The sequence below is a fragment of the Myxocyprinus asiaticus genome, chromosome 16, assembly GCF_019703515.2.
Source record: "Myxocyprinus asiaticus isolate MX2 ecotype Aquarium Trade chromosome 16, UBuf_Myxa_2, whole genome shotgun sequence".
Classification (NCBI taxonomy): domain Eukaryota; kingdom Metazoa; phylum Chordata; class Actinopteri; order Cypriniformes; family Catostomidae; genus Myxocyprinus; species Myxocyprinus asiaticus.
Window position 1 is genome coordinate 23,806,092 of NC_059359.1, and position 61,212 is coordinate 23,867,303.

At 38.5% G+C, this 61,212-nt stretch overlaps 3 protein-coding genes across 8 annotated transcripts; 1 reads left to right on the forward strand and 2 right to left on the reverse strand.

The window, feature by feature from the left end:
* The first annotated feature begins 6,542 nt into the window (after positions 1-6,542).
* On the forward strand, positions 6,543-31,935 carry tmem145 (transmembrane protein 145). Its single transcript, XM_051720007.1, has 15 exons — positions 6,543-6,755; positions 11,749-11,823; positions 18,903-18,980; positions 19,384-19,470; positions 19,573-19,674; positions 21,119-21,203; positions 22,065-22,136; positions 22,357-22,425; positions 22,681-22,761; positions 24,345-24,423; positions 24,636-24,729; positions 26,447-26,619; positions 26,892-27,012; positions 29,107-29,295; positions 29,902-31,935. Exons 1-15 carry the CDS (start codon positions 6,660-6,662, stop codon positions 30,133-30,135), a joined length of 1,635 nt encoding a protein of 544 aa, XP_051575967.1. The 5' UTR covers positions 6,543-6,659; the 3' UTR covers positions 30,136-31,935.
* A 972-nt stretch (positions 31,936-32,907) lies between these two features.
* Positions 32,908-34,396, reverse strand: mrpl17 (mitochondrial ribosomal protein L17). 3 transcript variants are annotated; one of them, XM_051720024.1, is made up of 4 exons: positions 34,318-34,390; positions 34,002-34,203; positions 33,840-33,908; positions 32,908-33,217 (listed from the first exon to the last, which is right to left on the reverse strand). In XM_051720024.1, the coding sequence occupies exons 2-4, from the start codon at positions 34,173-34,175 to the stop codon at positions 32,957-32,959; spliced, it is 504 nt and encodes a 167-aa protein (XP_051575984.1). In that variant the 5' UTR covers positions 34,176-34,203; positions 34,318-34,390; the 3' UTR covers positions 32,908-32,956. The 3 variants fall into 3 exon arrangements, with proteins under 3 accessions (XP_051575984.1, XP_051575986.1, XP_051575983.1); XM_051720026.1 differs by having other exon boundaries at positions 34,002-34,199; positions 34,318-34,377; XM_051720023.1 differs by having other exon boundaries at positions 34,002-34,396.
* Positions 34,397-35,391: 995 nt separating this feature from the next.
* LOC127453567 (trypsin-2-like) lies at positions 35,392-44,983 on the reverse strand. Of its 4 annotated transcripts, none has more exons than XM_051720020.1 (6): positions 44,820-44,983; positions 44,582-44,732; positions 36,188-36,438; positions 35,913-36,049; positions 35,715-35,816; positions 35,392-35,494 (listed from the first exon to the last, which is right to left on the reverse strand). In XM_051720020.1, the coding sequence occupies exons 1-6, from the start codon at positions 44,857-44,859 to the stop codon at positions 35,447-35,449; spliced, it is 729 nt and encodes a 242-aa protein (XP_051575980.1). In that variant the 5' UTR covers positions 44,860-44,983; the 3' UTR covers positions 35,392-35,446. The 4 variants fall into 4 exon arrangements, with proteins under 4 accessions (XP_051575980.1, XP_051575981.1, XP_051575979.1 ...); XM_051720021.1 differs by lacking the exon at positions 44,582-44,732 and adding an exon at positions 36,527-36,677 and having other exon boundaries at positions 44,820-44,982; XM_051720019.1 differs by lacking the exons at positions 44,582-44,732; positions 44,820-44,983 and adding exons at positions 36,527-36,677; positions 36,765-36,926.
* Positions 44,984-61,212: the final 16,229 nt, after the last annotated feature.

Below are 61,212 nucleotides of genomic sequence, written 5' to 3' on the forward strand. Positions count from 1 at the left end.
GTACAAAGAAAAACAAACAAGTTTGCGTTTTATTTTATTTAGTCACAATAAATGTGTATATCTGCAGTGTGCAAATGTGCATTGCTTTTCAACATGTTTTCCCATTTATTTCCATAGTTCTGTACACTACATTTGTTCCTGTGTAGTTCAGAACCCATTTCTTGTTTCTCCTGTCTTATAATTGTGTCCGCACTGCATGGAAATGCTTTTCAGTGCCTTTGTGCCTCTAGCTGTTAAGGTTACAGCCAATGTGTATAGTCCATTCACAAAACCAAAACAACCAGAACTGTGATAGGAAAGATAAGACACACTATGACACCCAGGATTATCATTTCCAATGGATTGATCTCTCAAAGCCATTTTTGTTTTCTTTTTTTGTGGCTGGAGGATGTAAACTTGAAAGCACTGTTGAAAATTTCCATCTCGCAGGTACCATGGACACGGCGATGGATGGATGGATGGAACGAATATTGCTGTCATTGACACTGCAAGTTCACCTTGTTTTCCAGTTCGCTTTCTCCATTCTTTCGTTTTCCATGACTCTAAGAGATAGATTACTCATAAATTCATCTCAAGAGTTTTGTGAAAAACTATGTAAATTTAGCCCTCTGTTTAAAACTGTGAAACCAGACCTGACCTTATTACTGCACTGTGGCGTAAACACCCAAAACTTGCAATGTGCTGCATCATCTCCCTCAGAGGCACATGGCCACTGAGTCATGACATTGCATTTTACATCTGTTCTTAAGACAAAAAAATCAGTCTTTCACTGCCTTGGATTTATAAGCAGTGGAAGGTTGTTATTTCACTGTCTCAAAATGGGTTTTCTGCAACTCTTAATTGAAGTGGTTTTTGAACTTCTATCCTCTTGAAGTCCACTGACAGTGATGTGGCACGATTTAAGTGCGGACTTTAATGACCATTGCAGAGTCATTACAAGGTGTTGATGTCTATTCTTCTGTCCCAGTTTTCACTGCAATTTTCACTGCCTTGAGTGATAAAAATCTTGACGGATTCTGCACTGTTTTGCTTCCAATCCATAAGATTGTACTGTATCTCCCATTCTAACTCTCTCATCTTCAGTCAGATACTAATTATTTGGGGTTCTCAGAAAATAAGCACTTTATAGTTCAGTGTGTGGTGGAGCTTTCAGGTGCCCTCACAGCCATTCAGGGATTGAGTTTGTTTGTTTGTTTGTTTTTACTATGATTTTCTCCTTCCTTATGTGAAGAAACCATATGTGCAAACATCTTGGTTTACGTATGTAACCTCGGTTTCCTGAGACAAAGGGAACAATGCATGCTAACGCATATGGGGAGTTGTCCTTCCACACGACCTAGTTGAAACCTCTCTACAATAACAACAATATTCTAATATTGGCTATGGTGTTTGAGCCCCGCCCTTTTAAGTGCAAAGCTGTCCACTATAAAAGCAGGTGCACAAACACCATTCCTCAGAATTTTCTGACTGAGGGACAAGGAGCGCATTGCTCGCAGCTCAGAAGAACTCTGAGTCTTGTAGTGTGGCCAGCGTTCGCAATGTCTCGTTCCATTTGTCTCACGACTCAGTAAACTTGACATTGCGTGTTAACACATGAGGAACAGAATCCCATCACACCGCACTACACGACATAACCTTCCAGAGAGGAAACATGATGGTGCAGTCCTGCGGGAAGTGAGTGACCCTCATGTTGGGCCAGGAGGGGAGCACTCAGAATGAATATATGAACTATAGTCATAGAGTATGAATTAACCCCTTCACGAACCCAGTCGGGAAGGGAGTTTATTTATAATCAAAGTGCTTGTGACTTTATGGTAAATTACAATGGCCTGATGCAGGCGGTTGTGTAAAATCATGGGGAGCCTGTACTTAAGGGGAGGGGCATAAGTAAATGTTTGGCAAACAAAATAGCAAGTGCTTTAAACAGAGAGGACTTGTGAAGAGAGAGACAGTATGTCTAGGTTGTAAAACCTTGCGAATGTGATTTGAGAAGACCATACTGCTGCAAAACATGTCTTGTAAAGACACACCATTCGTCCATGCCCATGAGAAGGCCATGCCTCTAGTTGAGTGTGCTTTAACACCAATTGGGCTGATCTTACCCTGCGACTCATAAGCCAGGGCAATCGCATCAACGATCCAGTGAGAAAGTCTTTTGTTGGAGATGGACATTCCTTTCATGCGTCCTCCATAGCACACAAAGAGCTGATCAGACAGCCTGAACTGGCGGCATAGGGCATAACAAATCCAAGGATTGTTCCTCATCCGAATTAAATGGAGAATGGAAGAAAGCTTGAAGGTGAACCAACTGTGCTCTGAAGGGTGTGGTTAGAACCTTAGGCACATAGCCTTTTCTGGGTTTGACAGTGGATTTTGAAAGACTGGGGCCAAACTCGGTCACGCGAATAGGGTGCGCACCAGGATTTTGACAGTTCGTTATGAACTTCAGGGAAGGACTGGTAGATCTACAAGATGTGGTTGCTTGACGGCGTCCGGACTGCAGGAACCATTCATCAAGGCGAGATTGTGTAGGTTCCTCTGGAGGAGACCACTCGATATAGAGCTCTTCGACCACCCTTAAATAGACGCAAATCATCTCCTTGTCAGTGGAAGCATCATCCACTGATCACTCGCCTGATGCAGCGAGAGACATGACATAGTCATCATCCCCAGCATCAGAAACACCGAACGAGACAAGGCCGTGCACATCACGCACATGATGTATTGGCATAGATGCGTTGCATGGAGATTGAGGGGCTCGCGGGGCATATGCCAGCATGAGGACCACCTTAAAGTCATCCTGCTCAACCTCGCGCCCCGCTGTGCCTCTTCGTGTGACCCCTCGGTTATCATTGAAGAGGTGGGTGGGAGGGAGCGAGAGGCTGAATCGTCCATCAGAAAGAGGGCGATTCGCGAGCGCAGCATCTTGAGACTCATGCCCTCGCAGTGAGGGTAGTCTGTTTCCATGAGAGCTGACTCTGCATGGGCGCGGCCCAGACAGAGAGTGCAGCTCTCATGCTGGTCTGATGGCAGAATGTGTCTCTCTCACAAGGAACACTTACGGAAGGACATCTTTAAAAAGACGTGAACACGTAAGCGACTCTTTTTATATCAGAATCAGAATTGACTTTATTGCCAAGTAAGTTTTCACATACAAGGAATTTGCCTTGGTGTTTGATACATACAATAACAATAAACATAGTAAGAAAAAATAATAAACTATATTTAAGATACAATATATAGAGGAAAAGTTAACTCTCTGGTTTTAATAAAGGAGCTGTACAGTAGTGCAAAATATGTGCAGTTGTGCAGGGATGTGCACAAATGTGCAGAATATGAACCATAGAATGTGCAGATGTTCACAGTTGTTCACAGTTCACAGTTGTTCAGTTCACAGAAAAGTTCACAGATTGAGTATAATGAAAAGTGCAATAGACCAGATAAATGTTCTTTAAGTTGATGCAAGACAGATGGAAAATATGTTAATGTAACGTGTAGTGTCTATGGAGGTGGGATGAGAGACAGTGCCAGGGGGGTCCTAGGCCTTGTTTATGAGGCCAGCTGCAGACGGGAAGAAACTGTTCCTGTGGTGTGAGGTTTTGGTCCTAATGGACCGTAGCCTCCTTCTGGAGGGGAATGTCTCAAAGAGATTGTGTCCTGGGTGGGAGGGGTCAGCCACAATCTTTTCTGCCCACCTCAGGGTCCTGTAGGCATACAGGTCCTGGAGAGATGGCAGATTGCAGCCAATCACCTTCTCAGCAGAACAAATGACATGCTGCAGTCTGCTTTTGTCCTTGGCAGTGGCAGCAGCGTATCAGATGGTGATGGAGGAGGTGAGGATGGACTCAATTATGGAGGTGTAGAAGTGCACCATCATTGTCTTCGGCAGGTTGAACTTCTTCAGTTGCTGCAGGAAGTACATCCTCTGCTGTGCTTTTTTAATTAGAGAGCTGATGTTCAGCTCCCACTTGAGGTCCTGGGAGATGATGGTTCCCAGGAAGCAGAAGGACTCCACAGAGTCATCTGGAGAGTCACACAGAATGATGGGGTGGGTGGGTCTGGGTTCTTCCTGAAATCTACGACCATCTCCACTGTCTTCACAGCATTGAGCTCCAAGTTGTTCTGACTGCATCAGGTAACCAGATGATCAATTTCCCGCCTGTAGGCGGACTCATCCCCACCAGAGATGAGCCTAATGAGTGTGGTGTCATCCGCAAAGTTCAGGAGCTTGACAGACTGGTGACTGGAGGTGCAGCTATATATATATATATATATATATATATATATATATATATATATATATATATATATATATATATATATATATACACACACACACAGTTGTGCTAAAAGTTTGCATACCCTGGCAGAAATTGTGAAATTTTGGCATTGATTTTTAAAATATAACTGATCTTGCAAAAAAAGGATAGTGGTCTTTTATGTAAGGATAGTGATCATATGAAGCCATTTATTATCACATAGTTGTTTGGCTCCTTTTTAAATCATAATGGTAACAGAAATCACCCAAATGGCCCTGATCAAAAGTTTACATACCCTTGAATGTTTGGCCTTGTTACAGATACACAAGGTGACACATACAGGTTTAAATGGCAATTAAAGGTTAATTTCCCACACCATTGGCTTTTTAAATTGCAATTAGTGTCTGTGTATAAATAGTCAATGAGTTTGTTAGCTCTCACGTGGATGCACTGTGCAGGCTAGATACTGAGCCATGGGGAGCAGAAAAGAACTGTCAAAAGATCTGCGTAACAAGGTAATGGAACTTTATAAAGATGGAAAAGGATATAAAAAGATATCCAAAGCCTTGAAAATGCCAGTCAGTACTGTTCAATCACTTATTAAGAAGTGGAAAATTCAGGGATCTCTTGATACCAAGCCAAGGTCAGGTAGCCCAAGAAAGGTTTCAGCCACAACTGCCAGAAGAATTGTTCAGGATACAAGGAAAAACCCACAGGTAACCTCAGGAGAAATACAGGTTGCTCTAGAAAAAGACGGTGTGGTTGTTTCAAGGAGCACAATACGACGATACTTGAACAAAAATGAGCTGCATTGTCGAGTTGCCAGAAAGAAGCCAATGTCACAAAAAAGCCCGGTTACAGTATGCCCGACAACACCTTGACATGCTTCACAGTTTCTGGCACACAGTACTGACTGGCTTTTTCAAGGCTTTGGATATTTTTTATATCCTTTTCCATTTTATAAAGTTACATTACCTTGTTACGCAGGTCCTTTTTTCTGCTCCCCATGGCTCAGTATCTAGCCTGCTCAGTGCATCCACGTGAGAGCCAACAAACTCATTGACTATATATACACAGACACTAATTGCAATTTAAAAAGCCACAGGTGTGGGAAATTAACCTTTAATTGCCATTTAAACCTGTGTGTGTCACCTTGTGTGTCTGTTACAAGGCCAAACATTCAAGGGTATATAAACTTTTGATCAGGGCCCTTTGGGTGATTTCTGTTACCATAATGATTTAAAAAGGAGCCAAACAACTATGTGATAACAAATGGCTTCATATGATCACTATCCTTACATAAAAGACAGTTTTTTTGCATGATCAGTCATATTTTCAAAATCAATGCCAAAATTTCACAATTTCTGCCAGGGTATGGAAACTTTTGAGCACAACTGTATTTCACACAATATACAATTACATTGTAAGGATACACAACACCTGCCGAGGCGCTGCAGGGAATCAGGATGCTGAAGCGGCCTGTTCACCAGCAAAGCGTCAAGTGGCAAGGTGGAGTGATGTTCATCGGAGCACTGCAGGAGAGCGGAGAGTCTTCTCGTTGCTGTGAAGATTCAACCCGCTGACTAGTGTAGTCGACGGTGAAGCAGGGCTTCTAGACGAGAGATGAATCACTGTCTTGAAGGAAGAAAATTCTCAGGAATGGTGTTTGTGCACCTGCTTTTATAGCAGACAGCATTGTGCCTAAAAGGATGGGGCTCAAAGACCATAGCCAATATTAGAATATTGGCCTTATTGTAGAGAGGTTTCAACTAGGTCATGTGGAAGGACAACTCCCCATATGCGTTAGCACGCAAAGTCAAGTGTACTGAGTCGTAAGGGAATCTGTGTATTTGGAATGTACTGTATATGCATAGATGACATTTATTGTACAGAAACCATACTTAAAGTTCTTTTTCTCAGCATATTTTTGAGACATATGAAGACTGTATGCAGGAATATTACGATGGACAAATGAGAGTATTTGTCTGCAGTATGTGTTGATTTATATTTGAATAAACACTTTCTCTGATCTCTATGTCTACCTTGGTCTTTTGTAGGCTAATGGAATGGAACAAACACAAAACATACACCAAGTTAAATTGGGCGTAGATATAAAATAAATAAAAACATTGTCCATGAAAGTGACAGCTATTTGTGTAATGCTATGTCGCAATAAAATGTCGGCAGCGCGCATTTCACGCTTTCCTGGCTAAGAGCGAGTGATACCAAGCGCGCTCCCGGCGAAAATTCTGGGGATACATGCATTTGAGAGAAGAACGAGGACGCGCATCTGGCAGCCACACTTGGCAGATCTCTGTATAGTCCGCCAGCCTTCCTGCTCACAGAATATTGGAAGGAGAGTCCAGAGACGGTACGGAGAGAGCCGGTAAACCGGTAAAAATGGAGAAAGTATTAGGACTCGCAGTGGTATCCAGTATTTTGTGTGTCGGATCGGTTGTGGGAAAATACGTCAGAGGTATCGTCAATACAAAAGAGGTGAGTCTGATGTTTACATTTTTTATTATGATGTTTACATTACATTATTATTGCTCGAAGACATGACTATATTGCAGTTTTTTCTGTTGAAGCATAATTTTCTGTAAAGCTGCTTTGAAATGTGTGTTGTGAAAAGCGCTATAGGCTACAAATAAAAATGACTTGACACTTTAACACCAATATGCTGTTTATTCTTTGGAGTTATCCTGTATCCTTCAGCCTGTGTTTGCCGCGCATCTTTTGATGAATGTTATAAATAGGCTTTAATGAGTGTGTTATGTGCATGTGTTTTCACGCGCCTCTGCATTCGCGCGCATCTGTAAGCCTGATGCTTTAATATGATTTTGCCGAGATCATTACCTTCTCTCCATCTCTTGAGTTGATCAAAGCTTATTTCATCCTCAAATACATATTTCTATTCAGAAACAAGAAACCACATTTTAAACAGTGTATCGCCAATAGTCTACCAACTTAAACCGTCAGAACATCCTCCCATCCGTTATTATGTCGTTACAGGTGTGCTTCGTCCATGAGTATTATTATAGTGTCATTACTGGTTTGAGGTCCTCCAGCGTTCTTTATTCATATTGGTTTGCAGTTATCAGACAGATGCTGGTGTCCTAACAGATTTTTGGTTGATTAGTTGTGCGCTTGTGTTTTGTGTTAGTAAAGGTGTGAGGGAGCGCGTGATGTGCATTAATATTTGTTGGACATGATTCAAATAACTCCCTGCTCCCCAGCTCCACATCAAAGAAGCCAGAAATCTAGCAGACAATAATGTTAACGATTAAATTCACAAATGCTTTTAACGTTGAAGTGTGTCCCAGTTTGAGTCTTTTTCTTAATTGTTGATTGAAAATGTGCATGGTGGAGAGTGAATTATTTTATTGCAATGTTTAGAATTAAAACTAGTGGAAACATTCATGAGTTTTATTAAAAAAAAAAAAATGAAAAATAAACCCACTGGGTTGTTATTTAATAGAGTCATGGTGCAAAAAGTAAATATTGGCCTGAAGCAAACAGTGAAACTGATGCATTGCAGAAAGCTGGTACTTACAGTATATATCACATTGATTTAATAAACAAAATGATACAAGACAATTAAAATTTAAGAAGGAATAACATGTTTAAAGGGGAGTAGGCCTATTTCTTGTCAAATACATGCAGCTTATCCATAGCTGTTAGGAATATTTTTTTTTTTTTTTTTTTTTTTAAATGACTGTTAATACTTTGTAAAAAGATTCTATTTATTAACATTAGTTAATGCATTAGCTATCATGAAATAACAATGAACAATATATATATATTTTTTACAGCTTTTATTGGTCTTGGATATGTTAATTTATGAAAACGCAATTGTTCATTGTTAGTTCATGTTCCTTCATAATGCATTAACTGATGTCAATATATACAACTTTAAATTTAAAAATGTATTAGCATATGTTGACATTAACCAAGAATAACCAAGAAGTGCCGTAAAAGTAGGCTTTGTTTCATTGTTTGTTCATTTTAACAAATATAGTTGCTGAATAACTATTCAATCATTTTGAAAGTTTCAGTGCAACATGTGTTACATGGCCAGTTTCACTGATTAAATTATTTGTACGTTTCTGTGTCTTGAAATGAAATTTAGCAGTTGCAGTCTTGTCCTCTATTTGCCATGGGCAATGTAGTGAGAAACAGTTTCTGCCTCAGACAGCAGCGTCCAAGTGTTGATCCTGTTCTGTTTAAGGGCTCTGTATGAGATGGTTAAACAGTCCATTAATCTCAAGTCTGTTTATTTCCTTACAAGGTCGTTCTTTCACACTGCCATGCACACACTCGCATATACACACTTTTAATGCGGTACAGGGAAGTTTTATCAAGTGAATGTGTTTGTGTGAGACCCCATATATCAAAGATTATTAGTTATGCATGTTATGATCACAAAACATACAGTATTTCGAATATAGAGCTGATACACATAAGCACATCAACAGAAAGCTTTAAATGAGATTCAAAATCTTATAGCCTACTAGTGTAGCGAATTGTGCTATTCTCTAATATTTTTGTAATAATTTACTTGTGTATTTGTATAGACTCCTTCCAGCAAAGCTCCTTCTTTTAATAGAGCCTGAGATGTAAAATGCAGCCACATCTGCTGATGTCTTGACCAGAGGCTTGTGCAGGTAATGCCTGTGGGTAACTATCACTGCCACAGGCATATAAGACTCTTTCCAGGGCACTCAGGTTGACATAGCTGCGTGTGTGTGTGTGTGTCTGTGTCTGTGTGTGTATGAATGCACGTGAGTGTATTTCTGTCTTGCCCCGTTGTGTAACTTAAGTAATGAATCATTTAAAAGCCCAATGGACCTGGGGTGACATGACTAGTTGATTGGTAATTAATTGTTAATGAAGCTTAGCGAGCGGACAGAGATCCGGGAAGACAAAGAGAGAGAGGTGAGGCCACCAGTGATTCTGTGAAGTGACCGGATACTACATCTGCTATAGTGCTTGATTAATGTAGTGTCTGTGGGCTCTGTCTCTTTCCTTCTGGCTGGTTCAATGACTTTGTATTACAATGCAGTATCTGTGTGGGGGGGAATAGATGGATGGCAGGGATTAACTGTGACAGTCTTTATGGCCCATCCTGCATCACAACACACAGGTTTTATTCTGCAACCAATCAGTATTCAGCCACTGATAAGCAACTATACGAGTTGACACTCATAAACAAAAATACAGTCTTTTCTTAAAGTCGTCAAGTCATTTTTATTTGTATAACACTTTTCACAATACACATTGTTTCAAAGCAGCTTTAAAGAAAGTCATGCTGTAATGTCTTAAATCCCTTAAAGTCCCCATTAAGCAGTGTCATTAAAAAACTTCATTGAAAATCATGCCTTAATGTTAAATGGGTAGTTCACACAAAATTTATATAAATTCTGTCATCATTTACTCACCATCATGTTGTTCCAAACCTGTATGACTTTCTTAGGTAAGGTTAGGCAGAATGTCTGTCTCCGTAACCATTCTTATTCATTGCATGAAAAAGATGCATTGAGACTTACGTGCTGCCTGACATCTCCTTTTGTGTTCCACAGAAGAGAGAAAGTCATATGGGTTTGGAACAACATAAGGGTGAATAAATGATGACAGAATTTTTATTTTTTGGAGATCTATCCCTTTAAACACCCCTGCAGAGTCAAAGCCAATGAGAGTTGGCCATCTGGTAAAAGGTCTCAGAGCAAGAGCAATGGAGAGAAATAATAAATTTATCAGACACATAAACTCAGAATGGATCTGGGCAGTCACCCACATGGGGAAATGCAACAGATGGGAATGTGAATAAGGACCGAAAGCTTAAAATGAAAAAACAGGACAGTCTAGTCCATGTTATATAGGGGAGTGGAACAGGGTTCAGAACAAGTTGGGCCTCTCCTGGTTTCTATAGCAGCTGCAAAGTGCAGTAAGTGTCCGTTGCCATGACAATAGTCAGAAACTGAGTTTCAGTGGGTTTTTTAAAGTGGGTTTTTGTTAAGTAGTATGTGTGTGTGTTTGCGTGCTCTTTTATGTCTTTTTTTGTTTGAGACAAGGTGGTCTTTCAGAAGCATAGTCACATGATTCCTGGCTTTATCTTAATGGATTTTTGGACTCAGTTCTGGGTCAGAGATTCTTGGGGTTGGTATCCCGTATTGTCTAGGATACCAGTTGTTATGGAAACCACCAACAGCAGACAGTACAGAGCAAGTTAATATGGACAGGGGGCTGAAGGCTGGAACCCACTTAGTGCCTTTTTACACCTCACTGACTTTATGTGTAATTCTGTCAGTGTAAGTTTCAGAGACAAGTGTACAAGACCCAACCAAAGCCCTGAAATCTACAAGAACTTCATTGATCCCTGAACTATTGCAGTTTGCCAAGGGTCCCTGATGACTCTACAGGAATTCCGCCAATAGAGCGCAACGGTCAGGTTCTGGAAGTAAAAATCCCATAAATTTTTTCCATAAGCAAATGAATTTTTACCTCAACTGACCTGTCACGCTCTCTTCAGAAATTCGCCACTGACCAATTACTGTTTCACGTTCGAGCACGATCTGAAATACGGAGCCACAGAAGTTTACAAGTGTCATGTATCTCGTTTGTGCACCACTCTGATATGTAATGTATTACAAATGAGGCTCAAAATGCTGTTTCAGCGGTCTTAGAGCGGTTCTGTGTTGGATAAACATGAATCCCATCTCGTGCTCTGAATATGTGTTATAAACAGAACAGCTGTGCTCTGAATTCTGTTCTGTTTGTGCGCATTGTTACCATGCACTGACTGTGTTGCGTAATTCCAAATATGTTTGGCTATTACAAGTTTCTAAACAGATCTAAAGTTACCCCTTGGCACCCGGGTTTTGTGGACCATGGAGGAGATGAGAGCATTTCACCATGTTTGGAAGGAGCACAAAGCTGCTGTAAACTCAATCTAAACACAGAAACAACAACACACACACACATGAACTTCCTTCAGCATCCCCTTATGAGTCATTGTAAGGTAGAAACGGGGTCTCTGCTCAGTCTCACAATCCACCAAGGGGTCATTGGCCTATAAAAAGGTTAAAGCTGATGTGCTTAATTTATTTTATTTTACAGTTATCCTTGTATAGCAGCTTAATATGCAGAGACAACTGTCAGTAAGATATTTTAAGGTTGATCTCACCTAAATGTGTAACTCTGTGCCTCTGTTTGTTTGAGTGGGCTGTCAAGCCCGACACAGCAACATTGACTCAACCAATGGTGTGAGTTTGGGGTGGGATTATCTGTTTGTACAACCAATGGAAAACTTCAGGAGTCTATTTGAAAACAGTTATTTTTGAAATTCTGTTTAGTGACACTAGAGTTTCAGAAATCACACAATTGAGCTTTAAAGAATCCTGCAGTATATTATGAAGGCCTTTAAACTGTTAAAAGTGCATTAAAAGTTAGTAAATGACTACTTCTGTTTCCCCTCCCTCCTTCTCCACAGGACTGGGTGTTCCTCACAAGGTTTTGCTTCCTGACTGATTTTGGTAGATTGGATTTTAAATTCCGATACCCCAGGGTAAGATTACATACAAGACATGATGGAAATCTCTTATCTTTAAGTGTTTACTGAAGGCCAAATTACTGATGTTGTCTCCCCAATCACACACATTCATTATGTGAATACTTCAGTCCACCTCACCTCTGTGTAGTATTTTCCACAAAATTTGGGTTTATTTACTTATATTTAATTTTTAACATCTCTCTCTCTCTCTCTCTCTCTCTCTCTCTCTCTCTCTCTCTTTTCATTACAAACACAAAAAGTTTTATTTTATTTGCTTGTAATGCTTTTATAACTTGTTTGGAACACTTTAAAAACAAAACAGTCCAACCAATAAATCTTTTTCCATAGATTACACATTACAGTCAAATCAATTTAAAGAGCACCTATTATGGTTTTTAAATGTGCCTAATTTTGTTTTAAAGGTCTCATATAATCAGGGGTGGAAAGAGTACTGAAAAATCATACTCAAGTAGAAGTACTGTTACTTCCCAAAAAATTGAGTGTGAGTAGAGTAAAAGTAGCTGTCCTAAAAACTACTCAAGTAAGAGTAAAAGAGTAGCTAATTTAAAAGTACTCATGAGAAGTGAGTATTGAGTGCCGAGTTGCAAAACTTATGCCCCATTATAATGAACACTGTATGCCAACTTTTAAAATGCATCACTTATCTATGATAAACACAACATGAATCTGATACCAAAAAATAAAAGGGAGACATGATAACAGAAATGAAAAGATTAAAAAGTTTTTTTCAATACACTGATCACCATTTTACATGTTCAAAACAATGCAAGGAATGCAAAAAAATGCTAAATAAGCAGGATCACTTGGCACGTCATGTCCTGCACAATAGAGGAGGTAGAGCAGGCATGGGAAAAGTTGTTTGGTACAGGGGCTACATCACGCTTAAAAAGGAATAATTCACCCATAAATGAAAATTCTCTTATCATTTACTCACCCTCATGCCATCCTGGATGTGTATGACTTTCTTCCTTCTGCAGAACACAAATTAAGGTTTTTAGAAGAATATCTCAGCTCTTTTGGTCCATGCAATGAAAGTGAATCGGTGCTAAAATATTGAAGCTCCACAGATCACATAAATCAGCATACAAGTAGTCTAATCCATGTGCCTCCAGTGGTTAAATCCATGTCTTCAGAAGAGATACAGTGGTGTGAAAAAGTGTTTGCCCCCTTCCTGATTTCTTATTTTTTTGCATGTTTGTCACACTTAAATGTTTCAGATCATCAAACAAGTTTAAATATTAGTCAAAGATAACACAAGTAAACACAAAATGCAGTTTTTAAATCAAGGTTGTTATTATTAAGGGAAAACAAAAACCAAACCTACATGGCCCTGTGTGAAAAAGTGTTTGCCCCACCTGTTAAAACATAACTTAACTGTGGTTTATCACACCTGAGTTCAATTTCTCTAGCCACACCCAGGCCTGATTACTGCCACACCTGTTCTCAATCAAGAAATCACTTAAATAGGACCTGCCTGACAAAGTGAAGTAGACCAAAAGATCTTCAAAAGCTAGACATCATGCCGAGATCCAAAGAAATTCAGGAACAAATGAGAAAGAAAGTAATTGAGATCTATCAGTCTGGAAAAGGTTATAAAGCCATTTCTAAAGCTTTGGGACTCCAGAGAACCACAGTGAGAGCCATTATCCACAAATGGCAAAAACATGGAACAGTGGTGAACCTTCCCAGGAGTGGTCGGCTGACCAAAATTACCCCAAGAGCGCAGCGACGACTCATCCAAGAGGTCGCAAAAGACCCCACAACAACATCCAAAGAACTGCAGGCCTCACTTGCCTCAGTTAAGGTCAGTGTTCATGACTCCTCCATAAGAAAGAGACTGGGCAAAAATGGCCTGCATGGCAGAGTTCCAAGACGAAAACCACTGCTGAGCAAAAAGAACATTAAGGCTCGTCTCATTTTTGCCAGAAAACATCTTGATGATCCCCAAGACTTTTGGGAAAATACTCTGTGGACTGACGAGACAAAAGTTGAACTTTTTGGAAGGTGTGTGTCCCATTACATCTGGCATAAAAGTAACACCGCATTTCAGAAAAAGAACATCATACCAACAGTAAAATATGGTGGTGGTAGTGTGATGGTCTGGGGCTGTTTTGCTGCTTCAGGACCTGGAAGACTTGCTGTGATAAATGGAACCATGAATTCTGCTGACTACCAAAAAATCCTGAAGGAGAATGTTCGGCCATCTGTTCGTGACCTCAAGCTGAAGCGAACTTGGGTTCTGCAGCAGGACAATGATCCAAAACACATCAGCAAGTCCACCTCTGAATGGCTGAAGAAAACAAAATGAAGACTTTGGAGTGGCCTAGTCAAAGTCCTGACCTGAATCCTATTGAGATGCTGTGGCATGACCTTAAAAAGGCAGTTCATGCTCGAAAACCCTCCAATGTGGCTGAATTACAACAATTCTGCAAAGATGAGTGGGCCAAAATTCCTCCACAGCGCTGTAAAAGACTCATTGCAAGTTATCGCAAACGCTTGATTGCAGTTGTTGCTGCTAAGGGTGACCCAACCAGTTATTAGGTTTAGGGGGCAATCACTTTTTCACACAGGGCCATGTAGGTTTGGATTTTGTTTTCCCTTAATAATAACAACCTTCATTTAAAAACTGCATTTTGTGTTTACGTGTGTTATCTTTGACTAGTATTTAAACTTGTTTGATGATCTGAAACATTTAAGTGTGACAAACATGCAAAAAAATAAGAAATCAGGACGGGGCAAACACTTTTTCACACCACTGTATGATAGATGTGGTGAGAAACAGATCAATAGTTATTTCCTTTTTTACTATTAATTCTCCTCCCTGCTCAGTCAATCTCCACTTTAACTTTCACATTGTTGTTCTTGCATTTTTGGTGATTCACATTCTTCATGCATATCGCCACCTACTGGGCAGAGAAAATAATTTCTAGCAGAAAAGTACTTAAATATTGATCTGTTTCTCACCCACACCTGTCATATCAATTCTGAAGTCATGGATAAAACCACTGGAGTTGTATGTATTACTTTTATGCTGCTTTTATGTACTTTTTGGAGCGTCAACATTTTGACACCCCTTCACTGACAATGAATGGACCTACAGAGCTGAAATATTCTTCTAAAAATCTTAATTTGTGTTCTTCTGAAGAAAGAAAGTCATACACATCTGGGTGAGGGCATGAGGGTGAGTAAATGATAAGATAATTTTCATTTTTGTGTGAATTATTTCTTTAAGTAGCAATGGTGGGCCACATTGTCCTCCTTTTGATATACAATGTTCAACATTGATTTAGTTCTTGTATCTTTTAAGCCCAGAAATAGTTGTGTTCTCATTCTCATGCATGATGCACAATTTTCTGAAGTTTGTGACTGGTGGAATGTTCTGCCTGAAGTATTGCTCTACAAGGGTTGGTACTTTTCTATCTTTATAAAGGCTAAAATTATTTTATCATCTCTACTTTCCTGGTAATTTATTATACCAATTAACACACATCTCTACATCTTGGTTCGGTATTATTAGAAAACAAACAAAATATAAAATATATATTATTATTAAAAATGTCACTGTTTTATTCTATTACATTAATACTTTTAAAGCTACTCATGTTATTCAGCCAAAAATATTGAGTGGATTTCTCATTTCCTTGTTAATGTTGTTTGATTAATAGCCTTTATATGACATAACCTACTAGACACTGCTCAATTCGGTTACATGTACACTTCAAGGCCAACATTTTGATGCAAATACGCTTTTTGTCCCACTGTTTAAGTTCAGTTTAGACATAAACGACTGTGTTTACATTAAATCCTCACCAAGACGGGCACTGGCGGAATTATGAAGTGTATTTGACCATTTAGGCATGAACACGTATTAGCGCACAAACATTACATACCTGTCAATCAAACAGCACGCAGCTACAAACGTCAGGAAATAAAAAGTCAATCTTTTATATTTCATCTAGGTTTACCAACCAGTGGTGCTCTTGCTATCGCGATCGTTGTAATGAACACCCCTGTTCTAGATGTAGAACATAGGCTAAGTATAGAAAATTACTCAGAAGTTTGATCGAGGACATCTCTCTTTTTTCCGATAAACATCTAGATAATTTTATTGCCCAACCCTATTGATAACATTGCATTAATCTCTCACAGCAGCCCAATAATCTCAGTGATAGATAGTTAAATTACAGGCTACGTTATAGACACAGAATTTAGTAAGCAGAAATATGAAATTTACCTCGATATGTTTCTTCAAATTAGAGGCAGGATTAATGCTGATATCTGGCTTGAGCAAGTTAAACTCACATGACACAGTCAAGCAATTGGCCTTTTTCACTGCGAAAAGCCCTTTCAGGTGCGGCTGTGATGTTCAGGTGTTGAACTGTGCTTGAGGCATCCATAACAGTTGGCACCAGATCTACAGCTGCCATTCAAGTTTTTTACGTGTGATTTGATTGGATGGGAGACGAGACTCTCCCTAGCCAATTATGTTGATGGATAAAAATAAAATCAGGACAGGGAAGTAGCGAACACAGATGGTGGGAAAATAGTGCAGTAAAAGTACAGTTACAGCACTTAAAATGTACTCAAGTAAAAGTATACAATTTTTAAACTACATAAGAAAGTACAATTCCTGGGAAAAACTACTTAATTATAATAACGTATTTGTAATTCGTTACTTTACACCCCTGCATACAATAGATTTACATGCATCCAAGGTCAAAAAACACTTTAATTTGTTCATATTTTAAATTGCAGCTTTACCTTTTTTTCCCAGTGTCAAAAACGACTCCTTCAATGATCAGTTCTAAAGGATTCATTCTAAACTCCTCCTTTCAGAGAGCTTACTCTGCTCTGATTCGTCAGATGTCCCAGTCTGTTGTGATTGGTCTACCGCTTAGTGTAGTGTTTGAGGGCGGGTCAAAGCTGTTCGCGAGCAGCCAATGAAGACCAGAGGCTGGTTTTTTTGTTACCAAATTACGTAGGTTAGTACAGGAAGTAAGTCTGGAATTACTAACGACTCGTTTCAGGTGTTAAGAATCAGTTCTTTCTTTTGGGTGTCAATAACTCCATATTTCGTGCACTTTGATTTGTGAAACTTTGCAGACTTTTTCACATTCACAAACAGCTATATAACACACTAAAGGTAATATTTGAAAAACCATAATAGGTGCTCGTTAAAAATGTTTGAATGTTTTCAATTTTTAATGTTTTTGTTTCCTTTTTATAATTCCTTCTCATTGATGCAGTCTCTGTCTCTCCCACTCATCTCCTTCTGGGTTTGTTATCAGTCTGTGCTTCACTTTTTCTTTTTGTGTCTTTCATTCATTGTCACAGGACTATCGCTCATTCTGTGATCCTCCCTGTAAACAGTGCATCCGGAAAATATTCACAGCGCTTCACTTTTTCCACATTTTGTTATGTTACAGCCTTATTCCAAAATGGATTCAATTCATTATTTTCCTCAATATTCTACAAACAATACCCCATAATGACAACGTGAAAGAAGTTTATTTGAAATCTTTGAAAATGAATTAAAAATAAAAAACTAAAAAATCACATGTACATAAGTATTCACAGCCTTTGCCATGACACTCAAAATTGAGCTCAGGTGCATCCTGTTTCTACTGATTATCCTTGAGATGTTTCTACAACTTGATTGGAGTCCACTTGTGGTAAATTCAGTTGATTGGACATGATTTGGAAAGGCACACATCTGTCTATATAAGGTCCCACAGTTAACAGTGCATGTCAGAGCACAAACCAAGCCATGAAGTCCAAGGAATTGTCTGTAGACCTCAGAGGCAGGATTGTATCAAGGCACAGATCTGGGGAAGGGTACAGAAAAATTTCTGCAGCATTGAAGGTCCCAATGAGCACAGTGGCCTCCATCATCCATAAATGGAAGAAGTTGGAACCACCAGGACTCTTCCTAGAGCTGGCCGCCCGGCCAAACTGAGCGATCAGGGGAGAAGGGCCTTAGTCAGGGAGGTGACCAAGAACCCGATGGTCACTCTGACAGAGCTCCAGCATTTCTCTGTGGAGAGAGGAGAACCTTCCAGAAGAACAACCATCTCTGCAGCACTCCACCAATCAGGCCTGTATGGTTGAGTGGCCAGACGGAAGACACATGACGACCTGCCTGGTGTTTGCCAAAAGGCACCTGAAGGACTCTCAGACCATGAGAAACAAAGATTGAACTCTTTGGCCTGAATGGCAAGCGTCATGCCTGGAGGAAACCAGGCACCGCTGATCACCTGGCCAATACCATCCCTACAGTGAAGCATGGTGGTGGCAGCATCATGCTGTGGGGATGTTTTTCAGCGGCAGGAACTGGGAGACTAGTCAGGATCGAGGGAAAGATAAATGCAGCAATGCACAGAGACATCCTTGATGAAAACCTGCTCCAGAATGCTCTGGACCTCAGACTGGGGCGAAGGTTCATCTTCCAACAGGACAACGACCCTAAGCACACAGCCAAGATAACAAAGAAGTGGCTCCGGGACAACTCTGTGAATGTCCTTGAGTGGCCCAGCCAGAGCCCAGACTTGAACCTGATTGAACATCTTTGGAGAGATCTGAAAATGGCTGTGCACCGACGCTCCCCATCCAACCTGATGGAGCTTGAGAGGTCCTGCAAAGAAGAATGGGAGAAACTGCCCAAAAATAGGTGTGCCAAGCTTGTAGCATCATACTCAAAAAGACTTGAGGCTGTAATTGGTGCCAAAGGTGCTTCAACAAAGTATTGAGCAAAGGCTGTGAATACTTATGTACATGTGATTTTTTTATTTTTTTTTTTGTTTTGTTTTTTATTTTTAATACATCTGCAAAGATTTCAAACAAACTTCTTTCATGTTGTCATTATGGGGTATTGTTTGTAGAATTGAGGAAAATAATGAATTTAATCCATTTTGGAATAAGGCTGTAACATAACAAAATGTGGAACAAGTGAAGTGCTGTGAATATTTTACGGATGCACTGTACTCAAGTGTTTCAGTGGCATATAAAATGTAGGTATTAATTCTGTATGTCTCTCTCTATCTTCCTCTTTCTCTATGTATGTCTTCCTCTTAAAGTCCCGTTGCTGTCAGAACATATTGCTCTACTTTGATGAAAGCTCTCAGTGGCCAGCTGTGTACAAGAGGCCGGAGAAGGTGAGACATTCACTGACAGACTCTGTGTCTGTTTGTGAAATACTAAGTGTACTGACAAACTGTGTGTGTGTGTGTGTGTGTGTGTGTGTGTGTGTGTGTACAAATGTGAAAATCTGAAGCAGGAAATATGAGGATTAAAGAATAACTCTCAGCAGTGCTCTATGGATTAGAAGCCCAAATCCAGTTTTCAAAAAAGCACGAGTGTCAGAGCAAGTGTGTTTAAATACAGTACATTTTCTTCCACCCCATGGAAGGATCGACATTGCAGGCATATTTGACAAAGGACTTGTAGGATACCCCTGCATTTCATCAGACCTGCTGCTGAGGACTTCAGGTCTTGTTATAGAGTGTTTGAAATGCAATGGAAAGCACATGTTTATTGATGTGTTTATGTGCTCTATAGGATTGTTACCAGAAAGAGTCAGTACTGAGGCCCGAAAACAACCAGGTCATCAACCTGACTACCCACTATACCTGGTCTGGCTGTGTGGTAAGACACGGAGGAGTCAAGCTAAGTGTTTGTGTGTGGTTCAGTTTGGCACATGCGTGATTGTACTTATAACCCTTTTGTCTTTGTACCTATCTTTATAAGGTTGAAGGAGAGGGTAATGAGGAGATGCTGAGTTGTGTAGGAGGTCGAAGTTTTCGCTCAGTCAGAGAGAGATGGTGGTACATCGCTCTTAGCAAGTGTGGGGTGAGTGGTAACAGTTTTCTACATACTCTACAATGATAATGGTGAAACTAAAATACACACTCTAATATTGAAAATCTAATAGTATTTATTTTAAAATTTTGTAAAGTTCCTCTGACGTATTCAAAACCCAATAGGGATAATGCTTATTGAAGCATTATCCCTTTGTTTTACCACAAAGTAGGCATGCACTTTTCAGAAAAGTGATTGGCATTCATAGTAATGTTGTTTCAGTTGAATGTCAAGTTGTCCTGGTTCCATTTGGGACTACAGTATGAAAAGGATATTTTGTTGACAGTTTTCGTGAAAATCGCCCTAAAAAGTGTGACCTTTCTCTGCTACGGTATGTACATCAGTAATAACATTTTAGAATGTGAAAATTAATTGCAGTTATTTATTCACATTTTATACATGAAACAAACACAAGTAATGTAACACTTTTCATGGAGGGTGGTTGAAATGTGTTATAAAGTTACATTTAGTATATGATCAATCTCGTATAATTAACAAAAGTTATAAAGTTTCAACAGGATTATTTAATGTCAAGCATATTTTTCAAGCTATTAAAGAAAAGAACAAAACATTAGGCCTATTTTTTATATATTTGCCTACTTGATATGGCATAGAAGATACATGGGAAGTTTTAAATTTGAACTGATTTTAAGCAATGTGATTAAAGAGATTTTTTTGGTTGAATAGGCTAAGTCCTAAATTAGACCATTTTCAGAAGACAGTGAGTTATTCTGTTGTAGAGGAAGAGCTGTAGAAAGAGTTGTGCATGCAGTGGTGGAGTTGTACACAATTTAAAGGGATTTTAGCCACCTACTGTAAATGGGCCTAAATTTAAAGTGTTGTTTCATGGATGGAGGCAGGCTGATAGACATTATGCTAAATCCTGTTGGACTGCAGTTAAGCATATTCTTTGTGCACTGCCCCTAAGGTAACTTCTGTGTCTGCTGCCAATATCTCTTCTCTCTTTCTCTCATACTCACTTTCTCATCACCCAGTCTTATACCTCTGTGCTTCCTAACTTCTGTTACAGTCTTTGATTACTCGCTTCTAGCTTTATGGCTCATTCTCTTTCTATATAACCCTCTCTCACTCTATATTGCTCTCTCTCTCTCTCTCTCTCTCTCTCTCTCTCTCTCGCCTCTCTATCTCTGGTCACATTGATTTTGTGATTGGGCATGCTTCATGCTCCTCACCCTTTTGATGGAGAGAGGGAGAGAGAATGGGTTTTTCCTGCCAAGTGAAATTAAAGTGTTTCTCTTTTATTAAGCTGGGCCCAAATACCCTCAACAGTTAGAAACTCTGTTTCTTTGAAGTCTTTTATAGCCCAGAGATCTATTTGTACACTCAGTGTTTGTATGTCTCTCTCAAGCTCCCTGCTCACCTCCTGCTTGTCTTTCCTCTGATCTCCCTCTTTCTCTTTTGCCATGCAATACAGGGAGATGGGCTGCAGTTGGAATATGAAATGACATTAACCAATGGGCAGTCTTTCTGGACCCAGCACTTCTCCGCAGATGAATTTGGTGAGACAAGACTTAAAGAGAGGGGGATATAGTATGTGAATGCTTGGCAAAATTTATTCATTTGGAAAAACTATAAATATTTTCTTCAGCTTTCACAGCACTCATTAAGAATGACAAAAGTTAAGTTATTATAGAAATGTGCATGATTGTATCTTAAAAAGATAATGGGTCTCATTCATTAAGAAAAGTTGCATACTTCTGTGCATATAAAAGGTTCCAAGGCAAAATTTCTACCAGATTTTCAACAATTGTGTACCCACATACATTTGTTCTTACCCTAGTTTGAAGTTGTGATTAATCCAGATTATTTTAAATAAGAGTACATGCCCCAGTTAGTAATTTGTATAAAACACAACCTAAATAATAATGTTGGGTAAGTTACTCAAAAAAGTTATCCACTACAAATGAATAATTACTTATGTAAAAATTTTAATCAGACTTTTTTAATGATCACTACACTGGAAAAATAATCACATTACTAATTACTTTAATTTTTTTTTACTTTTTTCACATGCAAGTGATGCACCACATGTTACTTCTTAGGGGGTGCACGCCCTTCACTGTGCCGCCTTTTAGGGCCTTTTTGAGTATGTGTTTTTTATGCATGTTTGGTTTTATTTGATTTCTAAATTTTATCCTAAATATTTAATCAATTATATCCTAAATTTGGAATGAATTTAAGTGCGAACTCAGAGATGAATCATGATTCCTGGTGAAAACGTTCATGCACAGTTCTTAAGCACAAATACATGCGTATGCATGCATGGTTAGTGAATGAGACCTATTAGTCTCAGCTCAGATTTAGACTTCATACTGTGACTACATGCAATTTCATGTTTTTGTCCTGTTAATCTGTTTCAGGCATCCTGGAGACCGACATCACATTCTTGGTCATATTCGCCACTGTGTTTACTCTGTCTTGTTATTTTGCTTGTGAGTTTTCATGTCCTGGAGGTATAAAAGACCCCAGATTCATTGGTCTCAGTGCATAATTTGCAAGCCTTATTATTCAGAGTTAAATTAAAGGATATTTTTAGCCATCTCCTCCAGACAAACAATCATACAGATGTTATGGTGCCTCTGTTCTTAGTCTCTCTGGATTTAGTCATTCATCTCCCCTGAATCCCTATCCATGTCTCTGTAATTATTTAAGATAATTTAAAGGGAAGACAGCTGCTCCATACAACCTATAAGATGTTTATGACTGCGGCTGGAGTTGAGGGTGAGAAAGACCAACTGCACACACCCACTCACATACTGTACATAAACACAAGCACATTTTATTGCTTTTGTGAGACTGAGGTTTGCAACGCTGGATGCATAACAATGTTTCTTGTGTCATCCCCTCTTTCTTCTTGATCTCCTCCACACATTCTGCTCCTTTCTCTGCCCTCTTGTTGCTACTCCCACTCTGATCCCTCTCTTTTCTCTCTTATCTCTGCATCCTTTCTTTCACTTTCTGGTTCCTTCCTCCCAGTCTTAAGCCTGCTATTCTTTTGCATTTACTGGGGCCTTTATGCCAGAGATGGTGTCGGGAATGGCAGTCTGAAGATATTAGGTGAGGAAAGCACTGTATGTAAGGGATAATGCACAGTCAGCTGGTCATTATCACCAAATAAACCCCAATGCATAGCAGAGGGGTGTGGTATCATCCTGAAGGGGTTTATTTTGTGATAATGACTGGCTGACTATTCATTATCCCACTTATTACATGGCTACCTACTAAATTAATAAATACATTAACAAATATGGTAACACTTTACAATAAGGTTCCACTTGTTAACATTAGTTAATGCATTAGGTGTCATAAACTAATAATGAACAATATGTTTTTTACAGCATTTATTAATCTTTATTACTGTTAGTTAATACAAATACAATTGTTCATTGTTAGTTCATGTTAGTTCATAGTGTAACTATGTTACTATGTTACAGCAACTAATACAACTTTTGTTTTAAAAAATGTATTACTATATATTGAAATTAACATTAACCAAGAATAATAAATGCTGTAAATATATTGTTCATTGTTAGTTTGTTAACTAATGTTAACAAAAATGGAACCTTATTGTAAAGTGTTACCACAAATATTAATCTGAGTTCAAATTATTTTATTATCTTATTATTTTACTTTATAGATTAGTTTAAGCGTTTGCTAAAAAATAGTCTACTTAGTTGAAAAATAATAAGTTTAAGTATTCTAAGTCAGTGGTTCCCAAAAGGGCCGGGGCCCACTGGAGGACCACAGCAAACTACCAAGGGGGCCGCAATATGACTTACATTTATTTTAAAAAAATAAATAGAATAATCTATGATAAATGATAATTATATATGATTTCTAATTTAGATTAAGTAGTACAGCCTGTATACTGATATTGTATTTCTTATTTTAATTCAACAACCCCCTGCAACAATTGTTGTTTTGATAGACGAACGTACAGTACAGTTCTTGAAACTTCTAAAATCACCAAATTGATTGTGATTTTAATCTATTGACACTCCTAATTTCCATTAATAAAGAAGGTTGGGAAACAAGCAACTTTGTCATAATTACAGCAGAATAACCAGAGTAAATATCTTACCAAATGAGGGGCCTTGGAGAAGCACTGTTCTAAAATATAAAAATAGTCTAAATAGTCTTGTTTTATTGTAAATGTTTTCATTTTCTTGTTTTAACTGAGCTTCTAGCCATATATAAGAGAATTAATACTGAAGTTCTCAAAGGTCATTTTTGCTATAGCTGGTAGCTATTAGCTAACGACTTTGAGTCGCAAGATGCTGTCAATTTACTTTTCTAACTTCCGTTGATATGAAAACAGAGGCCGTGAGAGTGATATGAAAGACATGAAGAAGTAGCAACAGTTTGTATGAAATACACAGTTTAGCTATCATTACACAAAAATATTTGACCACTCAGTGTTGCGAATGACCAATCAAGTGTTTCTGAGATGCGTGAAAAAAATGTACAATATATATGATCAACAATAATTAACATTCTAAGGTTCAACATGTTGCACATTTGTGTGACTGCATGCATCCATGCTGACCTAATTTCATTTCTTAAAGAGGCCTTACAAATTCATAGTGTAACCTACTTGTGGTCACTTGCCTTATCCTCTGTGGGCCTCCCCCTCTCACCAGGGAAATTACTCTTTTCTGTGAGCTTCCTGGTTTTCCTGCTTATGCTGATACTCTTGGGGAAGGGATTCACAGTTACAAGGTATGAAGCCTTACTTGTTCCTTAATGTGGGTAATGACTTACAAGGCTAATCATGCAAATGTAACCCAGTTAAAAATGTATTGGTCAAATGTTGTGACAGACTGGAGAGAATTATTCAAACTCACTTCTGTACATCACACATGAAAATCTAATTGAGCTAGTCTTAAAAGAAATGACATGCATGACAATGTTTCTTTTTGTTTGTCAACCAGGGCCAGAATAAGCCACAGTGGCTCTGTCAAACTTTCCATTTATATGACAGTGTACACCATCACCTACATCATCCTCTTCATATACGAAGCAGAAGTAAGATTTGATTTCCTTAGGACATGGTTTCACAGATTGATGATTCTTTTATAGTGTACTATGATCAGTGGTTCTGAACTGGTTTCACAAATTTTACATTGGACATCTAGTGGCAATCCAATACAGTGATATCAAATAAAAGTATTGTTTATCAAATAAAAGTAAAGAAAAATGCCCTTAAAACCAATCACTGAAATGTATTAAAGGAATGTTCTGGGTTCAATACGAGTTACACTCAGTCAACAGCATTTATAGCATAATGTTCATTACCACCAAAAATGAACTCATCCCACGGTTGTAAAAACAAAAACAAAAACAAAAAAATGAAATAAAATAAAACTAAAATTAGGTTACAGTAAGTCACTTACAATGGAAGTGAATGGGACCAGTCCATGAAAATGAAAAAAAAAAAAAAAAAGTATAGCAACAAGACAATAGCAAGTATAGCAACAATACATGTTAACATGATTTTAGTGTGTTAAAATCTCTGTTCTACTTGATTTTAGTATGATAAAATCGATTACAAGTTTTACCGGGGATACATCATCATTGCAATGAAGTTGTAATATTGTATATACTGTGACACAGATAAGGTTAGTAAGTTATTTATCATACTAAAATAATGTTTATGTCCAATGGATATACTTTTAAAGCAGTGTGTATTTTAATGTTTATGGACTGGCCTGATTAATTTTCATTGTAATCTTGCTGTAACCAAGATATTTGCATTTATTTTTTTTTGTCAACAAGGGAAGATTTAAAATCATTTTTTTGTGGTAATCAACATTATGCCACAAATAATGTCGACTGAGTATTTGAATATTGAATATTTGAATTGCATGGTTTCTAATTGTCTCTTGAATATTGATGGTTTCATGCTCTCGGCAGCCAGTAATTCTCTGCATTACTTGGCACAAACAATGTTTATCCTCGCTACAAGTGAACCTGTGTTTAAAGTAATCTGGATCATATTTTCTTTTACGTTGTATAGTTTTGTTCTTGGTTTTCGAAAATGAGAGTGTCACACAACATGTCTGTGTTAGTATTGGCCTAACTTGGCTAGCTTCTACCAAATGATAGATGAATTTGCGTCTTTGTTAGTTCGATTGGATGCATGGCGTTCACAACAAAAGATATGGGAAGTGTTTTTTACTCCTGTTTTTTAAAAGTTGATAAACCCATTTTTCTCTCCTAACTATAGATAATCACCATCTAGAAAAAAGATAATTCCATACCAGAAATGCAGTTACAAAAGACTTATATTTTTCTTACAAGTCTGAGGGCTCATTATCATTGACGTGCTACTCTATACATAATGTAAGGCTATGAGATGGAGTTACTCAGCACGAGCATGTTGCTGTAGCGTGGTGTAATGGAACCAGGCAGATAGACAGATAATGAAAGAGAGAGAGGGAGAGACAGGCAGAGAGAATGACCCAGTTGTAGACTGCACTTGAAGTCTCCCAGAAGAGGTCCTATTGCATCTTGCATCAATGTCACCCATTGCTCTAATGCAGCTTTAGATGTTTGGATTTAAGGAATTTTCCACTACAATTCCATTTGTGCCGCCTAACAGATTTGTGCCACGATCGGATTTAAAACCATCAATCATACAGACAGGATGCCAAGGGCATGTGATTTTACTGTTCTTCACTTTTATACACCTTATCTGTGTGTGTGTGTGTGCGTGTGTGTGTGTGTGTGTGTGTGTGTGTAGTTCTTTGATCCAGGCGAGGTGCTGTATGCTTATGACAGCCCTGCAGGGTATGGTCTAATGGGTTTGCAGCTGCTTGCATACGTATGGTTCTGCTATGCTGTGCTGGTGTCGCTCAAACACTACCCTGAAAAACAACCTTTCTACATTCCCTTCTTCACTGCGTACACTCTGTGGTGAGTAAAACTATCTTCCTACTAAATCAGAAGCTCATGTTATTATATTTATTTACATTGCTGCCATAGCTACAGTATGTTTTATTTATTCTATGCCATTCTGCCATGTCATGATACAAAAGGCATGTTTGTTTCTACATCTTTGTGGGTTGTTGCTCTTTACTCTATGCCAACAGCTTGAGTTCAGATTAATAGACCATGAAGCTGCTTTCCATCTTTCATTGCTTTAGTTGTCTGTATATATCCAATTTTTTTTTTTTTTTGTCCCTTAGGTTTTTTGCTGTGCCAGTCATGGCCCTAATTGCCAACTTTGGCATCTCTCGGTGGGCCAGGGAAAAGATTGTGAATGGCATCCAACTTGGCATCCATCTTTATGCCCATATTGTGTTCCTGGTATGTATTTTGTTACTTAAAGGAATATTCCAGGTTTTATACAATTTAAGCTCAATCGACAGCAATTGTAACATAAAACTGATTATCATAAAAAATATTTTCGACTCATCCGTCCTTTTCTTTAAAAAAAAAGCAAAAATCGAGACAGTGAGGCACTTACAATGGAAGTGAATGGGGCCAATTTTTGGAGGGTTTAAAGGCAAAAATTTGAAGCTTATAATTTTATAAAAGAAATGACATTAATTCTTCTGTTAAAACTCGTATTATTTGAGTTGTAAAGTTGTTTAAATCGTCATTTATTTTCAGTCGTTTTAGGGTTTGTTGACATTGTCATCATGGCAATAAAGTTGTAAAATTTCCTATAACTTTACACAGAGAAGTAAAAACAGAAAAACAGTAAGTGATTTTTATCACACTGAATCATGGGCTGAATCATGTTAACACGCATATTGTTTACATGTTGTGGCTGTACTTTTGAAACGGTGAGTATTTTTATGTTTACAGATTGGCCCAATTAACTTCCATTGTAAGTGCCTCACTGTAACCTCGATTTTTGCTAATCGATATATATTTTTGTGGTAATCAATATTATGACACAAATGCTGTCGATTGAGCTTAACTTGTATTGATCCTGGAAAATTCCTTTAATTAGTTTCTTACTGTAATAAGTTACTTAATTAAGATATTTTTGTTTATCAATTACGTTATGTATTTAAAGCTGAAATGTGTAATTTCTGCAACACTAGCGTCATCAAATGAAATTGCAAAAATAAATCCATTGGTGGTATAAACAGATAGTTCCGCCCCAAACTCGCACAATTGGTCGAGCCAGTGATGCTCTTTTGGGCTGACAGGGCATTCAGACAAACAGAAGGATGTTTTAAAATTGGCATAAAATCTAAATCGTCCCTATTTATTTTATTAATGCACGTTACTGGTCTTATTGTGAATGATTCATCCATGCATATTTGCATTTTATGAAAAAATATTTTGACTGTAATCTTTAATCAAAATGTCATAACGTGCTCCTTCTGTGATATGACTGACTCTTCTCTGCTGACGTTTGCAAGGCCGCGCTGCAGTTAAGCCAAGTTTTAACCCCTCCCCTTCAAGAGTCATGTAAACAAACTTGTCATCAAATTAGCTAATGAAGAGATGTATTTTCAACTGTTTCCCTCCCAAAAACCCTGTTCCCTACTCCAAACTACCTTGTTTACGGGCACGCTGGCTTGAATTTTACATTTTGATGGAGGAATAATAACAGCGAATATCCGGTTGTGTTTAAGACATTTCATGCCTAAATGCTTCCAGAAATGATCACTTCTGAGTAGACTGCGAGTCTGATGCTGAAAAAGTGGCTGGAGTTTATTCATATTTTTTTAATGCAACATCTTTTGGAGGTATCCAGGGATGTACAGCAGGAGTAAGTGTTCTTTTTCCTTTAAATTGAGTGCATTGTGATTCAAAATGTTGAAATGCTGCAATCTTCTATTCACTTGTTTCTCATTTATCTGCACTGGACTTGCACAATGGCTCCAGTCTTGTAGTAAGCATAGACCATGATGTGCTGTGTTCTATGTGCTATTGTTGTCAGTTAAAAGATTGGTCAGTTCTCAAGTCAGTGGAAAAGCAGGCTGGTATTGAGATCGCTTCGTAGTTTCCCTGAATCTGGCATGAACAGCAAGGTGGAAAGGGTGTGTGTGTCTGATTGTTGAATGCAAACTCACATTTAGGTCTACCTCCATTCTGATAGGCAACGCCCTCTTTTCACAATTCATTCAACAACCGATGGATAAAATCAAGTCCTGCCAATTTTTCTTGTTTAATAGGCTTCTTTACTCAGAAATACAATATGGAAGTTAAAACAGTCATCATTTTCGTTTCATGCCGACTTTAATATCGCTACAGAGAATGGTACACTTTTAAGTGAAATCAACCTACAAATAGCTTACTTTCAGTTGACTCTGCATTTTAAAGTGGGTTACATTAAATAATTTTAACATAAAAAACTACACACATCAGCTTTAAGCTAATAATATGGTTCAATAAACATGCAAAACTGACCCAGAGTATGACTTAACATGTCTTTTCTAGGCCATCACACGCCCATCAGCAGCCAATAAGAACTTTCCCTACCATGTGAGGACATCTCAAATAGGCATTCTTCTCTCCAGTCCCAAAGGCATGGGGGCAGAGAGTTTCCCTCACCATGCTTATGGGAACAGTTCCTTCCTGGGAGATTCGCAGCCAAACTTCACAGAGCTATTCTCTATACATTCTCCAGTGAGTATTACTATATTTTAGGTGGCAAGGAAAAAAGACTTAAGAGCCATTCAGACCGAATGCATTCATGTGCTTGATACGGCATCTACGAAAACTGCAAGATGCATTGCAATGGTTAAGTGCATGTTTACATATAAAAAACAGGGCAGGCAAATGCATTAAATGCATTCAGCGTGAACGGCACCTACATTTTTTTTTAAATATGACTTGAAAGGACCTACATATGAGTACATTGAAGTAGTAGTTCATCCACAAAATTTTTTTTGCCATTATTTAGTCATTATTTCATGTTGTTCCAAACCCATTTGAATAAAAGGAGATGTAAGGCATAATGTGAGTGAATGGCAACCTTGGTCACCATTCACTTTTTTTGTATGGAACAAAAGATGCAATGAATGCTAATGGTGACTGAGGCTAACAGTTTTGTGTGAGAAAGAAAGTCATAGGGGTTTGAAACAACATGAGGGTGAGTAAATGATGACAGAATTTTCCTTTTTGGGTGAATTGTCAAATTCAATAAAGATATTTTCAAGCAGGGTAGCTGTTCAACAGGAAATTCTAGAATCATGCCATTTCAAATTATCTATTTAATTTTTCCTTTTTGAGGACCCTGTTAAGACGATAGATGAGGCGGTGGCCCAGAAGGGACAGGAAGTGCCAAGAAACAGTGAGCATAAGATCATCACCACAACGGCAGACCTGTCATCTAACTTTTCTCCTCTTCCTCCTCCAATACCATCACGTATCTCTGCCCACTCCCCGCCTCCTCCCAGATTAACATCCCACTTCACAGAGTATTTTAGTATGCAAGGGGCCACGGGGATGGGTTCCAGTGCCTAGAGCAGACAGTAGAGGAACATGCATGTGGAGGAGGGACAAAGCAAGAATATCTACTTTGGATATCTAAGAGGTGGAATCGATTTAAATATTTCAGTAGATTAGGTTAAGGCAAGCATATAAAGGAAGCCATTTTCAAAAAAAAGTTACCAAAACTTCTGTATCTTGAATTTGTAATGAGAAATGCAAGGTGCAGAATGAAGAAAGAGATCGGGACGTAACCCACTCCCTTTACTCCTAAAAAAAAAAATAAGAAGCAATAAATATTTCAGTGAGACGACAGAGTCATTGGAGAGGTAATATATAGGCAGTGCAATAGAGTGTCAAGAGACAGCGGTGAATCTAGAATAGAGCTATTTAAAACTTAATGTGACAATAGGATAGTGATGTGTACAGTAACAGTACAGTACAGTGAGCTCATTTACACTTTTTTTAGTGCTTCGTTCATTTCAAGTGGTGCTGTTAATATTTGAATTTCCATGCCATTTTAATGACACAGAACCAAGTATTCATCTCCCTTACTAGATGCAGTGGCATATTTTTTTACATTATTTTTTTTTTATACATTTATTTACATAAATTGTCTGTAAAGTTGAGCTCATTTGGGGTTTATATTTTTATTCACATTGAATACAGCTAGAGACTTTGCAAACTGATGTTAAACTGCAATGGCAAGTTAACGTGGACAGCTCGGCAGTATTTGTATACCATGCATGTTTGTGCTTTGTCTACATTCTGATATATTCAATGTAATTTTGGGTGTGCCTAGTTTTCAGTACTAGCAGTCTTCATTTTGTATACAGTACACACTGTGTATAGTTATGTAGAGAATATTTAACTCAAGCAGATAATGGATGAGGACATGCTATCTTCATCCCAGCTCTCTGTATTGTCCACTCCATACTAACAGCTTAATACAGTGTATGGGTGTGTGGAGTTCAAAAACAACCATTTTTTTTTTTTTTTTACCTGAACTTGACAGAGCTGTTCACTGCATGAGTGTTTGGAGTTCAGATTCAATTCCTGCAAATTTTGTTGCACATTGAAAAGAATGTTTTACACTCACCCACAGCGGATCTTCGGTGGATATGGAGCAGTGATTTTTATTCTATCAGTCCACTGGGGTTGTTTGTTTACTTGGGTGTCCAATGAAATTATAACTCTACACTTACAAATACACTTTGTATTAACTGCATGGAGCACTTTAATATTTCTACACACTTGTTAAATTACCCATGGCGACCCTTGCAAATGCAACCATAGTGCAATACGGTGTATTACACAATTTTATAATGTACAGGTAAATGTTTTATCTGTAAAAATGCCCACAACAATTGATTATGTGTCATATTTCTGTTATATATCAACATCAGCATACCCTACAGAGAATATGCCTGGAATTGACCTGCTTTAAATATAATCCTATATGTTATGTACGTAATGGCATATTTATATTCAAAATTATGATTTTTAAGAGAAGAACCATACTTGAAGAATCATTAAAGCTAGGTTCCAGTGGTTTAAGTTTGAATTATTAATAAATGGAAGCCACCAGAAAAGCAGGTGATTTTAAATGCCGTTGACATTTCACAATCTTTTTAGTGAGTGTGCACACAAAGCAAAGAAGAGAGAGCACACTTTTTGAATGTATGAAAGATATTAGCACAGCACATTGAGGAGCACAGAAAGATTCAGTTAAGCACATTTTTGTTGCACATGTTCATACTGAATGCATTTTAAAAGTGTCAAATGACTTGGCAGTACATACTCTTTTTTGCCAAATTAAAATGGTCTGGTTTACTAGATTGGCTTGATTGTATAATTTTTTCAATGCCTTTTATTTTGTAATAACTATGAGCACATTTTTACCCAATAACTCTAGTGTACATCAACTGCTGATAAAATCAGCAACCACATTTATATATAAAACATTTATATTCACCTATATTATATAGGGTGAATCCCGGTAAAATGAGCCACTTTTTGAAAGTTGACCCAATTTACCCGAAATTCACCAAACATTCAAGATTTTTTGTTGTAAAAGTTGTCACAAGGGCTATATCTCAGTAACTATAGTCAAAAGTCCACATACTGTACACAAATCTGTTTTCTCTTGTAGTGGTATTGAATGTTGGTTTCAAGCATCTAGTTTGAAACCCTGTAAAAATTGTTAGTCATTTTTATCAATTACAGTACCTGTTGGATAAATGAGTGAACATTAAACCACTCCGGCAGACATTATGACAAGGGTCAACTCTATAATTAATGTACATTTTTACTGAAAGTTTTAGTTTGTTCTCAGGACAAGTTTATTATTGATAAATGTCAGGTCAGCTCTCGTTTTCATTTTTGAGGCTGTCACTTGTGATTTTAATGTAAGACATTTATACAATTAAAATATTTGTTGGCCAGAACAATGGTTTGCTATTTGTGTACATTACCAGTTGCATTTTTGCTGTTTTTTGAATTGTTTCAGGTTTTATAATTATTTTCCAGTTAAAGTTTTGCTAAAAAGCCTATAATAGTAGGGCCCCTATGAATAATTGTGCATGTTGTCACAAAAGTTCTATGTGTGACCAGTGAACAGTATCTTTTTTTCAAGGCAATATGGGTGTAAACGTTCAATATCTGTTTTGCAGCCGAGATTTTTTGTATACAGAAATTGACTTAAAAATAAAGGTACCCTGATAAATATTCACTGGACTAGAAAGTATGACAACTAACCTGGTCTCCCCAATACAAACACACACAAATGAAAGAAAACTGAGATTTCACTGAAATAGATACTGGTTTATTATTTTACATACAACATAGTGCTTAAAGATTACAAATCCTTTACTTTAGCAACCATTAAAGCTTTTTCTTCTCTGTATCCTTTCAGAAGTTGGTTTACCAAGTTCATTTCACTGACACGTTTAACAGGGAACAGGGGCGGGAAAGGGTTGGCTTTATACTCAAGAACAGCCATGGGTGAGCGGTCCAGATTGTCTCTGTTGGGAATGCGGGCCATCCGCGTGTATCCACTCGTCTGATTCTCAAATCTTGGTGCCAGAACTTTGAAAAGTTTTGGAATCAAATCTTTTTCCTGAAAGAGAGAAATATGAAAAAAAATAAAAACTCATTTATTTTTTAAAGTGTCAAGTTCATACACAGCCTTTAGTGGACAGAGAGGGAATGTATTTTCTGAAATAGTTTTGCAATAGTTCCCTTGCAAGTTTTGCATTCTCTCACAAAACGTTTTTCGCAATAGCTTTATACATCCATTATCAAAGTGAACCATAGTTTAACTAAAGTTTCAGTATCCATAGATCAACTATGGTGTTTTGTGGTAAAACCATAACCACTACATTAACCATATGTGACCATGATATTTGTGGTAAAACTATACCATGTTTTCGGCAGAATGATTATAACTTTTATAACCATAGTTTGGGTTTTCCTGTCTTATTAACTACGGGACTATTGTGGTTGGTCTTACTACAACAGACGAACTTTAGGTACTGTAGTCAAAACAAGGTTAATTTCTAATTAATATGGCTTTGCTCCAAATAACATTACGGTTACTGTAGTAAACCCATTTTAAATTTTCGTAAAGGATGAATAAAAAATACTGAGAGGGAACGCAAAACTATTTCAGAAAATAAATTGCCTCTCTGTCCGCAAAAAGGCTCCGTAAGTTCAAGTATACAAGATTTTAAAAAACTCACCGTGAGCCAGAAGTCAGCCATTTTCATCGACTTTTCATTAGTATCTCCCTTTTTGGCATAATCAATCAACTAAAGAAGGAAGAAAATACAAGATGGATTTTAGAAAGGTGGACAAATGAAAAGCAGGTTTAGTTACTGAATAACGTCACACAGACCACTTGCCTTTTCAGCGTAAAAGCGAACCTCATCGGCTCGGGCTCTAGTAGTTTCTATTCTCTCGTGTCGAACCAGACCGGTGAGTATGTTCCGAAGCATGTTGATTCTAGACTCGGGTCCGAGACCCATCCGACGGTACACCCGGCCATGGGAGATAAACGTCTGCAGGGTCAGTCGCATCTCGAGAGGGGAATGTGAAGGACACTACCTTCAGAAAATAAAACTCCTTTGTTAAAGTACGTAGTATATATATTGAACAAAAACAAAACTCAGACGAACACTGTGATGATTAAATAGGGAACAAATAGAGGCGTTTTTACACCTAAAATATCAAACATTCAGGTGAGATCAGCGTAGTGCAGCATGCGTGATGGTACGTCAGTCTGATAAGTCCGGAGTGAAAAACAAGACTTAAAGTAAGGTTCCGCTCTTTCCTATTTCTGTTTTATTGACAGAAGCAACTCAAACCTTTCAGTGTCATTTTGAACAAATTCCTTTAACTATTATTGTGCTATTTGTTTTAAATAAAACAATATGGCAATATTTCACAGAATAGTCTTCTCTCTTTAGTTGTCTTATCAGAATCAGAATCTCTTTTAATCGCCTGTAGGTGTGCAACAACATGCAACAGACACAGTTACAATAAATACACTGAGCTATGTACACATTATACATAGGTTTGCTGTTTCAGCGAGGGATGGAAGATAGCAGCCCATTACTTTTCAGTGCACTTGATAATGTGTGGTATCTGTTTATTTGATTGTTCATTGGCAGAGCCAAATCAGATGACTGGAGTGATGACACTTTCAATAATGGCTTAGAATAGATTGATCGATCAGCACAGATTGTTCAATATCCAGTTGATATAACATGTCTCAGGAAGTACACAGACGAAGAGTGTCTGAGTTTAATACAGGTTCATTTACAGAAGCACATTAAAGCTGATATATGAAGATAAATCTTGACCTCTTGCTCTCATGATTTTAACCTGTAAAATAGTTGTTGACAGTTATGTCAATAACTGAAGTCATAGGGTCATTCTCAAAAATAAATTTCACAGTGAAATTTTCAATTTGATTCAGTTCAGTTTTCACCCATAAAAGTTGAGGGTTAAAATGTTTAACAGCTACTTAACTGTTAGGATAATTATTTTGTATTTAAAAAAATAAAAAAATCCCCCCCCCCCCACACACACACACACACACACAAATGAGCAAGGGTTGTAACACCAATGACAAATTGTCTTAAAATATACATTTTCTAAGATGGTGTCAATAGCACCACTGATCAGACTAAAATCAATAAATCAAACCATTCATTTTTTTTTTCTCAGTAAAAATCTTTTACATGAACATTAAACAATGTAACACAAAAATTTTCACTATGTGAAACCATGTGAATGTTTTTAAATGCTTTTATTTTCAAACAGGTTTTATCTCCAATACAAAGCTTTAGTATCTGTTCATGGTGTCAGTGATCCATTGGCTGAACACGCAGACCTTGGAGAAAAGATCAATTTTAGAGTTATTTTCAGTGCTTTATGTTTGTTATTCAGATAATAAAAGCAATCATGTTGTTTAGTAACAACACACAATTCACCATGGTTAATTTGTGGTACAAGTATCATTGTTTTTAATACCATTCTTTTCACCAAAAAACATGCCCTTATGAAAATTAGTAGGAAAACCGCAATGGCTTTTGAGAAAAACGCTGAATTACCTTGGTGTAGACACCAGGATGGTTCTTCTCAGCACAGCCGTAACCCCAGGACACAATACCGTGCAGCTCACCATTGCACACCACAGGGCCACCAGAGTCACCCTGAGAGAGACAGAAATAACAGATGGTTATTGTTACAAAAGTTTCAAGGAAAAGTAGTGCCACAAAATAGAAAGTACTGTGTCTGTCATCCTCTACCTGACATGAGTCCTTTCCCCCCTCCAGGTATCCGGCACAGAACATGGAGTTGGTGATCATGCCAGGGTAGGAGTTGTTGCAGTCACGGTCGGACAAGATGGGGATCTCCAGACACTGAAGCTTGTTGGAATCAGCAGCTGCAAAGAAATGAATAATACAGCAAAAGAGAGGGAGTAAATAGAAGAACCATGAGACATGAGAGGAAATGTCATTTCATTTTGAGTTTGACATCAAAAACAGCTCAGAGGTAATAATATCATCAACCCTGTACTCACTGGAGCTCATGGTGTTTCCCCAGCCGGAGACTCTGCACATGGTGCCATCGGCAGCACAGCCATTGGGCAGGGCCACAGGCTGCACATACTGATTGAGGGTCACAGGCTTGCTAAGCTTGATCAGCATGATGTCGTTATCGATGTTCCAGGAGTCATAGTTGGGGTGGCGGATGACCAGGTCAGAGGAGATGAACTGCTCAGAACCCTCAGTAATAGCAATGTTGTGCTCACCCAAACGGACCTCAATACGTCTTAAAGAGAATGTCAAAAATGGTTGATAATTTAGACTAATGAACCTGAAATTAAACTATTTTATGAGGATCATTTAAGGTCACTTACGACATGTAGCAATGAGCAGCAGACACAATCCAGTACTGGTTGACCAGAGATCCACCACAGAAGTGGTAGCCAGAGTTCAGCGACACCTGCCAGGGCTGAGAATAGGGTTGACATTCATATCCCCCAACAATCTTGTCATCTTCCAGAGCAACTGCAGAAATGAGAGGGTATTGTCAGTACAGTGACTAAGATGCACAATATACAATTGATACACAAAAAAAATGCAGTCTCTACTCACAGGCAGCTCCAAGGAGCACCAGGAACACCAATGACCTCATGACTGCTGATTGAACCTGTTTGATGATGGTCTAACTCTTCACTTGCAGTATATATAAGACTAAAATGGATGTCAAGCAAAAGATCCACACCCCAACAGTCTGACTATGACCAATCAGTTCCAAAAGACCTATCTAAAGTCTGATAAGTAATCAGGTTTTCAAGGTCATGGTAAACTTGGAAATATAGGAGAATATTAAAACTGTGATTCCTATGCCAGGAAAAGTCTCAAAATCTTACAATATAATTGAAAAAAAAATGAAAATTTTCATATGGAATTTAAATGTTTCTAGTTTTTTTCACTGTTCTAAAATATCGCCAAAACTTGATAGGGAGGGACTTATTGGAGACATTTGGGGGGTGCTCTGTGTTCAGCCCTGTTCAGCCCAGTCCGCCCCTGTACGTGTATATGAAACAGCACAGCAATTTTTGGTACAGACAGGGACGTCTAGCAGCTGTGCTGTTGAATATGCACATTTTAGGCTTCATAACCTTAACAGCAGGTTTTCTCACTGAAACAGATTTTCAGCAGCTGTCTATCTTCTCACCCAGCTTTCCCACCTGACTTTGTCTTCTTGGCCTGGAATGTAGCTATATAGCTGTGTACAGGGGCACATTAATGTACAGGCTTACATGGAATTAAGCCAGGGGCCTGAACTCCCTATACACTCACTGTGGTCCTGTCAAATATTTGCATGCACAATTCAATCCTCTACCTGTTTTGAGCAAGTACATTATTTTGGGTTTTAGGGTCATAATTTTATTTACAACAAATCAAAACAAACATAATTTTAAACAGTTATCTCTCCTTAAAAAGTTACAGATATGTTAGTGTTGTTTTCTCGTCACAATGTTGCAAAAAATATCTGTAATGATCCTGTCTGAATGAATATAACAGCTGCTTTTGCAGGGTCCAGTGCATGAAGAATATATAGAGGGCACAGCATACAGTTGCCATAACTGCGAATATAGATGAGATGTAGATTTTAAGCAAATGTTGTATCCCACTGATGATGATATGCATTTGAAAAATGTGTCTCTTTGAGGTTTAAAGTCTATTATAATTTGTTTTTCATATCAGCCTGTTTCTGTTGCTTGCTGTGTGTTTACATGTACTGTGATGTTGTGAGTAAAGCCTGATCTTCATCATCTGAGAATATGTTGTGTGCGAATTGACTAACATTAGTGTGTAAATGTAAAATATATAAATTCACATTATAGACCATTTTCATTTACTGTTACTACTAACTGCCATGTCCATTTCATACAGTATTTGCAGTGAAGTCTTCTTCATGACCTGTCGACTAGGACATTATCTCTTCTCCCAGATGGTCCCTGATATAGTCCTGACCTGAAATGGAATTATCTTTAATTGCTTCTAATGAATTAAAACATTTTTGCAAAAATAAAATGCATTTTCCACATTCAAATTGTGAAATGACAGCACTGTACTAAACACTACAGCAGTAGTAAATATGATTAAACTAATGAAAATTAATGTGAATGCAGTGGTTTGATTATTTGAATTATATATCCTTATTAAAGAAGATTGTATTTGTTTGCATTGCATTTGTTAAAGCAATGTTTATTAAAAAAACAAAATAAATATTAAAGATATATGAAATAAAAAAGCAAAAAAAACAAAACAATTGGGCTTGATTCGATAAGTGGCCGTAAAACAAAAAGCGACACCTTTGATATTCACGGTCAAAACTGACTTCGACCACTGAAAATGAATGTGAAAGACCAAAAAAACAGAGCAATTTTTTTATTTTATTTTTATCTGTCAGATACACCAATAAATCAGCCACAATGCAAAAAAATACAAAAAAAAAAAAAACAGACAGAAATTACAGGGTGAGAATATTAAACATCCTCAGTGCAAAACATTCACACCCACTCACACAGAAAAACACTTACACACACACAAAATGAATTGGTTAGACTATAACACAGAGCATTTTTTTTTTACATTTGTCAAAAAAAAAAAAAAAAAATCAGTCACAATGCTAAACACACAAACTCAGAAATGAAGGGGTAAGACGATATAACACTCATAATGCAACACACACACACACACACACACACACAGAGAGAGAACCAGGGCATCAATAAGTGGTGCTCTACAAACATATTTTGGCCATTGTTGACAGTCATCTGTTGTTTTCCAGCTGATGACAGCAATCTGACACTCATACACACGTGTTTGCAAAATAACACTTTTACTATAGAAAGTTTGAAATTGCAAAATGTTTACTCTGATTCTTCTTTTTTATACTCCAATTGAATTTTTAGAATTTTACAGTTCATTGCTGTTTCTTGATGTTCATTTTCTTGACATTATAATGCATTTACTTTGCGTTATTAAATTTTTATGTTTGAAATAAATTATTGGTAGAAAAATGCTTATTCTGTCTGCTCTTTGTAACACCATAGTCAGGTTTGGTTGCAAGCATAATGACATTAACTGCAAAAACTGACACTTCAAATAAATGTTAAAATGCTAAACATGAAATATGAAAAACATCAAATGATTTGACAAATAATAGTTTGATACTGTATAAATATATATCCAAATGCATATCTTGTGATAAAATATAAAATTAGGTTACAAGCCATCTACTGGCTGTTACTGGCATGACATGGTTTTCAAGTCATTTTATTAATATTTTGTTCATGGCAGCAATCTGCCTCCAATTTACGTCACATTCTCTTATTTTCTTCATGTTTCAACTTATAGAATTGTAGGTTCTTATTTATTCAATTTTTTTATATGCAAATTAATGACAAATGTTAGAAATTTACTTGTAAATAAAATAAAAATAGCATAAATCTCAAAAGAAATGCATAATTGTATTGTTCTTCAGGGAAGAAGAAATGGTATCATCATCATCATCATCATCATCATCATTTTATATATATATATAAACGGTTACACATCTGACCGGTCAAAAATAACCATAAATACCAAAGGGAGGAGACATTTATCAAAACCATAGCAGGGTTTAATTACCCCATATTAGGCTGTATAACTGCAGCTTCCCACTGACAACTTACCCTAAATAGTGTGACAACATACCCCCCGAGGTCGACGTGTGTTCGATTAACTTAACCATTATAATGGCCGAAGACACTAGATTGCAAGAAAGCTAGCTAAATCAGACTTCATATTATGATTTGATAATTCCTGACACAGAGATAAATATGTTCTTTTAGATATCAAATTAATTAGGCCTAATCTACCATTCTCGGTTCTTTACAAATGTATAGCTCTCTCTATCTCTAAGTTATTACCCCCCTAATGTAACCGTTCTAGATCCGGACCTGGCTCGATGTGTTTTTTCAAGTTTGACGGTGAGTACATGAAATCAGATATCATGTGGTGGCAGGCACAGAAACCAATAAAAAATTACACTAACAAATGGAAGGCCAAATTATCTTTTAATGTTCCCAGCGTTTCTCGTCATAACTGCATTTTTACTATCTATAGCATCTATACAGGGCTCTATAATTGAATATTTACCTATCATATTTTGACATTTCCAAAAAAACATTTTATTACAGAGCTCTATAATTGAATTTTTACTAGTTAGAATTCTAATTAGAGAGCTCTACAATTGAATTCTTACTAATAATAATTCAAATTACAGAGCTATGTAATTGCATTTTAATAGTAATAATTCTAATTAATGAGCTCTATAATTGCATTTTTACCTGTAAGAATGCAAATGTAGAGCTCTGTAATTGAATGTTTACTAGTAAAAACTTAATTTTAGAGCTCTTCAATAGCGATTCTTACTAGGAAGAATTGCATTGTGGAGCTCTCTATTCAGTGCCATGCCATCTCATTATGGTAATTGTCATTATGGAATTTGAAGAAAGCTTTGACTTCTGTCACTTAACAGCTGTGATGTTATTTAAAAATATATTTAATTATAGCACATTATTATAATATATATTATTATCATATTTTATTTATTAAATTGTATAATAGCCAGTGTTACTTGGTGTTTTCTTTGCTCTTAAAGAGCACCTATTATGGCTTTTCAAATATTAATAATTTAATAATAATAATAATAATTTTAATTAATAATAATTAATAATTTTATTTATTTATCACACATTATACATTTGCACATATACAGTGAAATTCTTTTTTTCACATATCCCAGCTAAGCTGGGGTCAGAGCGCAGGGTCAGCCATGATATGGTGCCACCAGAGCACAGTTTTTGTGTAGTATGTTATATAGCTGTTTGAGAATGTAAAAAAAAGTCTGCCAAGTTTCAAAAATCAAAGTGCACGAAATATGGAGTTATTGACACCCAAAAGAAAGAACCGATTCTGAACACCTGAAACGAGTCTTTAGTAATTCCAAACTGACTTCCTGTACTAACCTACGTAATTTGGTAACAAAAAACCAGCCTCTGGTCTGTTTACATGTATAGCCAGTGCATGCTGTTAGCCTGTTAGCTTTTAGCCTCTGCTAACCGGCTAACTCACGTCATTGTCAAACTACAAATAAACTTACCACTGAGAAACGTCCTGTTCTCGTCGCGATGGTGGTTCGGGTTTATTTTCCGATGCATCACTGTCGGACTCGTGCTCAAATTGGTAAGGTAAAACAGACATTTTTTCAGACAGAGCTGAAACTCGGATATGGTAGTGGGCGTTTCCTTTCCGACACGCGCTGTAAGCGGTAGACCAATCACAACAGACTGGGACATCTGACCAATCAGAGCAGAGTAAGCTCTCTGAAAGGAGGAGTTTAGAATGAATCCTTTAGAACGGATCATTGAAGGAGTCGTTTTTGACACTGAGGGAAAAAAATGGTAATGCTGCAATTTACATTATTTTTTGACCTTGGATGCATGTAAATCTATTGTATGAGACCTTTAAAACAAAATTAGGCACGTTAAAAACCAAAATAGGTGCACTTTAAATATTTTTCAAGAGTATAGAAAGGTGAATTAAATATTATCCTTCAGTAACAAAGGTTATCTGAGTTGTCATCTCAATATTACTGTAATTCTGACACTATGTGATTGCAATTAATATGTTTGCTAAATAAGCTTGTAAAAATCTTCCATGCTAATATCTAATCATGCCATACATGGCCTTTATTTTTAAATGTAGCCTAGCTGAGGCAGGATTTGGAAAAGGAAATGGATCTAATGAATTCAAGTTTTTACTAATAAGAATGCAACAGAGCTGTTCAGCTTGTAGTCCAAAAACCCAGAAGAGAATTTGCCATGAGTTTCCTCTGGATTTTCCTATGGGTATGTATAATGGGGTTTTTGGACTTCCGGGTTTGCCGACAAATTAATGTTATGGCTGAACAGCTTTAATGTAGAGCTCTGTAATTGGAAATCTTACTTGTAAAAATTAAACGAGGGAGCTCTTTAATTTGATCGTAGAGCTCTGTCACTGGAATTCTTACTTGTAAAAATTAAATGAGGGAGCTCTTTAATTTGATTGTAGAGCTCTGTCATTGGAACTCTTATTTGTAAAAATTAAACGAGAGAGCTCTTTAATTGGAATTCTAATTAACAGAAAATCTACTGTAGAGCTCTCTAATTGAGATATTACTTGTAAAAATGCAATTAAGAGTGACGCTGGGAGAATTAAAAGCTAAATCAGATTGCCATAATAAAGTTTTTTGTTTCCTATGTTTCGAAAAAATCTTTAAAGTAAGGAGGGTGATCAGCTCATTCTCCTGCCATCTTTGGCGCTCATATTCATTGGGCAATGCTATATCTGAATAGTAACCCGTGTTCTGCGGAAACTCTAGTGAGATCGCATTTGTTGCTATGTTGCGGTTATAGTCTCGCGAGAATAAAAACTACAAGTCTGCTTAATGTGTCTATTTTTATTTAACAATATTTATTTATTCCCTTCAAAGTAGTGAGGAACAACATGTTTTTTATGTAGTAGAGTAAAAAGTAAAATATTATGCTTTTGAATGTGTATGGTGAACTAAAAGGTAAAGTTTCCTAAAATTAAAATATTCTGATAAATTAGAGATACTTGAAAATGTACTTAAGTACAGTAGTGAAGCAAAAATACTTTGTTACAGTCCACCGCTGCTTTTATCACTTACCACTTTTACAATTATATGGCATGGGTGTTATTAATATGTACTTCCAGTTAAATTGCATCCATCTTATTTCAGTAAATAATTTAACTGACACTGGTAATGACTGTGGATGTCTCATATACTTTTGAGGCAAAATTTCAATTTGTTTTTTAAATAAGTTATTTATGTGATACCAGTTGTATTTTATACATTCTGTAAAGATTAGCTGATACCTGGGACAAGTTTACCAATAGTGGGGCAATATGATCCCATTTTAATGATTTTTAATTTTGTGCAGTTTGAACTGAATTAGTATATATTTCAATTTATTTTAAGGACTCGCTAAACTCTAAATATAAATATATTAAAATTGATCAGTAAATTCACATTGGTCTTAAGTGGGTGTTGTACCCTATTTCCCCCTACATAAATTACTCAGTAATGGCACAAAACTGGATGTTTACTGACAAATGTGAACAAAATGACAGAAGCACTTGGATTAAGCTGAATGTTTTTAAATGCTTTATTATTTTCACACAGGTTTTACCTCCAGTACAAAAAACGGAATGAATGGATTGCAGAATTGGAGGTTACATGCGACTTTGCTGAGAATATAATTTGTTTTTTGATCTGATTTAGTTTCTGTTCATGGTGTCAGCGATCCATTGGTTGAATATGCAGACCTTGGAGGGAAGATAATTTTTCAAGTTAGTTTCAGTGCTTTGTTAAAAAAACAAAACAAAACAAAACAAAACAAAAAAAAAAAACATATTGTTTTGCATCAATATGCAATTCACAGTAGCTTAATAAGTCCTTAATAAAAAATTACCTTAAATACTATATTACTATAAACTATATTACCTTGGTGTAGACACCAGGATGGTTCTTCTCGGCACAGCCGTAACCCCAGGACACAATACCGTGCAGCTCGCCATTGCACACCACAGGGCCACCAGAGTCACCCTGAAGGAGACAGAAATAGCAGATGGTTATTGTTAAGATAGTATCAAGTAAAAGTTTTGGGAATGATACAATTCCTTGTCGATGTTCAAATGCATCAAAATGGGAAGTACTGTGTCTGTCATCCTCTACCTGGCAAGAGTCCTTTCCTCCCTCCAGGTATCCAGCACAGAACATGGAGTTGGTGATCATGCCAGGGTAGGAGTTGCTGCAGTCACGGTCGGACAAGATGGGGATCTCCAGACACTGAAGCTTGTTGGAATCAGCAGCTGCAAGAAATGAATAATACAGCAAAAGAGGGGGAGTAAATAGAAGAACTATGAGACATGAGTGGAAATGTCATTTCATTTTGAGTTTGACATCAAAAACAGCTCAGAGGTAATAATATCATCAACCCTGTACTCACTGGAGCTCATGGTGTTTCCCCAGCCGGAGACTCTGCACATGGTGCCATCGGCAGCACAGCCATTGGGCAGGGCCACAGGCTGCACATACTGATTGAGGGTCACAGGCTTGCTAAGCTTGATCAGCATGATGTCGTTATCGATGTTCCAGGAGTCATAGTTGGGGTGGCGGATGACCAGGTCAGAGGAGATGAACTGCTCAGAACCCTCAGTAATAGCAATGTTGTGCTCACCCAAACGGACCTCAATACGTCTTAAAGAGAATGTCAAAAATGGTTGATAATTTAGACTAATGAACCTGAAATTAAACTATTTTATGAGGATCATTTAAGGTCACTTACGACATGTAGCAATGAGCAGCAGACACAATCCAGTACTGGTTGACCAGAGATCCACCACAGAAGTGGTAGCCAGAGTTCAGCGACACCTGCCAGGGCTGAGAATAGGGTTGACATTCATATCCCCCAACAATCTTGTCATCTTCCAGAGCAACTGCAGAAATGAGAGGGTATTGTCAGTACAGTGACTAAGATGCACAATATACAATTGATACCCAAAAAAAATGCAGTCTCTACTCACAGGCAGCTCCAAGGAGCACCAGGAACACCAATGACCTCATGACTGCTGATTGAACCTGTTTGATGATGGTCTAACTCTTCACTTGCAGTATATATAAGACTAAAATGGCTATCAGGTAATAAGATCCACGCCCCAACAGTCTGACTATGACCAATCAGTTCCAAAAGACCTATCTAAAGTCTGATAAGTAATAAGCTATCACTGTGTTCCCTTGTAGAGGATGTACAATATTACATTTTGATTGTGATTATTTGTATGTTAGAATACATTGGGTGTTGAAGAGAGTAGAATGATACTATTTTGACTACTTTTTACTTCAGTAAATGCCTTTTTATTTATGCGTTAGAACTTTTACAGTTTTAAACTAGTAGATATACTATTTATTTATGCTTTCCTAGTAACATTTTCTGTGACAAAAACATAATCTAACAGTGAAAAGCCACCTGCAATAGAAGTATTAAGATTCTGAGGAACCAATTAGAGCTAAAATTACATTTTTAAATTAAAGTAGGCTAATACACTCTATTGATTTTCTGCTTATAGTGTGTATATGAAACAGCACATTTTTTGGTATAGCTGGGGAGATCCAGCAGCTGTGCTGTTGAATATGCACAATTTACACCTTCATAGCCTTGAAAGCAGGTTTTCAGCAGCTGTCCATCTTCTCACCCAGATTTCAATTTGAACCTGCCCTTGGCTGTTTTTCAATGTACATTGGAAAACACGACATTTGTTTCCGGGAAAATATTTTCAAGAAAACTACCAATTAGTTTGCTGTTGTAATTGCTAACAGACTTCAGCCTAACAAGCATGAGAATACATTTGTGGCAAATGTTTGAAGTTACATTTTGAATCTAGAATATTTTTTTTTTTTATGTTGCTAGTTATTTATGAGTTGATGTTTTTGTTTTATATATATTATTTTTTTTTTTGCTAGTTAATAAACAAAATCATGTATGTTCATAAATCATTATCTGTGGTTTATATGCTTTCTGAATCTTTTCTTTAAACTACTTACTGTTCTTTTTGTAAATTGTAGGACATTGGTTATTTATTACCTATCGCAACTTATCTCCTTAAATATATGCAATCAATATTTGTGCACCATGCAACTTTTTCTGTGCCTGTTTCATGATAATCTTGTTTTGGATTATAAGAATATTAGGTCTGATAAGTACATTTTCTTTGCAAATCATTTACCAAACAATGATTGCCTATAAAGATACTAACTCTTGATGAACAATTGAAAAAATCAGAAAATGACTCAAACTTAAGATTTCAAGCACACACATTTAATTGTATTTCTTTGTTACCTGCTCAAGAGACCTTAACAAATATCTGTATTCAGCAAGAGAGATATAATCATGCTGAATGTGATTTTTCTTTTCTTTTAGTCTAGTGTAAACTACAGTATATGTGGATGCATTTACATGACGTATACAAAAGCAAGGTATCTAAAAGTTTAGCGAAACACTTTTGATCCCCATGTAATTTTAGATAATTTACTTTGCATTGCTCAACAGTTTTAGTGTATATGTTAGGTTCAGACAAAGGCAACTGGACTGGAAATTAATGAAGATGCATGCATAAAACACCTGGAAGCATAATGAAATTACCCTTATATAAGACTGGTAGACTCTTAGGTAGCACACATAAAGATATCTGGAATGACATTTGATGTAGGTGTACAACAAAATATTATACATTTTAGCTAATGGCATATTTAATGATCCTTTATCTATTTTTCTGTTCTGTTTTACTTTCTTGGCTCCACACAGATAACTGGTAATATGGTATTGTTTAGGTATGTAATTCTTTATTATATTATTTTTCCTAGACAGCTACACAGGCAAACTATGTTGGAGAAAAGACTTTAAACACTGCACAAATATCTTACAGAAATAAATGTATTCCTGTGCTTTGTAATAAACCAAATGTATTAAAATCTTTTGTTTTGTGTTGTTTGTTTTTTTGAACTGAAAGATCGATTAAATTAAGGAAATCCAGCCATAGTTAATTGCATTTTTAACACTGTGTTTTAAAGGATTGCTTTAGTGGACTACTGAACCTGATCCACATAAGCAGAATAAAAGTATAAAATAATGATTCTCAAGGCTTTAGAACAGCACACATTTAAATCCAAGTTTGTGTCTCTACACTGGGAAACACCCAGATGCTGCATTTGAGCCAGAGAACAAAACCAAGGACAGAGTGAAAGGCGAGAAATATTTTCAAGCAAGAAATAGATTTCCTTTTTCTTTTTAAACAAGTGTGTATAACATCTATTATCTTTACTAAATGAGGGCTATATACTTTTACACTTTTTTCTTTGTATTGTTCTCAGTCCATACTTGCCATTCTCTAGTACCGAGGGATACTCTGTCAGACTAGCTTTTCTATTTATTTTTGACATTAATCAAATGTAACTCTCTGGTGAGACCTCCATTAGACCTCTGGCGGCATGAGATTGTTCATACATCTAGGCCTATTAAAAAGTGCTCAGCTAAGTGCTCAAAAGAAGCATATTTAGAAAGAGAAAACTAGCCTGCTTGAGCAAAATGAAAGAGTATAACAAAGGTTAAATAACTGTTCATATGCAATATTCAAACAAACACAAATCAGAGGAAAGAGCTGCTAATGTGCTAAATGGCTACTTTGTGTAGCTATATTGCTTAATGCTACTCAAATCACTGAACAGACCCGTCACAAATGTGAACTACTTCACAAGGATAAAACGATAGGTATACATCATACAAAACTCCTGTAAATGTATTTGTTCAAAATAGCGGCCCCTTCTTGGTGGCTGACGTTGAATAAATTGTTTTACAATGGCGCCACTTGCTGGTAGTTTTTATACTAGCCTTCTTATTACGTGTACATGGTAATGTGTTTAGAATGTTTTAATATAACTATTATAAAATAAAATAAAAATGATTAGTTATTATTATTATTATTATTATTATTATTAGTTATAATGGCATCACTGCAGCATGTTTATTGTCCCACAGACACCCTGGTCTATACCAACCCCTAAACCTAACCCTAATCTTCCCTGTCAAAAATGAACCATATTTTACTACAGTAACCATTGTATCACCATGGTATTTTGTAGTGAAATCATGGTAATCACAACATTAAATGTGGTTACCATCAACCTTTACATTCATTTTTATTTATTATTATATAAAGTATTAAAGGAAATATTAAGACCGAAAAACAGGAAACAGAATGGGAAAATGTTGGACAAAGGCAGAATCAAATGTGTGTCATCTTCACAAAAAAAATCACATCCATACCTTCGTTACACCCCACACCACTGCAGCGACACTAGTATGTCTTTAATTTCTGTGTTTCCACCAGACTATTGGAGTGCAAATAGAATGCTCTGTGGCAGGTGCTATTTACACCTAGTGCAAATAGTCACTTCGTTGTAGTTGGAGGTTGTAATATTGTAATCTTGGTTAATTTTAGAATGAAAGAATGCTAAAACTCTGGTTGTCTTTGTCATGTCATGGTTATCTAAAAGAAGAGTTATTTTAAATGAATTTCTAAATAATCTCTGTAAATAAAACTGCACTTGAGTTCACTATCTACTTTATTTAAGCACTTCATCCTTCTCAAAAAAGGTCTCATATCTGAGACTGATTGGTTCAGATATTTGTGACACTCAAACATTATACTTTTACTGTGGTTTTGAGAAAGGCAATAGAATACTCTTCTTTCTCAGATCTAATTACAGAAATAACAAAAGTGAAATTCCGATTGTGTTACCTATTTAGATAAACTGCAGGAAATAACCACATATGGAAACAGTGATTGGAAAGGGACTTTTCACAAAGAGAAATCTGGAGAGATTTCAAAAAGTTAGCAAAAGTCAAGTAGAGAGTGAGAGTTTAATAATTAAGGTCAAACCACTTAAAGTGTAAAAAGTATTTAAGAACTTCAGTGTGGTGGGGATGTTTTGAGGGATGTATTATATATCTGCCATTTCCATGTTAGAAATATGTAAAAATTCTGTCACCTGCACAGCAACATTCAATCTAAAAAAAACATTTAAACTTGCAAAAACAAAGTGACCTTTTACATTCCTCTCACTGCAAGTAAGATGAAACAAAGTAAATAAATAAATAAATTAATTAATGAATTAATAATAATTATATATATATATATATATATATATATATATATATATATATATATATATATATATATATATATAATTGTTTCAGATAAAAATAAGGGTAGTTTACTTTAAAATGTACATTTAATTCAATTCTGTCATCATTCACTCACCCTCATGTTGTATCAAACACGTATACCTTTCTTTCTTCTGTGGAACACAAAAGGAGATGTTAGACAGAATCTTAGCCTCAGTCACAATGCACTTTCCTTGTATCTATTCTCTATACAATGCAAGTGAACAGTGACTGAGACTAAAACATCTCCTGTGTTCCACTGAAAAAAAGAAAGTTATATGTTTTGTATCTTAGATACAAAGGAAAAACTCAGAGAGAACTGTTGCATCTTGATGGTCTCTTTTATTTAGTGGAATAAGGGTGGGGGGGAATTACAGTGAAAAAAAAAGAATAAAAAAAAGAATAATAGTGTCTCAGTTCCTTCCTGAGCCTAAGTCTTAAATTGTTTTCTCTCTTCCTAAAATCTCTTCAAAATTGTATTTTTTTCTCTCTTCAATTTTTTTTTTCTTCTCTTAAAAAAAAAAGTTTTTTTTTCTTTTCAAATTTTTTTTTTTTTCCTCCAAAAAACAACTGGAGTTATTTTTTGTTTGAAACTGTTGGTCTTTCTAAACCATCTATGCCGTTTGCTCAGTGTTACATGGTGGAAGCGATGGAATGTATTGAGGAAAATGGGAAACATGGGGAAATTATTATTATGTCTGTCCTTTTGAAGTGTTACATCTGGTAATGTTAAGGCCGCGGGGATCGTGACCATTTATATGTCTATGGTCGTGACATCGTGTACAAAAGAAGTCCGATTTCATTGGCTAGGCACCAACCTATAAAACGACTCCTTTGCGCCCTCCCCCTGCCCCGCCTTTCTCTCTGGCCAACACTGAGTTTGCAAGTGCACAAGTTAGTAATGCATCAGATATATGGCGAAAATAGTTGCAAAAGTCAAGGCGCGAAGACTTGAAATTGCAGTGACAGATTTGAGAAGTTACAAGTGCCTAACTGAGGTTGTACTGCGAATGTGAATGTAAGAATAAGTGCAATTTGTAAAATATCCATGAGGTAATTAAAGATGAGTGGAATCTTTTGTAACGAAAAATAGTGTAAGGTAAAAGCTGGATGGCTACCATAAGTAAAATATTTTTCAATTGTGTAAATTATAACAGAACGCTAACGTGAAATAAGTTTAAAATGCGATAACACTCACTTTTGGCCGGAGATGCTGTGATGTATGGTTCCGTGGCTCGGCAGATGGGACCCTCTGAGCGCAGGGGCTCACCAACAGGTCCTCCACTGGACAATAATATATATTTGGGCATCAAATAACCAAGGAAAACACTCAAGTACACAACTCAATATACTAATAAGTTTTATTTTTATTCAATAATTTAAGTTTAAGTTTATTCGGTTTATAGAGCACATTTAAAAACAGTGAGTGGGCTAACCAAAGCGCTGTACAGAAATAAAAATAAAAAGTATTTTAAAGATTAAAGGGAAAAAAACAATTTTTTTTGAAGAGAGAAAAACATGTTTTGGAAGAGAGAAAATTGTTTTTTTTTTTTTTTTTTTTTTTGAAGAGAGAAAAAAAAAATTTAAAGAGAGAAAAATAATTTTTAGGAAGAGAGAAAAAAATGTAAGACTTAGAACTGAGACACTATTTTATTTTTATTTTTTTTCACCATTATTTTTTTTTTTCCACCTTGCGGTTCAGGGCTTTCGTAATTTAGGACTCATCTCAGTAACCAGCAATACACACACAAGCACCCCCCACTGCGCTTTCTTCTCTGCTTTTAAAAGTGCTACAGCCCACCAACACAATGCGCCACCGCCCCCTACTGGACAAACCCAATACCAACATTAACATACAACATTCCCCCTACTTAACTCAGAGTAAATCCTTCCCCAAGAAACACATTTTACAGAGAATCATTATTATTATTATTATTATTTTTTTCACATCATACAATTCGTAACAATCCTAATTCAATACATATTACTTAACATCCCAAAACCTTTTGGCTAATGTTCTTTTTGATTACACTTTTTTTTTTTTATGTCACAAAGTCTTTAAGATACGCTGGTGGTTTCCTCTCTCTTCCAGACTTCCAGGGGATGCAATCTCAGGCTCCTTTCTATCTGCAGCTTGAGTTGATTCAGGCATTATTTGAGCACTGGGTGAATCTGGCAATTGATTTCTTTGACATCCAGGTTGCGAACTCTCAAGCTCCCTGCTATCTACAGTTGGAATCAATTCAAGTGTTGTTGAATTACTGAGTGATTCTGGCACTTTAATATCAGTATCCACTGACATCAGTATCATAAGGTTGAGCACCCAGGCGAGCTTGAAATTCTTTAGTCAGAATCTCCTTTTGTTGTCGACTGAATAATTGATCCACATGATGCCATTCTACTTGGGCACTTCCTAATGCTACTTTATAAGATACAGGTCCTGTGATGTCCTGAATTACTCCCTGCACCCATTTTGGTCCATAGCCAATATTCCTAGTATACACAGTGTCTCCTACTTCAAAATAACGGGATCTCGCATGTTGGTCATGGTGCTCTTTTTGAACTTGTTGTTTGGATTAAATTTTGCTGGTGAAGTCAGGGTGCATTTTGTCTAGGGTGCATCGCAATTTCCTCCCCATCATCATTTCTGCAGGTGACAGTCCTGTTGTAGACTGGGGTGTAATACGATAACTAAACAATGCTCTATGCAACTTGGTCTTAATAGTGTTCCCAGAACTTTTTTCCATGAGTTTCTTAAAAGTTGGTACTGCCCGCTCAGCAAGACCATTTGATGATGGATGATACGGTGCAGAGGTGACATGCGTTATTCCATTCTTAAACATAAATTCTTTAACCGCTTCACTCACAAAACACTGAGCGTATTGAATAACACTCCTTTGGAACAGCTGTGGATTAATCTGTTCGTTCTTCGTGCTTATTCCTCCTGCTGGCTGTAGTTTGTTTTGTTGAGTTTTTTTACAGAACATTGGAATGATTACGTCATCCGTTGAACTCATAACAGCTGGCTCACTGAACATTTGTTTGTCTGTCCGAGGAATCTGAATGGTCTTATATCAGCTGGAATTTGTTTTGTGGAAGATCACACCTTTAAAACAATTCTGTGAATGAATCTACACATTCTTTGTGTTCATTCTTCCTATTTGCTGGGTTTATTTTACAGAGTATTTTCGGTTATGTAATTGTGTCTCACAGGTTTGTGAGGCAGAGTTGAGCGATCCGATGGCAAAGTTGTCGTGGGGACTCGTGGGCGTTCATGGACCTTTTGAGTTTAGAGGGATTGTCGCCGGTTGGCGCTGTCATGCGCGGGGTTAATGCGCATGTTTCTCTTTTTTCTGTTTGTTTTGTTCGGGGGGAAGTTCGGGGTTTGATTGTTTCACTAATGGGGAATGTGGTCTGTATAATTTTGTTTTTGACAAACAATTTATTTTTTCTACTATATCAATATGTCAGTTGTTAATATGAGTGTACTATCTCTCTCCACATGGAATGTGAATGGGTTGGGGCACCTCATAAAAAGAAGGAAGGTTATTACTTTTCTTAAACGTAAGAAATATGATATAGTGTTTCTTCAAGAAACACATCTCTCCCCACAGGAAGCTGAAAAATTTGGGAAGATATGGGGTGGACATGTTTTTTTCTGGCTTAAGTAAGAGCAAGGGAGTCATTATATTGGTAAATAAACATCTACAATTCAAATGTCTCAAACAGATTAATAAGGAAGAGTCATTATTGTTTTAGCTGAAATTCAAGGACAAAGGTTGATTTTGGCTACTATTTACACACCTAACGCTGATGATCAGGGCTTTTTTATAGATCTTGAAGGGATGTTGCAAACCGCTGGCACCCCTCATGATATAATATTGGGAGGAGACTTTAATCTTTTGATGGACTCGTGGGTGGTGGCAGGAGGTGTGGCGCATAAGCTTTTGCTTTACGCAGATTATATTTTATTATTTGTCTCTGAACCAACTAGATCTATGCCTTGCCTCCACAGAATTATTAATTCCTTTTCCAAGTTCTCAGGATACAAAGTCAATTGCGCTAAATCCGAAGCTTTGGCTCTGACAGCGTACTGCCCAGTAACGGCTTTTCAGCCAGGCGCCTTCCAATGGCCCAAACAGGGCATTAAGTATTTGGGGATTTTATTCTCAGCAAATTTGTCTGATTTAGTTGGTGTTAATTTTGACCCTTTAATAAAAAGGTTTTCGAGCGATGTGAGCAGTTGGGCTTCTGCTGATTGGGATGATTGGGAAGGTTAATGTTATTAAAATTAATTGTATTCCAAAATTTAACTACCTGCTACAATCTCTCCCTGTAGATGTCCCCCTCTCTTATTTCAAGGAATTTGATAGCATAGCAAAGTCCTTCATTTGGAATGGTAAACGTCCCAGATTGCATTTTAAAAAGCTACATAGGCCGATAGACAAAGGAGGGCTAGGCCTACCCAAGATTTTGTTTTATTACTATGCGTTCAGTCTCAGACATTTGGCTCATTGGTCACTTCCACCTGAGACAGCCCCTCCCTGGTTTGTTATTGAACAGACAGTTCTTGCCCCTATTTCGCCATTACAAAGCATCTCTATCAAACTAATCGGAAAAGTTAAGTTACACCATGTTATTTCGCATTTACACTCGGTATGGACTAAAGTGTCCAGATTATTTAAATTGGACACTTATTTAAATGTTGCCTCGAGCATATGGCAGAACCAAAGACATGTATATTGGCAAGTCTCCTTTCTGCTGGCCGGAGTGGATTGTGAGGGGGGTTGCTACACTCGGTGACCTATATGAAAGTGGTGTGTTGAGATTGTTTGAAAACTTGGTCCAACATTTTGGGATCCCCAGACCTCAGTTTTATAGGTATTTACAACTGCGCCACCTGCTTTGTACTATTTTTGGGAGTAGCACACATCCCCCTAAGGAGGCAGATGCTTTGGGAGAGGTGATTGCGGCTTTTGGAAAAGGTCATGAGGCATCAGTGTATTACTCCCTGTTAATTCAGAGTCTGGGGGATGGAGCCTTAACTTCTCTCAAGAGAGTATGGGAGAAAGATTTCAACTTGGCATTGGAGGAAGGAGTGTGGGCTAAGATTCTTAAAAACGTTAAGTCTGCATCTAGTGATGCAAGGGTGCGTCTTATACAATTAAAAATTTTGCACAGATTTTATTGGACCCCCTCTAGACTGTATAGACTTGATCTTAAAGACACACCCACCTGCTGGAGATGCCAATTGGAGGATGGAGACATGGCCCATGTTTTTTGGTGGTGTGTCGAGATCCAGAAATTCTGGTCGAAAGTTCAGAATTTTGTGTGCGACGTGGTGGGCACTCAGGTTTCGTTTTGCCCCAGACTTTGTGTTCTGGGCGATGGGGCGGTCATCGATGTGGGGGATGGCCATATAGAGAACTGGGTTCTGACATGTGTGATGATCACCAGGCAGGTTATTTTGAGGGGTTGGAGGTCAGCTGGTGCGCCCCCATATCCGGAGTGGTGCACGGAGGTGGGGAGGGTGGCAGCTTATGAGGAGGGGTCATCGGGAAGACGGGGTGGCTTGGATAAGTTTATTCGGAAATGGGGCAGGTATTTGGAGTTTTTGGAGGGCTCTCGGGTGGGGTGTGGAGAGAGTAGTGTATTATAGTTAGTATGATTATTATGTGTGTGTATGTATGTATTTATGTGTGTATATATATATATATATATGTATATGTATTTATGTTTATATGTGTATGTATGTATATGTGTGTGTATATATATATATATATATATATATATATATATATATATATATATATATATATATATATATATATATATGTGTGTGTGTGTAGGGCTTTACTGGTTCTTTAGATCAGTGTTACTATCAGAAATAATTAATAATTATTTGTAAAGAGGAGGCGAGAAGCAGCTTTTCCTGGTTCAGGTAAGCGTTTATTTTCCTCACTGCAGCAAATACAGTCTTTCAAGGCTTTTACGCTGTTCAATAACTCAGTCTAAAAAATCCCCAAGCTACTTCACAAAATAACAATAAATTCTTGGCTTCACAATCAGTGCCCAGGCTCTCTCTCTCGTCTACTTGCGGTCTGGCTCTATTTATGCCGCTCTCCCCGTGCTCACTGAAATTAGTGACAGGTGTTAGACATAATTTAGCTCAGGTGTAAGCGCCCTTACCGCTTTCTCTCTCCGGAGAGATGCTTGACCATGCCCCCGCTGCCACATATCCCCACCGCCCGACTCAGGCCGGGGCGGCATCCGGCCTGCCTACCACTCCCCCCCCATTCCTGGAAAGGAAGTCGGCGACAGCCATCTGCGCCCCCGGACTGTGGACCACCTTGAACTTAAACGGCTGAAGAGCCAGATACCAACGGGTGATCCGGGCGTTAGTATCTTTCATGCGGTGGAGCCACTGGAGTGGGGCGTGATCCGAGCAGAGGGTGAAGGCCCGCCCCAGCAGATAGTATCAGAGAGTGAGGACCGCCCACTTGATGGCGAGACACTCCTTTTCCACGGTGCTGTACTTAGTTTCCCTTAACGAGAGCTTACGGCTAATGTACAGCACCGGGCGCTCCTCCCCCTCCACCACCTGCAAGAGTACGGCCCCCAGCCCCCTGTCTGAAGCATCTGTCTGTAAAACAAAAGGGAGAGAGAAATCAGGTGAATGTAAAAGCGGCCCCCCGCAAAGTGCGGCTTTAACTTGCGTGAACACCCGTTGACACTGCTCCGTCCACTGGACCGGATCTGAAGCTTCCTTTTTAGTGAGATCAGTCAGCGGGCTGGTGACGTCCGAATAATTAGGCACGAACCTTCTATAATAGCCAGCCAGCCCCAGGAACTGTCTCACCCCCTTTTTGGTCTTGGGTCTCGGGCAGGTCGCAATCGCCGCTGTCTTGTCAATTTGGGGACGCACCTGCCCGTGGCCCAAGTGGAACCCCAGATACCATACCTCCACCCGTCCAATCGCGCACTTCTTCGGATTCGCTGTGAGTCCCGCTCAGCGCAGCGATCTCAGAACCGCCCTCAGATGTTGCATATGCCGCTGCCAGTCATTGCTACAAATTATGATGTCATCTAAATAGGCAGCGGTGTAAGCTGAATGCGGTCTGAGGATTTGGTCCATGAGATGCTGAAACGTAGCCGTGGCTCCAAACAAACCGAATGGAAGTGTCACAAATTGGTGTAATCCAAACGGTGTGGAGAAGGCGGTTTTCTCACGGGAAATTGGTGTCAAGGGGATCTGCCAATAACCCTTTGCTAAAAACGAGCAGTGCCCAACTGATCGAGCAACCAGGCATTGGATATGCATCAAATTTAGACACCGCGTTGACTTTCCTATAATCCACACAGAATCGCACAGACCCGTCGCTCTTAGGCACTAGAACAACTGGACTGGACCAATCACTGTGGGATTCTTCTATTACCCCCATATCAAGCATCGCATCCAATTCATCCCAAACAATTTTCTTTTTGTGTTCGGGTAGTCGGTAGGGGCGGCTACGTACCACCACCCCCGGCTCGGTCTCGATGTGGTGATGGATGAGGTTTGTACGTCCCGGTAGAGGGGAGAACACATCTGCAAACTCCTGTTGCAACCTAGCAACCTCCGCGAGTTGGCTCGGTGAGAGGTGGTCTCCGCAAGTGACCGGGGTGAACTGTTTATGTTTTGAACTCTCCTCCGGTCCGAGCTCCGCCTTCTCGGGAACTACCGTAGCCAACGTCACGGGAACCGCCTCCCTCCACAATTTCAGGAGATTGAGGTGGTATATTTGACGGGCGTCCCCTCTATCGGTTCGTTTAACCTCATAATCGAGATCTCCCACTCGTCGTGTGACCTCAAAGGGTCCTTGCCACTTGGCGAGTAATTTAGAGCTCGATGTGGGAAGCAATACAAGCACTTTATCTCCCGGTGCAAATTCCCTTAGCTGAGTTCCCCTGTCATACAGACGGCGCTGTCGTTCTTGAGCTTGGAGCAAATTTTCCTGTGTTAGTTGCCCCAAGGTGTGGAGTTTTGCTCTAAGATCAAGAATGTACTGAATTTCATTTTAACTGTTTGAAGGTCCTTCCTCCCAGGCCTCTCGCATTACATCAAGCACGCCGCGTGGGCGTCACCCATACAGCAGCTCGAATGGGGAGAAGCCAGTGGAGGCTTGCGGGACCTCTCGTACTGCAAATAACAGGGGGTCGAGCCATTTATCCCAATTTCTAGAATCATTGTGCATGAACTTATGAATCATGTTTTTGAGGGTTTTATTAAATCGTTCCACCAGGCCATCTGTTTGAGGATGGTATACACTGGTGCGAATCGATTTAATATTTAATAACTCGTACATTTCGTGTAGTGTTCATGACATAAATGTTGTGCCTTGATCAGTGAGGATTTCTTTCGGAATCCCCACCCGGGAGATTATTTTGAAGAGTGCCTCCGCAACACTGCATGCTGAATGTTGCGAAGAGGCACTGCTTCCGGATATCGCGTTGCATAGTCCACTAGGACCAATACAAAGCGATGTCCGCGTGCTGACCGTTCTAATGGCCCGACGAGGTCCATTCCAATTCTCTCAAAGGGGACCTCGATCAGAGGGAGAGGGCGCAATGGCGCTTTTGGGGTGGCTGGTGGGTTAACCAGCTGGCATTCGCGGCATGCCGCACACCACCTGCGGACATCGCCGCCAATGCCCGGCCAATAGAAACGGGCTATTAGACGGTTCAGTGTTTTCCTTTCTCCTAGGTGACCTGCCATGGGATTATAATGAGCCGCCTGGAATACCATTTCCCGACGGCTCCTTGGAATCAACAGTCGGGTTGTATCCTCTTTGGTCCGAGTGTCCTGTGTCACTCGATACAACCACTCATTTATAATTGCAAAATAGGGGTATGAAAGTGCGATGTCAGGCTGGAGTCATTGACCATCGATGACTCTCACTTGGTCAAAGGCGTGTTTGAGGGTTTCGTCTCGCGATTGCTCCAAAGGGAAATCCCCATCAGGGAATCCCCTGAGAAGGGGAGGGGCTGCATCCTCTCCCCCTCTCTCGTCATCATGACGTGGAGCTGTCGAGGACGGCCCCGGCTCCGCCTCCCCTGCCAGAGCATCGTACATCACACATCTCCCTATTTTCATACAGGACCCATCCGCGCAAATTCCCTTTAATAAAACTCTAAAATCAGGCCAATCAGTCCCCAAAATCAGCGGATGGGTGAGGCGGGATCTAACCGCAGCCTCCACTCTATGCTTTTTCCCCCGAAATTTAATTGTCAGGGTCACCACCGGATACTTGTGAATATCCCTGTGAGACCAATGCCTCGGGTTGAATCAAGCGTTGGTGGAAAGTGGTTTGATTACACCCGGTGTCCACCAACGCTTGGTGAGTACCCCCCTTGACACTTACCGGTATCCGGTACGCTCCGGCCCGGTTGGGGGCCGCCTGTGGGAGGTCAGAGACCCGCACCACTGTCCCCAGCTCCATCAGAGGGCACTGATCTCGGAAGTGGCCTGGGTCTCCGCACCTCCGGCAGGCCGGCCCAGACGCTACGCCCGCACTTGCATTGGCGGGCGCCCCCCCCTGAGGGGGAGAGTGGCGGGGCATTGGTATAGGGGAAGTTGTCGCCTCCCACACCCGGGCAACTGGTCTCCGTGGCTGAAGTCCTCCTCGTCTGCGTGGGGCAGGAACGGGACCTGGAGAGAGAGCAGAATGAGAGGAGATAGGGGAGGGGAATGAGACGGGGGAAGAGAGAGAGAGAGGGAGGGCTCTTCCGCCCTCAGGATCGTCGCCATGTGGTCCTCCGCAAGCCGGATAGCTTCCTCCAGCGATGCCGGGCGGTGGCACTGGACCCACTCCGCCGTCCCTTTTGGCAGCTGTCGTATTAATTGCTCCAGTACCACCTGGTCGATGATCGCGTCGACGCCGCGGTCCCCCGCTAGCAACCATCTTCGGCAGGCATCGCGGAGCCGCTGGGCAAAGGCAAACGGACAGTCGTAGTTCTCCAACTTCAGGCTCCGGAAGAGCTGACGACTTTCTTCCGGACTCCGACCAACCTGTTGCAGGATGGCTTTTTTTAAGTCTCCGTAGGTCAGGAGGCTCATCGCTGGTAGATGTTGAGCCGCAAGCTGGGCTTCCCCGGACAGTAGCGGAATGAGTCGGGCCGCCCACTGGTCGAGCGGCCAGCCCCAGATCTCGGCAGTGCGTTCAAAGAGATCCAGGAATGCCTCTGGGTTGTCCACCGTCCCCATCTTTTGTAACGCAGGCGGGGGTAACGGCGTGTGGGTCTCCGGGGTTGCGGCTGGGGTTGCCTCCTGGCTGAGAAGGCTCCGGATCGCCTGTCGGTCCTCTGCTTGAGCGCGCATGAGCTCCTCAAACCGGCAGTCTTGATCTTGCTGAAGCTCAAGCAGGGATTGCTGGTGGCTCCGATGTAGGCCAGCAAGGGCCTGGAGGATCTCCGCCAACTGGGAGGACTCTATGGGGCAACTTCCATCCATTTTCAACCAAACTTCAGTCCCGGGTTTCGGCACCAGTGTAAAGAGGAGGCGAGAAGCAGCTTTTCCTGGTTCAGGTAAGCGTTTATTTTCCTCACTGCAGCAAATACAGTCTTTCAAGGCTTTTACGCTGTTCAATAACTCAGTCTAAAAAATCCCCAAGCTACTTCACAAAATAACAATAAACTCTTGGCTTCACAATCAGTGCCCAGGGTCTCTCTCTCGTGTACTTGCGGTCTGGCTCTATTTATGCCGCTCTCCCCGTGCTCACTGAAATTAGAGACAGGTGTTAGACATAATTTAGCTCAGGTGTAAGCGCCCTTACCGCTTTCTCTCTCCGGAGAGATGCTTGACCACGCCCCCACTGCCACATTATTTCTTTAGTTATTCATTAATATTTAAATTAATTAATTGAATCTAACTCATTAAAACCTCATATGGGGCTCCAGTAAATGTAGTGTGCTACGTTTAGGAGCAGGTTTGGTTATTAGCAATAATTAATAATTATCAAAGATAATTATTAAGCATTAAAATCAATAGAACATTGATGAGAATCAATTTTAGCTTTTTTTAATCCTTTAAATCAACAATTATCAAAGATAATCACTAATCATTAACATCGATGAAACATTAATTAAAATTAACACTAGCTTATTGATCATTCAAATGTAACAATCATCAAAGAAAATTATCAATTATCAAAAATCAACAGAATATTAATAAGGATTAACATTGTTGGGGCACCACCCTGGAATCAGGGACTAATAACCAGATAGTATAACAGTATCAATATTAGATCGTTTTCTTAGGAAAATCGACATCCGAAGAATATATAAGAATATAAAGGCTTGAATCAGAGCACTGACATCCCGTCAGCATGACACAGGTGTATGCAAAACAAACAAAAACACTTCTCTTTGTAATATAACAAAGTTTATTTATGCAGTAATATCAATTAATAATTAAAACAATGCAGTCAATAAACTTCCGACTTACAACTACAAACTAACAGTGATATGATTAGATATGTAAATCAAAATAATCCTATAACACATGAGGGTGTATGTGTGTGAGAGAGCGAGTGTGTGTGTGTAAGGAGGGACGTGCACAAAATGGTGGACGTGACTCTCGTGGAGAGTATTTCATGCGAGACTTCCGGCCAGGGAATATGGCCGCGAATGTGGGCGGAGAGAAACCAGTCAATGGCATCTACCAGTTACCACATGTATCCGCTAGTACGATAGCTTAGGGACAAAGCTGAGCTTTATCACGAAGCTATCTACTAGCCAAAAATGTGTTCGAGAATGTTTGTGAGGGATCGCGCGTGTGTGTGTGGTTAGTACGAGAGAGAGAGAGAGAGAGAATTAAGTGACGGCCTCAAAGCTGATTTCGCGATCGTGGGAGAGAAAGGAGCTGTTAGTTTATCACTCAGAGACGTGGTGGACGGCTCGTAAACCGTCCCGCGTTTTTTGATTCTTTAATGGATAAACTCAGTTTGCCGGTCTCACCCGTGATGGCAGAAATGCACAACAGCCCAATGTGGTTGGACCACAATACAGCAAGTCAAATTTGTGATAATTAATACCCTGAGTATTAATAATGAGCGGACATGGCGGTCCGTAAACTGTACAAGCAATAACCTTGGTACACAGGAATAACACAATATAATATTTTATCTCTGCCCAGACGTAAACCTCTTACTTGAATCGCA

What these genes read in the sequence shown, in the direction of transcription:
- tmem145 (XM_051720007.1), top strand. Translation starts at nt 6,660, where the DNA reads ATGGAGAAAGTATTAGGACTCGCAGTGGTATCCAGTATTTTGTGTGTC. An exon ending in TCGCTCTTAGCAAGTGTGGG is followed by an intron (nt 19,675 to 21,118) that starts GTGAGTGGTAAC and finishes CATGCAATACAG; the next exon opens with GGAGATGGGCTGCAGTTGGA. An exon ending in AAGGGATTCACAGTTACAAG is followed by an intron (nt 24,424 to 24,635) that starts GTATGAAGCCTT and finishes TTTGTCAACCAG; the next exon opens with GGCCAGAATAAGCCACAGTG.
- mrpl17 (XM_051720023.1), bottom strand. Translation starts at nt 34,175, where the DNA reads ATGCGACTGACCCTGCAGACGTTTATCTCCCATGGCCGGGTGTACCGT. An exon ending in TTCGCTTTTACGCTGAAAAG is followed by an intron (nt 33,909 to 34,001) that starts GCAAGTGGTCTG and finishes TTCCTTCTTTAG; the next exon opens with TTGATTGATTATGCCAAAAA. An exon ending in TGGCTGACTTCTGGCTCACG is followed by an intron (nt 33,218 to 33,839) that starts GTGAGTTTTTTA and finishes TCTCTCTTTCAG; the next exon opens with GAAAAAGATTTGATTCCAAA.
- LOC127453567 (XM_051720020.1), bottom strand. Translation starts at nt 44,859, where the DNA reads ATGAGGTCATTGGTGTTCCTGGTGCTCCTTGGAGCTGCCT. An exon ending in GGGAAACACCATGAGCTCCA is followed by an intron (nt 36,050 to 36,187) that starts GTGAGTACAGGG and finishes ATTTCTTTGCAG; the next exon opens with CTGCTGATTCCAACAAGCTT. An exon ending in GGGGAAAGGACTCATGTCAG is followed by an intron (nt 35,817 to 35,912) that starts GTAGAGGATGAC and finishes TGTCTCTCTCAG; the next exon opens with GGTGACTCTGGTGGCCCTGT.